This window comes from Sorex araneus, chromosome 4 (assembly GCF_027595985.1).
Source record: "Sorex araneus isolate mSorAra2 chromosome 4, mSorAra2.pri, whole genome shotgun sequence".
NCBI lineage: Eukaryota > Metazoa > Chordata > Mammalia > Eulipotyphla > Soricidae > Sorex > Sorex araneus.
In genome coordinates, this window is record NC_073305.1 from 103,556,169 (window position 1) to 103,611,495 (window position 55,327).

At 39.6% G+C, this 55,327-nt stretch overlaps 1 protein-coding gene across 1 annotated transcript; it reads right to left on the reverse strand.

The window, feature by feature from the left end:
• Window positions 1–10,656: 10,656 nt before the first annotated feature.
• Window positions 10,657–54,678, reverse strand: TMEM30A (transmembrane protein 30A). The gene is made up of 7 exons (XM_004605907.2): window positions 54,225–54,678; window positions 28,124–28,231; window positions 21,966–22,073; window positions 19,978–20,065; window positions 17,873–18,016; window positions 16,292–16,498; window positions 10,657–13,232 (listed from the first exon to the last, which is right to left on the reverse strand). The coding sequence occupies exons 1-7, from the start codon at window positions 54,459–54,461 to the stop codon at window positions 13,039–13,041; spliced, it is 1,086 nt and encodes a 361-aa protein (XP_004605964.1). The 5' UTR covers window positions 54,462–54,678; the 3' UTR covers window positions 10,657–13,038.
• Between the last annotated feature and the right edge of the window lie 649 nt (window positions 54,679–55,327).

The following is a 55,327-nucleotide window of genomic DNA, read 5'->3' on the forward strand; positions in this document are numbered from 1 at the left end:
TATATATATACACATACACAAAAATCACACACTACTCAATTGTTTTCCTTTAGAAAGCCACTTTTTAAAACAAAAAAATAATAGTTTGTTGTGACTGATAGATATTTTAATTCTGAAACCATGTTTAAGCTACCCCAGTTTTATAAAAAAATAACAGTAATAAAGCTTCAGGTGAAAATTAATGTGTATTAATAAAATATTTCAATATAATTCATACTTTGATTACAGTAAGAAATAAGGTAATACTTAGCTGCTTCTTAACTGCTATATTATTTGATTATTATATAATTTGATTATTATATAATTTGATTATTATATTATTTGATTATTATATTATTTGATTATTATATAATTATAATTATATAATTATTAAAATTATATTATATAATTTTAAATATTTTCACAAAAATTAAGAAACTTCATTGATGATTCTGGTCTTAAAATCTTTGAAAAATAATTCCATAAATCTTATGAGTTTATTCATTAAACAATAACTGTTGATCAATAATTATTAATACAAAGCTTTATAATATGCTGGGGAGGATAAAAATCTCACCTTTGGAAACATATACTTTAGTTAGGAAAATAACACACACAAAAGTACATTCTGATGCAAAGATAGTGACTGCAATAGAAGAAGTTGATGTGGGAAATTTAAGGAAAGTAGTGGTAAATTATGAAGGTTTGGGAGAAAATTGATCTTTTTTTTAGGGTCTGGCAGAATTAAATGTAGTATCAATTGCAAGATACTCTTTTAGGGCAAACATTTTATTAATAATATACATATAGGGGCTGGAGTGACAGCATAGCGGGTAGGGCGTTTGCCTTGAACGAGGCCAACCCGGGTTTGATTCCCAGCATCCCATATGGTCCCCTGAGCACCGCCAGGGGTGGTTCCTGAGTGCAGAGCCAGGAGTGACCCCTGTGCGTTGCAGGGTGTGACCCAAAAAGGAAAAAAAATAAAATAAAATAATATATAGAATCAAGCATGAGCAACTTGCAAGCTGTCAAAAACAGAACTCCATTTCAACATCATTCCAGTTGTAGTGAAATGACAGACTGAGCATGAGTTACTAGGGAGAGTCTCCACAAAAGGCTCTTAGGGATGTAAAAAGGGGGTGAAGTTGGCTGGAGCGACAGTACAGCAAACAGGGCATTTGCCTTGCAGGCAGCTGGGTTTGGTCTTCCCATATGGTTCTCTGAGCACTGCCAGGAGTGACTCCTGAGTACAGAGCCAGGAGAAACCAATAAGCATTGCTAGGTGTGGCCCAGAAACCAAAACAAACAAACAAATAAATAAATAGGTAATGGGGCTCAAGATTTAACCAAAAATCAGGAGTCATTTGCTGGATTATAAAAACTGAAGAGTAAAATTTCTGGCTTAAGGTGGTGTGTCTTATCAGTCACTTTTGAGGAAAAGTGAGAAGAGATACATGGTGAGATACAATCTTGTATCTCAGAATAAATACAAAGACACAAAACATCTGTTAAGTGGTAGCAGAAGTGATAAGAAACTTCAAGATTTCAGGAGTTTGGGGGACAGAGGGGATCACAAGGGTCAATGTACTTGCCTTGTATATGGCCAATCCTGTTCAATGCTCAGCATGAGACCCTCCAAAACATGATCAAGTGTGACTGAAAAATCACCTCAGGGCCCTACTCAGAGCCAATTCTGGCCCTCTTGGCCAAGAATTTCTGGGAAAGCCTCCTGAGGACACTTGGAAACTCCCTACTCCACCATCAAAGAAAAAATAAAATTGCTCAGGAGTAAATACAGAACCCAGAAGCATAATACCAAGTAATTCTGAACATTGTTTAGCTGAGGGATACATAGACTAAGGAAGAGATTCTTAGTAAGAAAATAAAAATGTCACAGAAGTCATGTGTTAAGGATGAAGAGGGATGAAAAATGCCAAACTCTCAATGGGGCAAAAGTTAATTTGATTTGGTCAAAAAGAAAAAAAAAAGAAAAAGTGTTGAAATTGTTTTGATGACTGCCATTTTTTTCTATAATTTGTTATACTTTAAAAAATTTCCATATCCTTTGTTCCTTAAAAGAGTACCTGCCAAGTGACCATTAAAATTCCCATTTTACTGACAAGGGAATAATAGTTTTAAAAGTTTTAAAACGAAGGATCACATTGATGCGACAGTACAGGAGATAAGGTGCTTCCTTGTCAGGTGGCCAACCAGGGTTCAATTCTGGCACTATATAGAGTCCCGAGAGGAGTGACCCTCTCTCTGAACACAGAGCCAGGAATAGTCCATGAGCACTGCTGGGTGTGGAAAAAAAAAATCTCAGGATAGTTTATATACACACAAAAGCCAGGTGAGTCAGTTTCAAAACTCATACTCCTTGTGAATCTTTCAGACAGATACCAGTAAAGAGAGTTAAAGGCTGTTTGGTGAAGAGGAAATAAATATTAACTATTCTTTTACAAGCTTTGTTGTGTGCAGGAAAACAACACAACACAAAGTTTTTAGACCACTGATTCACTTGCCCCTTTTCCAACTTTGGAGGTCCTTGAAACAAAATAGCATGTCATTCTTGAGACACAATCTTCTTCCACATTACTTTACATCGAAAAGCTTCTAAAGTAGAGAAAAGCACCAATACATAGAGAAAAGCAACCAAACTGAAATACATAACTGGTCCATCAAGGTTTTTAAAAAGTCACAGAATCGGGGGTAAGGTGCCACCAACAGGTCAACCTGTACCTGCAGGGCGACTGCATCAGAAGCCTGATGGTGCTTTCAGGCTCCCTAACACCCCAAAATTGCTGCTGTGTCTTTACCCAATGGCCAAAAGTTAGGTATATGGGAGCCATGCCCCCAAACCCCAAACCACCTCTGGCTCAGCTATACAAGCTCATTAATTGGTCTTATTTCAGAAATCCATAGATAAATATCGAAAGAGACCAAAAGCCACGGTTAATCTTGGACTCGCACATGGCTGAACAGACTGGGGTAAATTGGAGACAGGGGCAGGATGGCCTGTGCCTGCCCAAGCAGAGCCCCCAGCAGCCACTTGCTTCCACAATCCCAAAATCGCCACCGTACCTGCGGCCTGACTCCACCACCTCACCAAGATATAATCTGCTGAAAATCTGGGTATGCAGGTTTTGTGACTGAAATCTCCAGGCTTTCACGGAGTTGGGGTGCACTACCTCCCACCCACTTCCCAGTCAGTATACAAGGAAGCACTGGCAGTCACCCCCACAAACCAACTTCAGCGCCACCCTATAAGCTCTTATTACTGGCTTTGCTTCAGAGACCCATAAATAAATCTCGAAAGAGATAAAAAGCCAGTGACACAGCAGCAAGTCTCAGAAGACACCACCAGTGCTGGAGATCTTTCCGGGCCCCATACCAAGCCAATTTCACCAGGGCACCCCAGACAGAGCAGGTGCACTCTCCCTACTTCAGATGGAATCCTGGCAACCAAGAGCTTCTACAAGCAAGCAGGTATGTGGGTTCCAGGACTAAGTCTCCATGCTGCATGGCGGCAGAGGCACCAGGCTGTCACTCGCTGGCTCCCTACCAGCTTCCTGCCACACCGTCACACCGACAATGTGCCTCCAGATGCCATCCTAGGGCACCAACAGCCCTAGTCCAGAGACGCCCAGCTGAATCCCAAAATGGCCTAGAGAAATGTCTCCAGAACCCAATAATTTACAATCTAGGATTCCAGAAGTGTGCGGCCAAGGCACCCATGATATTCAAGATGAACAATGGACAATAAATGATCTAGCATCTGCCCCTGGAAGGCAGGCTTGAATAGTGGTGGGAAAATTTGAGCAAAACATAATGCCCAAAAGTGGAGGGAGAGAGAGAGAGAGAGAGTATTGGGGAAACTGACTGCCATGGAGGCAGGGTGAGGACTGGGATGGGAGGTGGAGGTGGGATATACTGAGACACTAGTGGTGGAAAGTGTGCACTGGTGGAGGGATGGGTGTTTGATTATTGAATCTCAAACATGAAAGCTTTGTAACTATCTCATGATGATTCAATAATAAAAAAAAAATTTTTTAAAGTAACATGGAGTTCATGCCCAATTCAATCAGCTTAATCAATGGCTGAATCAATAGCAGTACTCTTACATTTAAAAAAAATTGTAGGTGTTTCAGTGTGTTTTTCTAGTTTAAAACAATAAAACTGCCCCCATAGAGTCTCTCTTCTCCTTCACACTCCAGTATAATAAAAGGAATTGAAAGTTCTGAGGTACTGTTAAGACAAATCATCTTAGATGAATCTCATAGATCTTACACTGAGTAAAAAGAGTTTCAAAAAGTTACATACACTCTGATTCCATTTATGACAGAAGTTGAAAAATTGTAAGAGGTTTACAGAAGTCTTGTGTTAAAAATGACATGTTTCAGCCAGGGAGATAATAGTATAGGAGGAACTTCTCTTCCTTCCTTGTATAAAGCCATCCTTGGTTTGATCCTTGGCAGTATATACATTCCCCCAGCACTGCCAGAGGTCACTCCTGAGCACAAAATCAGGAACCGCTTGAGTACAACTGGGTGTGATCAAAACTCAGCTCCAAAAAAGAAAATTACAGGACAATACCCCTGATGAATAATACTCCTAATGCAAAGATCCTCAGCAAAATATTAGCAAATAGAATCCAACGTCTCATCAAAAATATCACAGCATGACCAAGTGGGTTTCATCCTGGAGATGCAAAAATGATTTAATATTCATAAGTCAATCAATGTAATTCATCATACAATAAAAGTTAAAAACCATATGATCATATTATAGATGCAGAGAAAGCATTTGACAAGATCCAGCACTCGTTTATAATGAAAACTCTCAACAAAATGGGAATTGAAAGAACTTTCCTCAATATAGTCAAAGCCATCTACCACAAGCCCAGAGCAAGCATTATTCTCAATGGGGAGAAACTAAAAGCCTCCCCTTTAAGATCAGGGACAAGACAAGAATGCCCACTCTCACCACTTCTATTCAATATAGTACTGGAGATACTTACCATAGCAGTTAGGAAGAAAAAGATATTAAGAGCATGCAGATATGAAAGGAAGAAGTCAAGGTCTCAGTGTTTGCAGATAACATGATAAAATACTTAAGAGAACCCTAAAGCCTGTAGCAAACAACAACAACAACAAAACTCTTAAAAACAGATTTGTATAGTAGAGTGGCAAGTTACAAAATCAATACACAAGTCCATGGTGTTCCTATATATAAACAACAAAAGAGAATAAAGTGATATAAAAAAAAAAACCCCATTTGCAACCGTGTCTCAAATAATCAAGTACCTTGGAATCGGCTTAACTGAGGAGGTAAAAAACCTGTATGAAAAAAACTACAAAATGCTGCTTCAACAAATGAAAGAAGACATAAGGAAACGGAGACACATCCCCTCCCCGCTCATGGAGGGAGAATTAACATTGTAAAAATGGCAATACTCCCCAAAGCATTACACAGATTCAATGAGGTCACTATAAAAATGTCCATGATATTTTTCAGACACTGCTCAAACACTCCTGAAATTCCAATGGAACAATAAAACCCCACTGTTGGTTAACACTGGGGTGTCTTTGATGCTCCCACAAGGAGCTTAGGTCTATTGAGCCACTCCTACAACAGTGCAACTGAGGCATAAGTAATAATCCTATATTGATTTTCTCTTTCCTTTATGTCATTTGTATGGTTTATTTAGCAATGCCTTTTTTGTATAGATAAAAATTGATTTTGTCTAGATAAAAAAGTTAATTGACTCCAAAATAATATTTGCTCCATGGCATCCATATTTACTTAAGCCTCAGTTGCCCTCAGTTCCTAGCACTCCAAGCAGGGTCCTTACGAGGGACTGATGGACCGAGGGCAAATTGTGAGTTACCCTGGCACCGAAATGGGCCAGGCCAAGTGCCATAATACTTAACTCTAAGGTAAAGGCACGGTCATGGACTAACTATGTCATGACCCAAAAGAGGTAACTAAATAAGGACCCTGCTGGGGTTAGTAAGACTAATCCGGCCTGAGGACTGTGGTCTGGAATATATAGTGAGATGTCCCCAGGAAGAACCAAACTTTAAGCTTGATATATCTCTTACTATGCTCATGCAAAATGGCATAGCTAGAAATATTATAAGAAGTAATACTATGTCACCTTCGCAACAGCCCACCATTCTTATTTCTTATCTATTGTTTCTTGTAGAGTTGTGAAAACTCACACCCTATGAATAGCAAAAGCAATCCTTGGGAAAAAGATGATGGCAGGCATCATCTTCCCCAACTTTAAATTGCATTATAAAGTGGTGGTAATTAAAACAGCATGGTATTGGAATAAAAACAGGCCCTAAGACCAATGAAATAGGAATGAATATTCTGACACACACCTTCAAATATATGATCATTTAATATTTGATAAGGGAGCAAGAAATGCTAAGTAGAGCAAGGAAAGCTTATTTAACAAGTGGCACTGGCAAAACTGGACAGCTACATAAAAAAGATCAGGCCTCCATCTAGGGCCATGCACAAAAGTCAGAACAAAATGAATTAAAGACCTCAACATCAGACCTGAATCCGTAAGGTACCTGAATCCATAAAGTACGTGGAAGAAAATGTAGGCAAAACCCTCCACAATATTGAAGCTAACACTATCTTCAAAGATGAAATACCACTGATCAAGCAAGTGGAAGCAAAGATAAACAAACAGGACTACTACATTAAACTAAGAACCTTCTGCACCTCAAAAGGAACAGTGACCAAGATACAATGACAGCCTAAGGAATGAGAAAGGTTATTCATCTAAAACCCTTCTGAAAAGGGGTCAGTATCAAAGACATACAAAGCACTGGTTGAGCTTTACAAGAAAAAAAGCATCCAACACCATCAAAAAATGGGGAGAAAGGAACAGAAACGTTCTCAAAGAAATTCAAATGGCCAAAAGTCACATGAAAAATGCTCTTCATAACTAACCATCAGGGAGATGTAAATCAAAGTTATAATGAGATTATCATCTCACACCAGAGACTGGCACAAATCCAAAAGAATAAGAGCAACCAGTACACGCGTGGATGTGGAGAGAAAGGGACTCTCCTTTAATTGTTGGTGGGAATGCTACTTGTTCAGCATTTTTGAAAAACAATATGAGCATTTCTCAAAAATATTAGAAATTGAGCTCCCATTTGACCCAGCTTCTGGGTAGCCCAAAAATACACAGCAGAAAGATGATCTGCATCCCTATGTTCAATGCAGCACTATTCACTGTTTCCAGCAAGAATCTGGAAACAACCTGAGTGTCCAAGAACAGATGATCGAATAAAGAAACTATGGCACATCTACACAATGGAATAGTACTCAGCTACTAGAAAAAATGAAGTCATGGAGTTTGCCTATAAATAGATGGTCTTGTAGAATATCACGCTGAGTGAAATGAATCAGAGGGACAGAAATGGAATGACTGCATTCACTTGTGATATATATATATATATATATATATATACACATACACACATACACACACACAGTGATACACACACACACACACACACACACACACACACACACACACACACATCGAAGCCCTAGCCAAACAGGGCCTTCAAACTCAGTACATTCACCACCAGGATCTCACCATTCTACTAGGAAGTGATCATCAAACATAAAGAGAGAGGTTCGGCAGGGAGACACCATTTCACTGAAACTCTTCAGTGCCACTCTCGAGAATGTCATTCTACGACTGGAATGGGAAGGAACGGGACTGAAGATACACAGTCAGCAACTATACCACCTCCGCTTCGCTGATAACATTGTTCTAATAACTCCAAACATTACACAAGCAGAACGAACGTCGGTTGACTTTGACCTTAAGTGTGGAAAGGTCAGACTGCAGCTGAATCTCACAAAGACAATGTTCACGAGAAACAAACTAGTTCCTGACATTCCATTTGCTCTCAATGGAACGAACATCTCCAAATGCAGCAGTTTTGCATACCTGGGTCGGGAACTCAACATGATGACAAACAACCTGGCACCTGAGCTGCGCAGGAGGAAGAGAGTGGTGTGTAACGCCTTCAAGAGAGTCTAAGAAGTTAAGACATGAAGAACCTCTGGCTCCAGGCACATCTTTTCGACTTCACCGTTCTTCCTGCATTAATATACACCTCAGAAACCTAGACTCTATGCAAACAGGATGAGAACGCTATTCGATTCCCAAAGAGGAATCGAAAAAGCTATGCTTGGAGTATGACGTTTTACTCATGTGAGAGAAGGAATCTGGAGTTCCAACCTTTATCGACTATAGAAGATCAGGGATGCTGCCTCATTTGTCAAGGCGTCGAAAATCAGATGGGCCAGACACGTAATGCAATGTGGAGACTAGAGATGGACTAGAGCCATTACTGAATGGATTCCACAGAACGTCAAAAGAATGCCTGGCCGCCCACCTACAAGATGGTCAGACTTCTTCGTCAAGACCCTGAACAGTTTTATGCTCTGTTTTCCTGCAGCGAGCAGACGCCATTGGGCTCCATTAGCATGCTACAGGGATGAATGAAGACATTACTGGTTCCCCCTCAAGCAAATCAATGAGCAATGGGATGACAAGTGATATGAGTGATATATATATATATTTATATATCAATCACTACTATATATATATACATACACACACACACACACACATAACGGAAATGATTGTGCTGGACAAGAACTGAGTGTAAAAAGTATGTAAAGGGATATACCAGATAACCTTTCATGCCCAAACTGGGAGAAAGTGCCTGCCAGAGAGGAAGGCTGTGGGGGGTGATGGGAGGAAATCTAGGAACACTGGTGCTGGGAAGTGTACACTGATGGAGTGATGGGTGTTAGAACTCTGTATGACTGAACCTCATCATGAACAGCTTTGTAAAGATCTATCTCAGTGATTTAATAATAAAATCTTATATAAAAAAACAAACAAACCAAGAACTGAGCTCCAAATGCCAAGAAAACTAACAATTACAGAAAAAAAAATAATGAAAAATACCTCTGGCTGGACTACCTCAGGAAGGAGCTCCACAGAGAACCTAATCTGCCAAAAAATTCGGACACACGGGTCTTTGTGGCTGAAATATCCAGGCCTTCTCAGAGTCTGGGTGGGTGGCCTCCCCTCCACCTCCTTGTATTTCTGAAAGATCCAGCAGTCAATGTTGCCACGTAATCTCATCTTCTGGCCTTCTTCCAGATTCATAAATAAATCCCAAAAAAGATCAGATAGCTGCAAAAATTTTTTGGACACCTGTTTCAGGCTAAGACCTCTGTGGTGATCTTGGGGGGTGGGGGGGAAATAGCCAGCTTCCATCCTAGCAAAGCCCTGGAAACTACTCCCATAACCCAAAGCCACCGCCAGGCTTCCAGCTGAACTGCCCAGTTAAATATTCTGATTTTTCCAAAGCATGTGGCCGCACAGTATCTCCAAGCTTTACAACACTGACATCCCAGTAAGAGCACTCCAGATTGGATGGAATATTAACGCAGAAGCCAACCAATCTCAACTAACAAAAACTTTAATACAGAAGCCTTCACTTCTGTGTTAACTGCCAGGAGTGGCCCCCCAAAAAAATAAAAATGAAAAAGGAGAGAAACTATGGTTACTAATCATAAGGTCTCTATGGAGTAAATAGATTAAATACAGGGTACATAGGAAACTACATATTATGTTAATATATTTTACAGATATATTAAAAAGCAATAGTTATCATGATGATTTGATTTTAAACATATTTAAATTTCAAATGACATTAAAAGCAAAGTGATCTTTACATTTTCTGAATGAGACATAAACTAAAAAGAGGCTCTTAAACAATTTACTGACCATCCAACTCAGCAACAAACATATGTATACATCAAAACAATTCTTAAAAATAGTAACATTTACTTATTGACTCCATCTTCCCCTCAAGTTAACCAGGTTAACATAGAACAAAACTTAAAGTTTAATCAACAAAATACTGTAACAGGGCCAAAAAAAGATAGTACAGGAAATAATACGCCTTCTGTGCACTTGGCTAATCCTGGTTCAATTCCCAGGAACCCATATGGTTCCCCTAGTCCGGAGCACAGAGTCCGTAGTAGCTCCTTAGCACCACTAGTGTGCCACCCCCCCTCCCCACCCCCAAATTCCTGTACAAGCAATGTTTCCATGAAGTCAGAAGAAAGCAGGTTTAATAGCATTCGTTAATCTTGTTGTCTTCTTTGCAGCTCTAGTTTTTTTACTTTTTATGTGCCATACCCACCTTATTATTGTAAGAACAATATCCTTGTAAGAACAAATACTTCTCAGTAACATATGTCTTGAAGTTAATGCTGTCAGAGTGATTACACATAACAACCAAATCTAGTTATGGAGGGGCCAAGGAGAGGCACAGAGTACAAGATGGTACAACATGCTTTGTATTATAGGGTCCCAGGTTCAATCCCTGGCACCACAAGGTTCCCGAAATACCTTTGAGAGCAACCACCAACCACTAAGCAGAGTAGTCCTCTGTCCCCTCAGTACCAATAGGTGTGACCAAATAAACAAATAAGATCTAGTCATGAAGTAATGAAGATGTTAAAATCTGAACTCACTGATCCTGGGCAGTATTTGGTGCTTAACATCAGCAACAACACTCAAGAGTTTTTTAGTAAGACACTTGAACAGGGCCAAGTTAATTTTGTTCATTTTTATTATACAGAGCATACTAACAGAAAGTTATCTTGTGTATAATCAAGGTGACAAATAAACAATTACTAGTCAATAAACAATATTCACTTGACTTTCCTCTTGGTCAAAAATTCTCTCTTAGGTAGTACTGTTATTTTTTAATTCTTTAAACCAATTTTAACTGCTTTAGGATTTCAATGACATTTCTCAGAAAGAAAACTTATTTATTAAATAATTCCTTCAACTGGGAAACTTCATGTATCAAAACACTTTCCGCTAGTTAATGCACTTTTCATTGTCTTCTATTTAACTTAGTTGTCTTATAATACAATATGATTTTTTAAGTGACTAAGAAGTCAATGTCTCTAAAAGAAGAGCATAAATAAAGATTAAAAGGATAGTTTCCCCTCTTCCCATACTTCAGAGGCCACATAAATGTTCGGTAGTCTTCATATTCAGCAATAGACTTCCTCAGAGCTCAAATGGCAGGAAACAGGAAGGAACTTAAGGTCATCGTGTACTTGAAAAAGACAAAACTCCACACATTTAAGATTCCATCTCCAGCACAGATGAGAACGTGTTAGTAAATCTCTCCAACTTTTCTTTAATGGCACCGTTAGTCCCCCAGTTACAAAAAGAAATGCAAGATAATAGTCATCCTTAATAGCATTACTCAATCTGAAAAGACTGGCAGAAATTCTCTCTCCCAGTGATGTATTCAGAAAATAAACTGCCATGTGCAAGAGAATCAATATCAAAATAAACATTTTGAAAGACTGACAAAACAGTATTTCTATGCACTCAGAAATTTCAAAATAATCATGTACTAGTTACCTCATACTACAAGTTCTTTTAACTGAATTTCGGGTTACACAAAATGCAAGAAGTGTGGCACATTTCTACAATTAACTGTTAACATTATTTTTTGTTTTTGTTTTTTTAAAAAAAGTATGTACTTATCAAAATTAATACATTACCCAGACCTTTTGATTTAAAATATAACTCAAGAAACCATTACATTCTCTAAACAAGCATTTTTCTCTATAAATGTGAGTTAGTTTAAAAAAAGCAATTTCAGTGCAATTAAGCCACCTCTGATTAAAACATACATTTTTATGGATGTGAAAAAAATAAGTTTACATTCAAGAATAAGATGTCACACAAATTAGAGCATTTATTAAGGAATATTAAAATTCCAGTAAATAGAAAATAACATCAACCATATATATTATAGTTTATCATGTACATATTCCAAAACCACCAGAATTTATTTAGAAAATTTAAATAACTTATTTTTTAAAGTATGTCTTAGGAAAAATTAACCAAAACTGGTGCCTTAAATTAAAAAAAATGTGCATACATATCTAAAATTGATCTCTATGCAAATTTTGAACAAAACAGAGAAATAAAGTTTATTGTTTCCAAATTTTCTATAATATTAGTACTTAAGTCAAAATACTTACCTGCAAAATTAAAAAGTGTGAGGTATTTCCAATTCTGAAGCAAATTTCTGAATGCTAAATACCACAAGAATGAAAACAGTCTCCTTTAAATATTTTCATCTGGTTTACAATTAGGCAAAATATGAAGGTCTGCCAAAAAATTTTCCCATCTCAGCTATATCCTCACATCCCATATGAAGTGTAAACTTCAAGGGAAATTCGTACATGTAAAAATGTATCAAGTGAGTCAGGGTTCCCGGCTGTATCTTATTAACCAAACAGAAAAAGGAATTTTAAATTCTCCTACCTGAGAACTACCTGACATAGCATTATTTCCTATGCTAGACAATGAAGCATCCTTTGAAATCAAAGCTATGCTTGACAACTATACTGCATTAAATTGAATACATAAACCACCTCAACAAAGGTGTTAACTTTAAGCCTTTACACACAACACATGAAAATGATGAAGTGTTTTATTTAGATTTGGTCTTCTTCATCTTTTCATAACTCTAAATCCTGAAAGATTAGCAAATCATTATACTCATACATTTTGTAATCCCTTTCTTCACACAACAGGCACACATATACATCATATGTCAATATAATAATATCACATAGCATAAACATTTAAGCAGTAAATGCATTTCACATGAGAGGCTCTATGCATCATAGAACCTGTCCAACAAAAAAAGCACACATTAGAATGCCATTTTAGCAGTTACAATGTTGATATGCTCAATATATCTAATTTGCTTTATACCCGTCATATATTTTCTTAAGTCATCCACAAAGAAGAACAGAACACAGACTGTTTAAAAAAAAAGTTATGTGCCAACTTCAAAAATGACATACTAACCAGACATCAGCATTTGAAAGCTAGGTTGAATAGGACTGGCCTTGATGCACATGCAGTACATTTGTTTTCAGAATAAAAAACTAAATGGTAATGTCAGCAGTATTACCACTGTTTCTATACTTATGATTAATTACTAGCAGTACAACTCCCAGAAGGAAGGAGATGGATCCAATAGCAATGTAAGCAATCCCTAAAAATGGATTTTTTCCTCCCATCCACGAAATTGTGCTCAAGATCATCCGTTTTCGTCCATCAAAAGAATGTACAGGGTAATCTGAAGAGCGTATAGGAAGATTTTTTCATCTCAAATTATTTGATTTTAAAAATACAACATAAAAGTGTTTAGATTTAATTATTTATAATTCATGGCATAACTCTGACATACAGGCACCTCACTCAGCTATTCTAAATTATGAATTGCATATTACCTTGAAAGAACTTAGCAAATAAATGTTAGTAGCAAAAGTAAACATATATTACAAGCAACAACAAACTCAACAATTATTATCATTTCTCAGGTACTTAGGCTTTCATTTACACAGGTAGAACAAAAGGCCTAGAAACATTATGAAAAAATACATCACATGAACAGCACTGAAACCCACAGAGGAAGAAGAGGTTGATAAGACAGGAAGAAAAGGATGAAGGGACTAAAGGTCTCTGTGAGCTCAAAGGCCCTATATAGCAAGAGTGTCATTATGCAAACATGACAGGGCCCTGAGCACAAGGTCAAAAACAAGGTACTAGGGCTGGAGATACGGCTCAATGGTAAAGTCCATGCTTTGCATGTATGAGCCCTGGATTCAATCCCCGGCACTTCAACAACAAAAAAGCAAGGTTCTAACCTTGTGGCCAGAGGGATAGTACAGCGGGTAGGGCGTTTGCCTTGCATGAGGCTGACTAGGTTCCGTCCCGTCCCCAGCACTCACCTCGTCCCCTGAGAACTGCCAAGAGTGATTCCTGAGCACAGAGCCAGGAGTAAGCCCTGAACACTGCTGGGTGTGGCCCAAAAACAAAACACACAAATAAACATAAAATCCCTTTACCTTGCTATTTTGGAAGCAATAATAAAATTCCTGGTGTGACACAGGGAGATGATAGCTAAAACAGTGGATATAAAAAATGGGTTGCTAAAAAGATTTAAGTGACTGATTTCTTATACACTTCAGTATAACAGATACGCAATCTACATGGTTCAATTCAAGAATTCTGACAAGAGCTCAGGCAGAGATGACAGTACCAAGTTTTTATGTGAAAGGTATACAACCTTTTCAGTAATATCTTATGACTCCAGAGTAGTTGGGTGTCATTTATTTCTTTACCTTCTGTAATTCTCCATCACAACTGACACTATGATTACAAATGACTGGCTCAGCTCTACGAGTCTTTTAGATCAATCCTAAATTGAGGCAGAAATGATTACAAGAGCGAACTAATCCAACACTCTAAGGGACAAAGTATTAAATATACATGCTATTCTCACTCTAACACAATCTTCAGAAAGAGGTGTGTATGTTTTAGTATTTAGTTCCCACCTATTCCCAACTTTGACAATTTACCCCTGATGTCTTCCCAGCCCAAATTCCAGTTTGCAATCTGCAAAACACTCCTCATTCCTTCTACAATTTTCTCAATGCCTAGGATTCAAACTGTCAACTAATAATTCTGGGATGCTTCAAAGGTCAAGACAACAAGTTGGTATACATTCTAACTCTTATGTGATCTTATGTTAACTGTGACAAGCTGTCCTCTTTTTACTACAGCTTTCTAACAATGCTCTTCTACAACAACTAAAGTGGCTCTGACAGCCCGAAGTGCTTCTATGAGGTCCTTTAAAAAAAAAATTTGGTCATTTGGAGCCAAAGAGAGTACACAGGGTAGGGTGCTTGCCTAACTGACCTGAGTTTGATCCCTGGTACCCCATATGGTCCCCTAAGCACCGCCAGGAGTAATTTCTGAGCACGGAGCCAAGAGTAAGTTCTGAGCATTGCCAGGTATGATCATCCCTTCACACCCCCCCAAAATTTTTTTTGGTCATCTTCAGGGTATCAAGTCATCCAGCTACATATTAGGGTACCAAAACCAGGCTAAAGATCCAAAAATATTTTTATTTTGAAATTAGGTTTATTAATTTAACCATTTACTAATTTTACCATTCACTTATCCATTATAAAACTATGCCTATTTACTTATGGCTAATTTGGACTGTGAAAAAAAATTTTAAACGCAAGGACCACCAGCAAACCTTTAAAAATGCTAATACTCAAGAAACTTCCTTCATGATAATATATACACCGTGAGTTAGCCATCACAAGATGTAAGGACATTGTTTTGTAGTAAAAGAAAAAGTATCTATTTCTGTCTTGGGAAAGGACAATAATGAAGCCAATACTATGAGTCTATCTACTTGAACAAACTAGTGAAGTGAATAGCCTATGGTGGCAACTGATGCAGAGTCATGGCCTTTGGAGTCAATAGCCTGGTTCCCAACTCTGGCCTTTCTATTACCTGTGTAAACTCCAGTAAGCTACTTGAGTATTCTATAACTATAGTGTAGACATGATACCTTCTCACCATCGATTAATTAGTAGCTTTAATTAAATAATATAGCACAAAGAAAACAGTACAATGGTGACATATAATCAGCATTTAAAAGCACTAAAAACTATACCTAGGGGCTAGAGAGATATAGTACAGAGGGTAGGGTGCTTGCCTTGCATGCAACCCAAGTTCAACTCCTGGCATCCCATATGGGTTCCCCAGTCACATCACACCCTCAGAAGTAATTCCTGAGTACAGAGCTAGGAGTAACCTCTGAGCATCGCCATGTGTGGCCCCCTACAAAAAAATTAATTAAAACTATACCTAAATTATTATGAAAAAATGCAGCTGATGATAAATGCTTTGATACTATGATCATAGTATAGAATAGAATAATTATGAACAATTATGTGAGCTAACAGATACACTCACTCTTTTAATACTTAAAAATAACAATGACCCAGTACTGTTAATAACAGTGGATTAACTGCTACTCACTAGTCTTCACATTGAAGTTCAATTATACTTTTTTCTTATAAATAGATCGAGCTTTTCAATAAATCTTACACCTATATTTTTAAATAATGATACCAAATAATATTTGATATCTTATAAGAAGGAAGAAAAAGACGTTTCTGGAAGATATTAAAAGATTATTCTCACATATACACATATTTTAAAATTCAGAGAACAAAACTAAAACACAAAGTAGCATGCCACACAACTGAGATAAGGTTAGACTACACTCCTTGTTACATCTATCAGTCTGTGTACATGACAAAAAAAGGATACTGTATGTGATATTCAAATAGTATCGTCCAGCTGGTAATGTTGGATGTAAGTCACTTTTTCGCTCTATAAGACGATACAACTTACGAAATGTAGGTAATGCTGCTGTGCGCATCCAAACAATAAAATCCTCATTAATGAACCCATTGTTATCTTCATCCTTATCCAGCATATATACTGGTCTAACCCAGTTTACTGGCTTTGTTGTGCCTTAAGAGGAAGGAGATGAGAGGAGAGAAAAAGAATTACTTCTATTATGGGTTTTGCTGAAAACTTACACTACCAAAACAGAGATATGTAATAATCAGTCTAAGTATATTCTTATTTACAAAAGAATAAATACGGTTGGAGAGATAAAATTTAGTGGATAATACACTTGCTTTGCATGTGACCGATTCAGAGTCTATCTCAGGCACTCCATATGGTCCCCTGAGAAGTCCCAGAAGAGATCACTGAGCACACACTGTGCGGTTACAAAACCAGTAATAAAAAGTGTACCAAAGGAGTAAGTATATTCATATTATAAGAATGTCTTAAAATCTAGAGAAATCAGTTCTTCATATAATAATTTAACAAATAATTACAAAGATTTGACTGACCTTTCAATCAAGAGGATACTAAAAGTGGGTTATTAAGTATATGCCAAAAGAGGCAGATGACATAGTATAAAGATATAACGGCAATAAGCATTATATTGTGAAATTAAGGTGACAGAGAAACAAAACTAAAGTTGGATTTATAATTATAATAAGTAGGGTTATTTGTTTTTATTTGAGGTTTGGGAACCACACCTTCAGTACTCAGAGCCTACTCACGGCTCTGTGCTCAGGAATGCCTCTTGCAGTGATTAGGGGACTATATGTAGTGAGGATCAAACCAGGGTCACCATTGCTACATGTAAAGCAAGTGCCTTACCTCCTGTACTCTCTCTCCAGACTCCATACTAGGGATTATTTTAAAGAAATTTTGTATCAGTTTTAAGAGATCACAGTTTGAAATGCCAGAGCCTCTACCAGAGAAATAAGAATGAAACTATGTATTTATTTTAGAATTTTAGTGTTAGAACTACATTTAAAAATTTTTGTAATTTTTAAAATTTTTTGGTCACTATGCCCATACCAGGCAGTGCTAGGGTGGGAATCTCCAACAGCTGTACATGGTGCCAAGGATCAAATTCAGGAACTTGCACATACAAGGCACAAGCACCACCACTTTAGCTACATCCTCAGTCTAGAATATACTAAATACTCTACCTCGACTGTTATGAAATAAAAAAAAAGCTGTTTTTAAGGGTTGTAAATGTGGCTCAGTGGTAAAGCATATGCCTTATAAACATGAGTGCCTGGGTTCAATCTCTAGTCAAACGCAAAAAAATTTCAGAAAGTGGGGGAGGTACAGGGGAGCTATTTTAAAAAAAACGCAAACTTAAGGCTGGATAATGTGTAACCCCAAAACCAAAAAATAAACTAAAATTTAAAATAAGCAAAAAAATCCTAAAATAAAAGATTTTAAAGTTATAAATTCATTAGAACATTTTAACTTTTAATTTACGTTCTTTTTAAAGGAATATTAATTCTATTTTACCTTTGAATCGTTCTTCCAGCGTTCCTTCTCCTGGAGGATTCCTAAATTTTACATTTTTATCTGTCCACCAAGCAATACCTTTCCTTTTCAAAGCAATTTCTGTAGGTTCAGAATCATTGCCGATCAGAAATAATGTTAGTGTATCTAAACATAAGAAAAGGAAGATTTGCTGTACGTTCACTTAACATTTATAGTACTTGCTTTACTCTCTAAGAATTTAAGATCTGGTGTTTGCTTCCCAAAGTGTTGTAACAGAACAGGCACATATACACACTTATTTATACATATGAATTAACTATGAAAACTTTGTAATTATTGATTGTTAATTTATTCCTTAAAACAGTTTCAAATACCTGAAACTTTCTTACATGGCTGGCTCATATGATTAGATCAAATGTTTATATACTGATCTAATATATAATTTTTTTACTTTGTATATTGATACAAGTAAAAAAATTTTTAGATAAATCTGCCTTTCCTCCCTTCTTTTGAATAATGCATTCCTAAATAGGTTCTGGCTTATACATATTTCAATCTGATTATCCAAAACTATAACCACTAGCAATACATGACCTTAGATCCCTTGAAATTGACTGTTCTAAATGATATTACTCATTGTTTTGTTTGGGGGGCAGGGGCACACCTAGTGGTACTCAGGGCTTACTCTTGGGTCTGTGCTCAGGGACCACTCCTTGTTGGGGAAGACATATACATAAATAACTAATATTAAGATGTTATAAGTGTTTGGACTAAGGAAAGAAGAAAAACACCTTAAGAGTCAGGAAGGACTTTGGAATGCCCTTAGGTAGTGTTCCCTTTGAACCTGGCTCCCTCAGGAAGGGCTTTCTTAACGTTGATTTTGCTACCTGGCTGTGTGTAGCCAAGAGGGCAAGGTGGGAGAGACAAGTAGGGAGAGAGACAGAAGGCTGCAGTAGATCCAGAGAGAGGACGGAGCTGGGAGTGCAGGAGATGAGAAAGATGGAAGATTGAATAAACGGTAACTAATCAGCAACCAGCTTGGTCCTTGTTCTTCCTTCGCCTGCCCTTGAACAACAGCCATATACAGCGGTTCCAGAGCACCGAACGCAGGCGGTGAGACAGAGCCGCCCAAAGAGCCCGAGAGAGCACACGCCCCTCAGCGTGCTTTAGTTTTTTACATATGAGTGTGTCTTCAAATCCAAGATCCAATGCAGACTAGGAGTAATGAAATATTTTTTTCTCTTAGCAGAGGTAATTTGGTGATGGGCTGGAGCGATAGTCCAGCGGGTAAGGCATTTGCCTTGCACAAAGCTGACCCGGGTTCAATTCCTCCGCCCCTCCTGGAGAGCCCGGCAAGCTACTGAGAGTATCTCGCCCGCAAGGCAGAGCCTGGCAAGCTACCTGTGGTGTATTTGATATGCCAAAAGCAGTAACAACAAGTCTCACTCACAATGGAGACATTACAGGTGCCCACTCGAGCAAACTGATGAGCAATGGGATGACAGTCACAGTGACAGTGAATAAGTATATAGTAAGTATGTAAGTATAAGATGTGTGCCGAAAGTAGACTACAGACCGAACATGATGGCCACTCAATACCTCTACTGCAAACAACAACACCCAAAAGGAGAGCGAACAAAAGGAAATGCCCTGCTGCACAGGCAGGGTGGGGTGGTGGGAGATGGGGTGGGGGTGGTGGGAGGGATACTGGGAACATTGGTGGAGAATGGGCACTAGTAGAGGGATGGGTAAATGATCACTGTATGAGTGAAATGCAAACACGAAAGTTCATAAGTTTGTAACTATACCTCACGGTGATTCACTAATAAAAATTATTTTAAAAAATAATAATAAATAAATTATTATATATGAAACAGGAAGCTTAGTAGAAGGTCTGGCTCCTTCTTCCCAGGAATAGAAGTTATTTATGAGTGTTCAAAAATAAGTCACAAAGCATTCTAATACTTCACTGATATATTTATCTTAAAGTTGTTTTCAATTTCATTCACATTTTTTAGACTAACAAATCTGTGCTGACCATACAAAATTTTCTAATTAAGTATCTTTCTATATAAACCATTAATCAAAATATAAACTATTAACCATATATAAACCATATACCATACCATTAAACATGCTATTGGCAATAGCTCCACAAGGAGCAATTGGTTTGTCTTCATTTCTTCGATAAGGCTCACATTCCTTACTGGGATTCTAATTTGTAAAAAGAAAAGAAAAATGATCACCCATGGTTCTGGGAAAATTATGGTCTACCTCTAATATTGATTGAAAATTTGATCCCTGTTTCTCTCAATTTCAATGTAAATAAAAGGAGTCAATGTTAACAAATAACACACATATACATACTCAAAATACATTTATTTAATATTACTGGATTAGCTTTAATATTATTTTTCTATTTTAAGATTACTGCATTAACAAAATACATTTCTTTACACTTTTGAATGTAAACTTTATTTGCATCTATTTTCATATATAACAAAAATTGATGTTTTTAAAAATTTCCATCAATGAAGAAAATTTCACTTTTCACAAAGAATTTACTGCCCAAGACAAACTTCTGCTGATCTAGTTATGACATAATGAACGGGATCTTAAATTGGAAATCGAGACTGGAGGTTCCAGTTCCAACGATACTAACTATGCAATTTCAGGGAAGTCCCTTGACTTATCTGGGCCTCAGTCATAAAATGAACAAGTTCAACTAGATAATAGCAAATGTTGCAAAGTTGGGTTAAACGCTACATTAAAGGAAAGAAGGGAGCAAGGAAGAAAGGAAGAATGGATGGAAGAAAATTAATCTAATAGATTTCGAGACTGTAATAGATGTTCTTCAAATGTGCACTGATTTTACATGCATACATCTACAAAATGGAACACAACTCTGCTATAAGAAAAGACACAATTATGCAGTATGTCACTATTGTCAATCGATCCAGAAAGTTAACATGCTGAGTGAAGTTAGTCAGAAAGAGAAAAAACACAGAATGATTTTCTGCAAATATGGTATATGAAGAAACAAGGTAAGGAAACAACAAATGCCCAAAGGCAACAGAAACTGAGAACTGGTCTTTAGTAGGAAGTATATCACTGGAGGAGAAATGAGGGAGGAACAAAGGACTGGAACTATGCTAAAGGGAAGCTAACACTGATGAAGGGTGTGGTGCTGAATTGTTTTTATGCATGAAACCTAGCCATTATCAATATTGTAAATCAGGATATCTAAAATCTAAGAAAACAAAACAAAAACTGTGCAATGAGGAACCACAAAAAAAGATGCTGGCAAGAAAAGAACCTTGATCCTATGTAATCCTCTAGATATGCTTTTGCCTAAGCTTCTATTGAAGATGTGAATAATGGTCAATTAGAGTTAACCAAAATTCTACTAAGCCTGAGGTTAGATATGTGACTGAGTTGTTCTGGGCTACTAGAACACATTACAGCATATCTCAAAACAAAATAATCAACAGGATCTTCCTAAGCTGAATTATGAAGATTATGAATTATGTCCTAGTTAGGTTCTCAGTCCTTAGATTCATAAAGTTAGTGTTTTGAGACTTTGAAGATAAGACTACATATAATAGACTTGCTATTATTTTAAAGGTTTTTTGTTTTTGTTTTTTGCTTTTTAGGTCTGGCTCTGCACTCAGGAATTACTCCTGGTGGTGCTCAGGGGACCATAAGGGATGCTGGGAATCAAACCCGGGTTGGCAGAGTGCAAGGTAAACACCCTACCCACTGTGCTATAGCTCCAGCCCCCTATTATTTGAAAGTTTTGATGAAAGCTTATCACCATTAGAATGTTAATGATTTTTTTAAAAAGTTATTCAATTTAAATAATGTCTCAATAGGGGAAATATATTCTAGCCACTTATGTATGAGGCACTGCTTTAGATCCCCAGACTCCCCCCCCAAAAAAAAAGAAATCATTGATCGGTATGAATTACAGAAGCGTTTTTTCATCTAAAAGTCCTCACCAATGAAACAATCCATTAAGTTTAGTTTCGTTCTAACATTAAATTTAATATTCTGAGCTAAAAAATTACGTTTCTATACCATAAATAAAACACTGTCATTTCCATTATTTACTTACGAGTAAAGCATTTGAATCTCCATTTAGTTGACTATCATCTCGAGATTTCACATAACGACGATGGTTTTGATAGAAATTAGATAGTCCATAATACATAAACACATTGCCCTAAAGAAAGGGGAAAACATTTTCATATAAAACTATTAAATACAAATTATTCAAGTATACATAAAAGCTAATTAATCTGGGTTTTACTAGTTAGAATTTGTAATAACTTGCAACAGATACTAGGGGAAATTGTACCAGAATTTAGCAATCTGAAAGGGTACAGATTATAAATAAGGTTAACAAATTTTCTAAAAATCAGAGTACACTAAAATAATCCTTGAAAACTTCAAAGTATTATTTTCAAAACAATAATAAAGTTCAAGGATCCATTACCTTATACTGATCTATTTCTAAGTTAAAATTTTCTATAATTCCGATTGGTATTCACACAATTATCAACTTTCAAAAAGATATAGATCAAGCTTTTTTTTTTTGCTACAGAAAATGCTGAAGCAGAAGTAGGACATTAATTCATCAGTGGAACAAAATTAATAATTAGCAATTATGTAAAATAAGTTACTTTATAAATATCAAGAAAAATACCTCCATACAGTGGACCCAAACTGAATTAAGTCAGGAAAGAAAGATTACTTAAATAAATTACAATTATTTAGATGAATGATTAAGATATGCAGAAGTAGAAAAGACATTATTTTCTCTTTTGGGGGGTGAGTTATCTATTACTTAATTTATCTTAATTAAAGGAATCCAGAAAGAAGAGACTTCATTTACATCTTAAATAGCCTCTAGTTGAGTTATTATTTTCATATATGTTATACTTTACTAATAGTTTGACTTTAAAATGTCAAATTATACAGCTTTCCTATTACACACACACACACAGAGTTTGTCTGGTTAATTTTTGAGGTACACCTGGCAATGCTCAAGGCTAACTCCTGGCTCTAAGTTCAGGGACACTCTCTGCAATGTGCTTGTGGGACCATATTGAGTGCCAGGGAGTGAACCCAAGTCAGTTGAATGCAAGGCATGTACCCTGCCCTCTGTACTATCTTTCTAATGGCAATGGAAATTGAATCACAGAAACAAAGACCATGCTTTAATAAAATAACATCAGGCCATGGAGATAACTCAAATTGCTGAAGTATATCTCGGTGTAGTCTGAGTTCACCCCAGTATCACTACACCCCCCACCCTCCGCACCCCCCCAAACTTATCTCAAATCAGTAGTAACATATTATATTCAATTTATAATCTGAAATCTCTTAAAACTTCTGAAACAAAATCACTTTAAGTTCTCCAAAAAGGCTATGTCCTATTAAATGTTTGAACTTGTAGTGAAATACAGCCCACAAAACAATAAATCTGAGGGTACTCACTTTTGAAGTTCTGGGGAAAAAAAGGTTTTTTGTTGTTGTTGTTGTTTAATAAATCAGTGACATAGACCATTACAAAGCTATTCATTATTGGGTTTCAGTCTTACAATGTTCCAACATCCAACCCTTCACCAATTACATTTCCCACCTCCAATGTCCCCAGTTTCCGTCTCACCGCCCTCCTAACCCTCTGCCCGCAACACATACACCTGCCTGCTTCTATGGGAGGCATCTTTCTTCTCTATCTCTCTCCTTTGTGCATTATGGTTGGCAATGCAGGTACTAAGAGATCATCGTGTTTGTTCAGGGTGTTTGGTATTTTTATAGGGATGGTAAGGCTGAAGTACCTTTTTTAACTGGGTGGTGGCTTTGGGGTGTGGATGTGACTGCCAGGGTTTCTGGAAGTACAGGAAGGTGAGGGAAAGGTAGCCCATACCAACCCCCAAGGAAGCTGGAGATTTCAGTCACAAAACCCACATACCCGAATTTTCAGCAGATTAATATCTCTGCAAGATCCTTCCCAAGATGATGGAGTCCAGCTGGAGATATGGTGATCATTTTGGACTGTGGGAGCAAGCAGCTGCCGAGGCCTCATTTTGGGCAGGCCCTGAGCTAATCAGGCCCCCTCTGATGTGCCCCGGGTTGTTCAGCCTTGCCCAGGTTTGAGATGAACTGCAGCTTTTGACCTCTTTTGAGATCTATAGGTCTCTGAAGCAGGGCTAGTAGAAGTGGTGGCACTGGAATTGGTTTGTGGGGGGTGACTGCTGAGGTTTCCTGGAGTGTAGGGAAGTGGAGGGATGTAGCCCATTCTGACTGCCAGAGAGCCTGGAGATTACAGTCACAAACCCACATAGCTGAATTTCAGCAGGTTAATATCTCAGTGAGGTCCATTCTGAGATAGTGGACTCCGGCGGTGGGCATGGTGGTAATTTTGAGTTGTGGAAGCAAGTGGCTGCCAGGGGTTCTATTTGGGAAGGCACTGGGCTAACCCATCTTCCCCTTCCACAATGTGCCCTGGGTTGCTCAGCCCTACTTCGTCTGAGATTAACTGCGACTTTTGATCTTTTTCAAGATTTATGAGTCTCTGAAACAAGGCTGATAAATAAGCTTATATGGCAGAGCCAGAGGTGGTTGTGGGGCACGGCTTCCACACATCTTACTTTTGACGGTTTAATTTCTCAGGAAACGTGTCCTGATTGTTGGTGTCCCACCAAAGGTATAGTGGTGATTTCTGGCGTATCAGGAAGCCGGATGGCACCATCAGGCTGCTGATGCACTTACCCTGAGAGTCCAGGCTGACCTGCCGGCAGCGCCATGACCCCTGGGTCCCAGTGGCAATGGCAGCAGCAGCACTAGCAGGGACCAGAACCAGGGCCAGAGTTTCTACCATTTATGGCTTGGACACTCCAGGAGGGCTGCAGCTACCAGTCGAGCATACACCCCCACCCCCGGTCTCCAGATAGTTGGCGCTCAGGGAGGTCCTCCTTTGGAATATACTGAGGGTGGCACGGGCTGGTCCAGGGAAAAAATAGCAGCAGGGCCACCCTGCCGGCAACTTGACTCCAGGCCCCATGGCAGGGACCCAGGGTGACCCCTTCCCCACAACTCTGAGACTTAAGCTCTGCAGTGGCACAGAGTTGGATCTCAAGAGCCCTATTCAGTCTTTAGAGTGACTCCACTGTCGGCCCGTAGCTCCGAGAGGCCAAGAGCTGTGGTAGCTCCACTAGCTGGTGGCCACACTGCCATCGCCATCCTCACGAGTCCCACTCCGGGTAGGCCAAAAAAAGTGTTTTTCGATGGGGTGAGAAACTAAAGTACTATCTGTCATTAATTTATTGTTTCATTAATTCTATCCTGAAAAAAAGCAGGACTAAGGGCAACTTTACATTTTGTACATCACATTGATAATGGAGAGTTCAAATGGCTAAGCACATGATTTGCATGAAAGAGGCACAGGTTCAATTCCTGGCATCACGTGGTCCCCTGAGCACTAAGCCCCTGAGCACTGCTAGGTGTGGCTCTAAACACACACAAAAAATGGAATTTCTATGTTTCAAATTTTATGCTTTATTTCTACTAAAACAAAGTAACAGAATTAAAATCCTTTTCTCCAACTTTGCTCCCATGCTTTTTGTTTGTTTTTGAGACACTCCTGGCTCTGGGCTCAGGAATCACTTCTGGCATAGTTTGAGAGGGGAGAGAGGAAAGAGTCATATGGTGGTGGGGATCAAACCTAGGTCAGCAGCATGCAAGGAAAGTGCCCAAGATGCTTTGCTTATTCTGCCCCATGCTTTTTTTTTTTTAGGGCAGGTATCACTGTCACTGTATCACTGTCATCCCGTTGTTCATCAATTTGTTCGAGCAGGTGCCAGGAACATGTCCATTTGTCCCAGCCCTGAGGTTTTAGCAGCCTCTCCTTACTCATCCTTCCAAACAGTACTGGTACTGTATTGGAGGCTCTTTCAGGGTCAGGGGAATGAGACCTGTTATTGTTACTGTATTTGGCATATTGAATATACCACTGGGAGCTTGCCAGGCTCTGCAGTGCAAGGGGCAGGTAACGGACCTTTATTCTCAGTACAAGGGCATCTATATCCACTAGATGGTAACCACATACAAGGATTACAAATCGACACTGTTTAGATAAGCTAGACCCTGCGTTCAGCCTTTTACACTGGAGATTGGCACCTTTCCTGCATATAGCTTCAGGACAGGTAGTTATAGCCAAGGTGGTTTTCAACCTTTCTACACCTGTGGAACAGCACTAATCTGAGGACCAGTCTAGATCAGGTTAAAGAAAACTGATCTAGACTAGAAAAATTAAAATGTTGGTATATTTTAAGCAGTCTGTTCCCTAATATTTGAATTTGGACTAGGGGGTTGGGACGACACCCAGTGGTGCTAGTCACTTCTGGCAATACTTAGGAGACCAGGTGATATCAGCATTTAGGAGTCAGTCACATGCAATACAACCATTTTAATCACTGCACTATCTCCCTAGCCACACCCCCAAAGACCCCTCTCTAGTTTAATCTCAATTTTCAGTTTAAGGAGAGTACAAACTGGTTTGACCATACCTATTTATCCATTCTGAATCTTTTATTTTTGGTTTGGAGGCCACATCCTGCAGTGCCTACACTGATTCTTTATATCCTTTAGCATCTACTCAGTTATCAAGAATAGGTAAAAGACATACAGATATATAAGTTGCTCCATATGTGCTCATCTTTCATACAAGGTCAATAAGGTTTCATTAGTTTTTGCATCTTTAATAATGCTTAGCAACCGAGAGGAAAATAACAGTACTATGGCTGAGGAGATAGCTCAAGAAGTTGAGTGTATGCTTTATATGTAAGAAGCCTGTGTTGTACTCCTGAAACTGTATGGTCCTCAGATCCCTGTCAGGAGTAAATCCAAGCAGAATCCAGAGTATGTCCCAACTACCACCAGGTGTGACCCCCAAACAAACAAAGTAACTAAATAATGGGGAAAATATTTGTTCAAGTAAGACGTATTGTTATTTAAAATAGGCAAAATCAGGTCAGAGAAATAATGTAAGTTTTAATTAAGGTACTTAACTTGCATTCTGCCAACTTGGTTCAAATCCCTGGTCCCACATACAGTCTATGTTCAGGTGTCACTCGAGCAAAGACTAGAACAGTCCCTGAGTGCTGCTGGGTAGGGCCCAACCACTCCCCATATAAATTGTCAAACCATTCAAGCAATAAGCTTAAAATGCAAACAGATGCCAAAACGTAACACTGAACTACTCAAACAATTATAACATTTTCTAGAAAAAAGATGTTTTGAAATTTGTTTATAAGGTATTAACTATTCTGGACCAGAGTTACAGAACAGTGGGCAGGGTGTTTGCCTTGTCTGTGGCTAACCTGGGTTTGGTCTCTAGACCCCATAAGGGATCCTAGCACCCTGAGACCTGCCAGGAGTGATTTCTGAGTGCTGAGCCAGAAGTTAACCCTGAGCACTAAAGGGTGTGGCTCAAAAACCAAAAAAAGAAGTGTTAATGATGCAATGGCATATATTAATCACCAGGTGGCAAAATGCAACAGTCAAACAGCATTATGAGGTGCCAGAGCAATAGTACAGAGGGTAGGCCTTTTGCCTTACATGTAGTCAAGCTGGGTTGGATCCCCAGCATCCCATATGATTCCCCAAAGCACCACCAGGAGAAATTCCTGAGTGCAGAACCAGGAGTAAACCTGACTATTGCTGCTCAAAAATAAATACATACACACAAAAAAAACAACCCCAAGATAGGCAATTACCTCTTTGAGGAGCAATTTTTCTCAAAATTTTATACTCCAATAATTACATGCATACTAGATGTTTAAACTACCCAGCCCCAAAATTTGTTTACTAGTAACTTATCTTATTAAGAAGTTACTTCACTAGAGTCTACTCTTTTGAGAAAGATTATTCATTTCTGGTGCCATATGGTCCTCGAAGTAATACCTGTCAGCAGTAAGCCAGATGGGGTCCCTGAGCATATTAAAAGTGGCCCCAAAACAAAAACAGGGGCTGGAAAGATAGCCCTCCAGCTGAACACCTGGTTTGCATGCAGGAGGCCCTAGAAGTCAACCCTCAGAGACAAAGGTGCCCAGAGATCTCCAGGAATGACCCCCAAGCACACTTAGAAGTACTCGACCCCCAAGCTCTGTTAGATGTAGTTCAAAACTAAACCAAAACGGGGAAAAAACCCAACAATTAATAAGTTTAAACATATAGCTTTCTAGTATTTTACTTAAGAATACAGACCTCAAATGACTGTTCCAATGTGAAGTTAATGGTACAATGACAAGGTGTTGAATTTGAAGACAAACATTTATAGCAGGGACTGGAAGGGTCTGTTCCCGTATAATCAATCTGCAAGAAAAACAAATATATAAAATTTTCATTGGAGAAAATGGGTATACAGTTTGAGTATACTATTACAGGAGGAAATGAGTTAAATGAACCTATCTGTCATCAGAAACAAAACTTGATAAAGGCATCTTACTTTGATAGTGTGTTAGTAAAAGTGAACATTCTCTATTAAATACTTTCCAAGTAAACTTCTCTTTTCTTTTCACCCAAAATAATGCACTGTGATAGGGTTATCTTATTGTTTTAATTTGCATGCTGTTAATAATAATTGATGCCTGGCATCTTTCATGTATACTTGCCACTCATCTTATTTATACAATGTTCGTGTCCAGAACCCCTCAACCCCTGATATGCTGAAGCCCCAATTTCCTAAGTAATGGCATCTTGAGGTGGTGTCTATAGGTAATTTCATCTAGATAAGGCTGAATCTAGAACCACCAAAACGGAATTGTGGAGGAGAAAGAAAGGAGGAAGTAACTTTTTTTTTTCAAATTTTATTGAATCACTGTGAGATAGTTACAAGCTTTCATGTTTGAATTACAATCACATAATGATCAAGCACCCATCCCTCCACCAGTGCACATTCCCCACCATCAATATCCCCGGTGTACCCCCTCTTTCTGACTCTCCCCCTGTCTCCATGGCAGATAATATTCCCCATACTCTCTGGAAGTAGAGTTCTTTTGGTCTCTCTGCCATGAGAAGGCAGGGTCCTTAACAGCAACCGAATCTGCCAGCAATTTGATCTTCCTCAGTGTGTACGTTCTTTTGTAATTGTATGCTTGAGCTAAAATTAAGATTTTAATACTGGAAAATGTGATAATGCTATAATAAGTATCAAAAAAAGGGCAGAAGTGACTTTGAAACTGGATAATACATGCTGGGGCTTTAAAGTGAACACTAAAATGTAATGAGGAGATTTTGTAAGTTCTTGGTATGAAAAGAGGTATTAGAAAGCTTCCATTTCTTAGAAAAATGACCACAGTCAGAAATCTGGATGATGAGCAGGTCATTCTGTCCAGTCTTAAATGGAAATGAGAAAAGTGTTAATGGAAAATAGAAAAAAAAAAGACAATTCTTGCTATAAAGTGGCAAAGACCTTGATTAATTGTATCCTATTGTTTTGGTGAAGCTAAGAACATGTGAGGAATGAAAGGGATATTTAGCTGAGAAGACTTAGTTACACTTGACTGCTTACAGTAAAATGCAAGGAGAAATTAATGAGACACCAAAACTGAAAGATTTCAAAAATTCTCAGGACTTCATATTACAAAGTGAGAAAACCTGTTCCGAAAAGAATACTGAGTCTAGCTGAGAAAGACATCAGTGAACCATGCACCAAATCAGCCAATCTTGCAGGAGCACTGAGAGTTTGAACAGAAGAGATAGAACAAAATCCTTCCCCAAAGTGATGGCACTGGAAGATTGGGCCTTGAGTTTAAATCAGGTGGGGCATCCAGGATGCAATTTGTGTCCTAGTAAAAAGAGAAGAGAGCTCTCGCTCCAGCCTCGAGAGCTCTTTCTTTCTGAGAATACAGCAAGAAAGGTGGCCAATTATAAGACGGGAAAGGTTCTTCACCAAAACCATAATATTGGACTTCCTAATCCCATGGGCTACGCATGAGAAGTTGATGGTTATGGTTATTGGTTACAGCCTAAACTAACCACATTTTGTTCTAATAGCCTAAGCGACTTCTTTGGTGAGGTATCTATCCAGGTTTTTGGCAAATGTTTGTCCTTTTAAAATGAGGCCACACTCAGCAGGGCTCAGGAGCCACTGAGGCTACACCGACAGGGGGCTGGGAAAGGGACAACATTCAGTGTGAGGGATTCATCTAGGGCTTCACAAATGGGCTCTACTATGAGGGCCAGTCCTGGCACTTTTGTTAATTTGTTAAATCAGGTTTGTTCATTTGTTTTAAGTACGAAGTTTCTTCTACAGCTGCATCTGAGATTAATAGTCTTCTATCAGAGGGGACTCTAAAAATACTTTGGAGCATAAAGTAATGGTCCACTGGCTTTGAATGCCTCCCTTTTGCATATGGTCCCCAGTTCAAATTCCTGGAGTTGATTTAGGTGGAAAGTCTGAAGCGTATGGGTAGTGCCACAGCAAATAACAGTATGCACCAAAGCTGCAAGTGTCAATCAACCATGAATTAGGAGCATGAGAGAGGAAGGATGGTTGAAACAGAGGTGAGAAAGGATCAAGGATAGAGGATGAAAGGCATATTGGTGGAAGTAGTATATGATAACTTTGTATATTAATACCATAAATCTGAAGACTATTGTAGCCCTATTACCTAAACTACAATAAAAGATTCCCAGTGTCACCATATGTAACATATAATCCTTGCAGCTTAGATGTCTGTAATCCCTAGAAGATGAAGGATTTCCAGGTACTGCAACCAGGTAAGAGTGGACCTCAGGAAGCATCACAACTAAAACAATAATAGACATGCAAGTGTCACAGTTGGGAAGTACAAACCTGACATGTATGAGCACCAGAGAAGCCCCAAGAAAGAACTACAACCATAATTTTTGTCCCTCAAATAAAAAGTGCCATCCCCAATAAGCACCTTAAGCATCCCAAACACCAAAACTGAAGGTGGGCAAAACCTGCAGTGAACCCCTCAACCATGTGTGCAAGCATAGCAATTTGAAGTATGGCCCCTGGCAAGCTCCCAGCTAGTGTGTGTATGACCCCATCATTAAAAAATACCAACAACGACAAGGGAGGGAGAAATAAAAAATATTTTTAATTAAAATATTTTCCAGCTTCGGGGCCGGAGCGATAGCACAGCGGGTAGGGCGTTTGCCTTGCACGCGGCCGACCCGGGTTCGATCCTCGGCATCCCATATGGTCCCCCAAGCACCGCCAGGAGTAATTCCTGAGTGCAAAGCCAGGAGTAACCCCTGAGCATCGCTGGGTGTGACCCAAAAAGCAAAAAATATATATATTTTCCAGCTTCTCTATTCCCTTGATAAATTATTTTATGATGAACCCTAACTGAATAGCTTTACCTTAATAGAAAAAAGATTGTCACAAAACATTTGTGAAACAACACTGAAGCTTTATGTATGAATGTTCAATCTATCTTCATAACTGAAAAGGTTAAAATATGAATACAGTATATCTATATTGAAAATCATAATGCCCAAAAGTAGAGAGAAGAAAAAAGGAAAAGTGCCTACCACAGAGGCAGGTTGTTATGAGGGGGCGTGTGGGGGAGTTGGCAGGAAGAATATTGAAGACATTGGTGATGGGAAATGTACACTGGAGGAATAGGTATTGGAACAATGTAAGACTTCACCCCAATCATGAACAGCTTTGGAATTGTATATCTCATGGTGATTCAATAATATATACATATATGTGTGTGTATATGCATAAAATAGCACCTAATTGCCACACCAACTCTCCCTAACCCACAAATTGGCTTAATAATTTTGTCAAACTATTATGTAATCTACTAAAATGTTCTCCATTAAAAGTTATGTGTTCAATAAAGAAATTCGCTTAGAAAAATTTTCATTCATTGAAAATATCTAGAAGAAGGTAAGCATAACTAAAACTAAAAGCAAAGGTCTCCTAAGTGAAGAGAAGGAAAGCATACCTCTTTTCACAACTTAAGGGGCCACAGCTTCCTACCCAGGATCTATTCACATACAGTACTGTACTTCAAAGCAACCTTTATTATTCTGAAGTGATTAAAAAATCATTGAGGTCTCAATACCAAAAAAAGAAAAGTCTACTGTTAATTGTTGTTCTTTATTAAAAATTGAACATATTTAATTAAGACTAAAGGATTTTGACATTTGTTTTGGGCCACTCACTAAAGGTGCTGATCGCAGAGTTACTCCTGCACGATTGGGTGACCATGTAATTTGGGGGTATGGGAAGTTAAATCAGTCCTTCCAAATGCAAGGCATGCACTCAGTCTGTTGACCTACCTATCCAGCCCCTAAAGGATTTTCATTTCTTGACTTAATTTATCTTAGGGCCAGCTGTGCTTAGGATTTACTCTGAGCTCAGGGATCACTCCTGGTGGTATTCAGGGGGCAGCTGTGCTCAAGATTTTCCTCTGCTCAGGTATCACTCAAGGTGGTGTTTGGGGGACTATATGAGGTGCCTGGGATCGATCCTGGGTCAGCCACATACAAAGCCTTACCCACTATACTACCACTCCAGTCCCAAAAGGATTTTTATTTTTAAAGCTGTCAAATAGGCATATCACAATATTGCATTCCTTTGACTAGAAGCTTCTAAAATCATTCTTTGCAAATATTTTATAAGGGAAATGAGGAAAATAGGAAAGGTAAGTAGTTGTAACTAAGAATATATATTACCATTTAATTGAATGAAAGCAATATAATGGAATGTGAAATCTAATAAATCATACTACAGCACACTCAAAGTGACTATTTTTATTGGTAACAATTGCTAAATATTAATTATACCTCAACAAATCAAGAAATAATTATAATATTGTTATTACAATATTTTATTAAAATGTTACATTTTTATTCCAAGAAAATCTGAAAGGACTTTAAAAAAATTATTATACCTTACTATGTATAAGGAAATCTATAAGGTATAAAATATAGATAAAATTATATCTCCCATTCAGACAAAAAAGCCTATACAGCCCTTTCTATTATACACATAATTTCATCTGATCCTCACTAAAATCCTCTAGTGCTATCTTACAGATGTAGAAACTTGTTCAAGATCACACAAACAGCAATAGCTGATGCTACTCTATCCTCAAAACTTTCTGACTACCAGCTCAAAGCTACTTCAAAAAAACTGCTTTTTCAGGCTAGACAGATAAAACAGGGATAAGGCCCTTGCCTTACATGCTACCAGCCCAACTTTGATGCCTGAGCACCATGTGGTCCTCTACACTGGGAGTAGCTTCTAGCAAACTGAATGTGGGTGGTCCAACACAGTGCCCCTACCAACTGCTTTATCTTCTACAAAATAATCCCTTTTACCCTTAAGGAAACAGCCTCATCAAAGACAGATATGAGTATAATGAAATCTAGTGGGTGTTTGCCTGTGTTTGATCGTTGGCACCCCAAATGGTCCTGAGTGCAGAGCCCAGAACACCGCCCGCTGCAGCCAAAAAAACAAAAACCAAGAAGTCCTGCAAATAACATCCTACTAATTTTTTATTTTCCTTAAACTAGGAAATAAGCATCTGGAAAGTTTAGTAATTTTCCCAAGATCACCCAGTGAGTAATTCTGAGCAAGAATTTTTTTTTAAAAAAAAAGAAAAAATTAGGCACCATCATTTACAACATAGATAATGGCAGAATTCAATGCAAAAACACATTCCAACCTGAACAAGAATTTGAAGGCAGTCCTGCCTTCTTCCAAATATCTATATTCTTTCCACCACACACGACCTCTCAATAAATGGGCATTACCATTCTGACTTAGACCCTTCAGAGTCTACGAAGAAAGAAATCTCTGTGGGATTTTGTTACTGTTATTAAGCTGCCAAACATTCAAACACAAACTCAAGTACTTTTAAGTACACACTGAAGTGAAATTCTAAATTAGGGTTTTGGAAGGCGGTGTTACCTTCCATTTCAGAAGGCAAAGGGGTAATCTCCCTCATCTTCACACAGCCAGTCAGACAGGTAGACTGAGAGAGGTTAATGAGTTTTTAGAGAAACAGTAAAATCAAGATGCGATTTAAAGAAGCTGCCAAGTCACCAGCCCAGAAGCAGGAAGGCACCACCCAAATACAGAAAGAAACTGGAGTACCACAGAGAAGGGTCAAGTCCCTCTAAAATTGAGAAGCCTTCAAGAAAATCAACAAGCAGTGATAAGAATATGGAAAAGACAAAAGGGCCAAAGGCAACACAGTGGGAGGACTGATCCAAACCACTTGAGTTTGTAAGGAGTGTTGAAAGGGTGGAGCTCTGGGGTCCTTGGGGAAGGGAGGTGGGTACACTAGTAAGGGGTGTAGTGAGGACTTATATGCACACAAAAAAATCACTAATAATACTATAAATCAAAGATGTCAATTACATAAAAGTTTTAAAAAGTAGAATTAAGAAAAAAATATGTAAATGGCCATCTAAAGTCCAAGAGTCTCCCTCAACAAAGCTCCAGGCTGCAGAGACCTACTATAAAACCATAAAGGCAAGGGGGTATACATCCTCAACCTGCGATATACAGCAAGGAAACAAAGTTGGAAAGGAATCACAGTGGGAAAAGGCTGAAAAAACACTAATCACGGAATCACCACATAAATCATAAGTCTGGATGGCTGAATCGCCAGATAAATAATAATTAAGAATACAGATAAACATGTGATTATAAAATTAGCTACTACAGCAGCTAAAGGAACAATTTAGCAGCAGCTGTGGTATCTGAACTAAGATTTCTGCTTGTAAATCTCCCTTATTTCACATTTTCCTGCACACTTGATTCTTTCTTTTCTTGGCATTTGGGCCACTCTTGGTGGTGCTCAGGGCTTACTCCAGGCAAGTGCCCTGTCCACTATATTATCTCTCTGGCACCCACGATAGATTCTTTTTGCTCTTTGTTTTAAGTTTTTGCATCACACCCAGCAATGCTCAAGGGTCACTCCAGGCTCTGCATTAGGAATTACTATTGAAAGTGCTTGGGGGACCATATGAGATGCCAGAATCAAACCCAGGTTGGCTAAAAGCAAGGCAAGAACCGTCCCGCTATACTACAGCTCTGGCCCCATACCTGATTCTTTAATATGTTGACACCAGCACTAAACTTTGTTTCTCACCATCTGGCAACTTAATTAATAGTGCTCCAATCTGTCTGATGGCACTTAGAACTAAAGCATAATATAAAATTATGACAATAACTATTTCCAGTGCTACTGACATTGACTTAATAACTGAGTTAATAGTTTATTACATCACCATTTTATTCTTTATTATACTAAAAGTGGGAGCCATCAGTCTGTGTGTCATCCAAAGCAACATCCAAGTGTGAGCCATAAGTGGTATGTGCCAGTGTCAACATTAAACTTTCTAGATTTCCCTTCAATAGATTCCCTTTCTGGATAAACCTCGCTAGAGCTAGTTATTAGTACTTAACAAGATCTCTGAAAGTGAGACAACCCTGACTATTAATAATGTCCAACAGGAATAAGGAAATGGATTTTTTTGAGGGGGCTAACACAATCAATTATTTGCATAAGAACCGATTATAAGAGCCAAGGGGGCAGGGAGAGATAGTTCAAAAGGCAGCACATACCTGGCATAGTAGCATATACCTGGCATACACAAAAGCCCTAGTAAAATCCCTGACATTGTGTGACCTCCAACCACTGATGGGTAATAGCTCTAGTGGTACTGAATACTGCTGGGGAGGCCCCTTCCAAAACCAGACTGTTTTTCAAAATGAAACTTTCAGGGACTGCAGCGATAGCACAGCGGGTAGGGCGTTTGCCTTGCACACAGCCTACCCAGGTTAGATTCCCAGCATCCCATATGGTCCCCTGAGCACCGTCTGGGGTAATTCCTGAGTGCAGAGCCAGGAGAGACCCTGTGCATTGCCAGGTGTGACCCAAAAAGCAAAAAAATTTAAAATTTTTAAAAAATGAAACTTTCATTTCTTCCTGAATGCACCATCATAAAATAATCATTACTGTTTGTTGAACACCTGCAAGTAAGTCCTGGCAGTGGGCACATCGCTCATGGAGTCCAGTGTGTAATAAAGAGTAGTTAAAATGCATGGAGGTTTTGAACAAATTAGTACAAGTCCTATGGAAACACAAAACTAATTTAGTACTCAGCAGAATACAGGAAAACAGTACAAAGAAAGAAAAACTGAGGGCTTAGCTACAGTAGCTTTCAAACTTCTCTTGCCCTTTTCAGAAAAGCAAGGAAGGAAGGGAGGAAGGGAGGAGGGAGGCACGGAGATTACTCAGCACCTTCCTCCAGCAACCTATCTTAAGAGAATAAACAAAGTACCTGCAAAGTGTACCCAAGGATAGTACTATCTACCCTTGGATCAGTCCATGTCCCCCCAGTGGGTGCTACTGCCCACTGTGGAAACATGATTTACTAAAGGAACAGATCCAAAAGCCATTTCCATGTTAAGGGACCAGAGTTTCTTAACCAGTCTCTAACTGACTTAAAAAGTCAATCAAGGCATCATGGTTATCATTTTTCTGCTGTGTCCACTAAAAAAAAATAATTAATAACGAATAATAGTAGATCTCAGAAAAAGAAAAGACAAAATTAGATTTCAGAAGCTAAGTAGTTTTTGTGACTTTATGCCACTATTAGCTAGAATAGTGTGGCTCCGTAACCAAAGTGACAAAATAAAGAATGAGCGCTAATCTAGCTTCATGAGGTACAGAAACACCAGCAGCAACAAAGAATTTTTTCACTGATGCCCGGTACAGCAGACATTAGCTAGGGGATAGGTCATGGCACTAACCATGCTTTAGGTGACTAGAACTGGTACTTTAGTTTCATTAGTCTTATTAGCAGGCTGGAGCGATAGCACAGTGGCTGGGCATTCGCCTTTCATGTGGCCAACCCGAGTTCGATTCCTCCGCCCCCTCAGAGACCCTGGCAAGCTACCGAGAGTATCGAGCCCGAGAGGCAGAGCCTGGCAAGCTACCCGTGTGTATTGGATATGCCAAAAACAGTAACAATAAGTCTCTCAATGAGAGATGTTACTGGTGCCCGCTCGAACAAATTGATGAGCGACGGGATGACAATGACAGTCTTATTAGCGCAACTGGTATGAACCACAGCAGCAAATCTGTTTTGTCATTGAGATCTTTGTCAAAGTAAGCTCTAAGGTGTGAGTTATCCAGGTTTTGCCTCACAGAAATTAATACAAGTTACATGGCTCCCTTACCTAAGGTTTAAAATGAGGGCTGCACTACAAGGTAAGCACTGGGCAGACTGGCCCTTAAGGTGAAGAAGGGGGTGCAAAGTAAAAGGTTGAAAATCATTTTTACTACCACAGAGGTCTCTGACCCAGAACAGTACTAGTACTGGTCTGCAGGTAAAAGAGTTGAAAACTTCTGCTCTCGATTATTCTATTACAGAAAATTAGTTTTTAAAAAGTAGCACTGTCATCCCGTTGTTTATCAATTTGCTCGAGCAGGCACCAATAACATCCCCATTGTGAGACTTGTTGTTACTGTTTTTGGCATATCAAATACGCATGGGTAGCTTGCCAGGCTCTGCCATGCAGGTGGCATATCTCAGTAGCTTGCCAGGCTCTCCGAGAGGGATGGAGGAATCGAACCCGGTCGGCTGCGTGCAAGGCAAACGCCCTATCTGCCATGCTATCACTCCAGCTGTTTTAAAAAGTGAAAGCTTAAAATTTAAGTTTAAGCCTTCAGAACAAATTTAATTTTTTTCATGACAATAAAACTCTGTGGATCGTATGAAAGACATTTCTGAAAATTAAAGAATCTGAGTGGGAACTTAAGTCAAGGTTTTTTTACATTCAATTTAATCAGCTAGTCCCAATCTCTCACTTGGCAATTTTAGTAAGTGAAATTATTAGGTATGTATAAATGCACATTAACTTTGAATAAAGGGTAACAACAGCAATATCAATTAATTTCCCAAATGCCTCCTCCCTACCAGATGGCATTTCTTAACATTTCAGTAGTGAACAGAAGCTAAAAGTAACTACTCAAAACCAAGTAACTGGTAAGTTACCACAAACAACAACAAAATATTCTCACAGTTCTGAGGCTAAAATTTAGAGGAAAAATATTTGCCTTTATCTTGAATTCAGAGAATATGTATCATGATACTCTGATCGAGCATTCCTTTTCTTAAAATTTCTAAAGACTTTAGATAACATCATTACAAATTTATGGTTTAGATGTACAATCACTGCACCCACAACACCAAAGTGCCCCAAACCCTCCATCCCCACCCTTATATCACATCTAACCCACCTATTCATCATCCTACCCAACTCAAGTGCTTGGTAATTTAAGTTTTGTAGTCCATGGCAAGGGTTTGTCATTATTTGACTGTCTATTCCTTTGTTTTCTCTATATACCACAGATGAGCGAGGCCATCAGTATAGATCCTCTCTGATTTATTTTGCAGCAGTTCCATCTAAGTCAAAGCAAATAAGATGATTCATCTTTTCTCAAAACTACACAGTATTCAATTTTGTATTTATACCCCAATTTATTCATCTGCCATCAGGAATCTGGTTATCATATTCTGGCTCTTTATGAAGCAATGCAGTGAATCTGGATGTACATGCTTTGTGTTTTGGGGGTTATATGCCAAAAAGTAGAATTAGTGGGTCATATGGGAGCTCTATTCTTACTTTTAAAAGAAATATCATGTTGCTTTCCAGAGAGGCTATACCAGCCAACATTCCCATGAATAGTGAATATAAGTTACTTTTCCATGACATCTCCAACAACATGGTTGTTCCCAGTCTTTTTGATATGATACATGTCATATACAATATTATTATATGTAATGAATTAAATATATTATGACTGGTGTGATATATCTCACTACTGCTTTGAATTTTGTTTGAGGGCTACACCCAGTAATGCTCAGGGGTTACTCCTACCTCTCGGGATTAACTCGGGAATTACTCCTGGTGGTGCTCAGTGGACCATATGGGCCAGGGATTGAATCCAAGTCAACCATGTGCAAGTCCAGTGCCTTACCCATTGTACTATCCCCTCTTTTGATTTTTATTCCTGATTAAAAAGTGGCAAAGAACATTTTTCATGTATCTATTGGCCATTTAAAAAAAATTTATTAGTGAATCACTGTGAGGTACAGTTACAAACTTATGAACTTTTGTGTTTGCATTTCAGTTATACAGTGATCATTTACCCATCCCTCCACCAGTGCCCATTCTCCTCCACCAATGTTCCCAGTATCCCTCCCACCACCCCCAACCCACCGCCGACCAACCCACCCTGCCTCTGTGGCAGGGTATTCCCTTTTGTTCTCTCTCCTTTCAGGTGTTGTAGTTTGCAACAGAGGTACTGAGTGGCCATCATGTCCGGTCTATAGTCTACTTTTATATTGGCCATTTCTTTATCCTCTTTGAAAACTGTCCATCTATCTGCTCACCCCAATTTTTGATGCACTTAATAATTTTTGTTGTTGAGTACTGTGTTGCATACATTTTGATATCAATCCTATGTCTGATGTATAGTGTGCAAATATTTTCTCCCATCCAGTGGGGTGCTGTTAGTTTTAGTCCTAGTTTCTTTTGCCATGAAAAAAACCTTTCTAGCTTCATATTTACTTTTGTTTTGATTGTATTTGTGTCATGGGAGTCAAATCACTGAAGACCCTTCTTAGACCTATATTTGGAATTCTTACTATTCAAAAGTTTCTGCTATTATTCATTAAATATCATAACATTTTAAAATTCTTTTTACTCTCTTTCCTATTACCTCTTATTTATTGATGATGCCACACACTTTGTCTTAAAGGCCACTGATTCAATTTTCATCTTTTTCCATTCTGCTGCTGAGTACTACTACTGCATTCCTTACATCCAATTATTTAAATGAGCTTTCTTTTTTCCTTCAATCTTTGAGTTTACTGAATCTCTTTCCATTTTTTCCTGCATTCAGTGAGCACTGTGAGGACCTGAAGTCATCCTCAGTAAGTGTCAGAGTTCTAATGGGCTAAAAAGAGACAGCTCACCTCCAAGGTATCTGCTACTGACTCTCATCTCTGGGATGGTGTCTCCTCACTGCTTTCTTGGGAATGGCTGAACTCAACTACCCTGGGAACAACTGCACTCCGTCGTACAAAGTACTACCAGTTCCCAATCTCTGACAGTGGGTGCAGGCACAATTTGAACTTTTGCAGAGGTTTTGCACTCAACGCCGTCTCTTAGTTTGGAGTTAAGTCTTTGTGTTCCCACTGGGGAGGCTTCCTTTGGTTCTGAGTAGCTGCAGCTACAAGTGTGTCAAGATTGTACCACAGCTTTAACTTGTAGAGTAGGGCCAAGGCTTTGGAACTGTTGGGGCAGAGCCAAGATTGTGCGTATGTCTGAGTGAGAATGAGGTGTGACCCTGCTGGAGGTGGAGCCACGGCTGTGACCCTATTGCAAAATACTCACCACAGGAATATGTTCCAATCCAGGCCAGGTATTGTGGCCACTCCCTTTGGGTTTAACAAAGATCTACAACTAGTGATACGCTTAAGCACAAAATTTTGTGAAAAACACTCAGCACCCCAGCAAGAACCTGCCAGGTGGGACAGGGTCGTTTCACCTTGGGTAATGAGCCAATTGGGCGGTTAAGGCAGTAACCTTAGGTCGTGTTCACCAAGGAATGGCTGTTCCCACTTGGTGCCTTTCTGGAGGTGTCAGTCCACTTTGGGGGGTTCAACAAGACTAGACTCATTTTTCATTGCAGCTAGTACTGGCATAATGCTGATGTTCTCTAAGTCCTTTGTGTTAAGCAGCCTCTTGCCCTAGGTTGGCATTTTATAACTGGCACTGGTTTGCCTTTCTCCTCTCCTCACCGCTGGAAGCACTCCTAGGCTCTTGTTTGCAGTGAGCGCACTGGAGCTGAGTCAATGGCTGTTCCCCACTGAATTTTCTTAGCAAGACTCTTCTCAATATGCTGTGCTCAGTTCAATTTGGGGGAATGTACCAATTTCAGAATGATACTCAGTGAACTGATCTTAGGCGACTTGGCTTCACTCTGGAATAATTCTTTGCCTCTTACCAACTTCTTGAGGTGGTTAGCAATTGTTGCTGTTCTTGGCTTACAGCTGTATCTCTCTAACTCTATTACACAATTCTCCCTTTCTCTGTCTTCATCTTCCCTTGTGTCTGTGAATCTATCTCTTACAAGGCCAGTCACATGAAATAGGGGCTGATCCTAATAATTTTCTAAATTTTATTGTATTGATTATAAATTGACTTCCAAATAGAGTCACATTCACAAATTAGAAACCACAAATTAAGATTTCAACATATCTTTTCCGAGAACACAGCTCAATGCATAATGGTGCTAGAAGTATATTTAGCTTGATTTCACATGTTCTCTTACCTCACACAGCCACTGTATGAAGAAACTCTGTTAGTTCTAGCTTTATGATATATCCTAATTCTACTGTGACGACCATCCTCTCCAGCTTGAATTATTCCATTAGCCTCTAGACAGGACTTCCTTTCTATTCTTACTCTAATCGCTGCCCCACCCCTCCAAAAGCAACATTTTCCATATCATGGTCAGAATGACTCTTAATCATAAGATCGTGTCACTGGTTTATGCAAAGCTTTACAGTGGTTTCCCATTATGGTGAGTATATGTCAAAATCCTTCATGGCCAATATGATGTACATCCCCCTACTTTATCATTCTAAACTCATCTTCGACTAGTATCTTACTTTTCACTGCTCCAATCCTACTTTTTTAATGTCTCACTGACATCCTACTACACACTCTCAGTATTATTTCTTTTTCACGGAATATTTTCAAGTCCTTTAGATTAAGACTCACTCCCTCACCTCTTTTATCTTTTTTTTTTTTTTTTCCAGAGGGAAGGTGGTGTTGAGGCCATAACCAGAATGGCTCAGAGGCTACTCCCAAATCCTTCTGGGGATCACTCCCAGCAGTGCTCAGGGGACCATGTAGGGTTGGGGATGGGACCTATACCTCCAGTATGCAAAGTATGCATCATTTGAGCTATCTCTCCCTCCTCCTTATCTCTTTTAAATTTTTACTTAATACCACTATAATGAGGCCTCCTCTACGTTACATAAAATTATAGATCATCTCTATTTAGTCCCCTTCCTTTATTTCTCTTCATAGTACCACTCTCTTCTAGGTCCCCTTCCTTTATTTCTCTTTATAGTACCATTCATCATTTAACATACTTACAGTGAAATGTGAAGAAACACGATCGATGAGTATAGACCATTCTTTTCAAAGACTATACAGAAAAAGACTAGTGAGGCTGGAGATAGCACAACTGGGTTAAGTATATGCTTTAGTTGGAAGAGCCCAGATTCAATCCCTGGCACTACACTCTCCCGAGCAGTTACATGTGGGCCCCCCACCCCAAAAAAATTAAAAAGGAAAAGGGAAAAGAAAAAGAGAATACAGACCTGTATCTTGTGGAAACAAGGTCAGTAGGCTAAAATATGAATCCCGGCAGTGTGACTATAACCTAATGACTTAATCTAAGATTCAATATCTCCTCTAGAAGAAAATGAAGAATATTGCCTTTATAAGAACCATTGTAACAGGTATAATGCAAGTAAAAATTATAGTGGAAAACTCAAATAATATTACTGATTATTAGCATTCCAGCCTGGCAAGCTACCCGTGGTGTATTAGATATGCCAAAAACAGTAACAAGTCTCACAATGGAGATGTTACTGGTGCCCACTCGAGCAAATCGATGAGCAATGGGATGACAGTCATACAGTGATATAAATAGAATCAAAAAGGGATGCTTTCAATTTTCAAGAGAAAAAACTGGAATGCATATACTGAACAAAGATAGTAAAAAGAGAGGCTAGGGAAAATAAGGAAGGTGAGGCTTAGGAATAGCTCAGTGGCTAGAGCACCTGCCTTGCAAGTGTGAGGCTGGGTTTGACACTCAGTGCTGCTCACAAATTCAGCTCTGCTGCAATTAAGTGCCTAATGTCCAGCAAACAGACAAACATATACAAGAATACAGCTGAAGTTTTTAGTTCCCAGGTGAGCATCACAACTAAAACTGTGTGAGCACTGTAGCCAAGAGTGTGACCTCCAAGAAGCATTACAACCAGAGACCAGCAAGCGCTAAATTAAAAATGTGTGACTGTAGGATAACATAGCCTCCTCCGGGGTAGTTTAGGTTTATTGGGTTGTTCCCATCACAGTGCTTTCTTTCCTCTGGGTTTATTTATAACTTCTTTCTCTGTTGACTTGTAAATATTGTTCCTCTCTTCTCCTTAAGTCCTTTGTATAGTTTATTCAGAGCAATGTCCTTTTTGTATGGGCACAGGAAGACAGTGGTAAAATGCTATGCTTTTGTTACATGGGAGTCTTTTGACTCTAAATGATATTTTCCTCCTGAGCATCTGTTCTCTCCACCTAAGCCTCAGCTGCCCTTACTTCCTAGCACCCCCAAAGGAGGGTCCTGACAAGGGACAGGATGGACCCAGGGTGAGCTATGTGCTACCCTGGCGTCAAGATGGGCCTGGCCAAAGTGCCTAATGCTTAACTATAAGTTAAGAGCCTGTCATGGACAGATGCTGTCATGATCCAAAAAGTAATAACTAGATTTGGGCCCTGCTAGGGTTAGGAATGATTAATCTGGCTTGAACTCTGTAGTCTGAGTCTGTGGCAAAATGTTCCCTGGAGAGCTGCCCTAAAAGCCTCAATGTATCTCTTACTGTGTCCATACAAAAATAACTAAAGAAGAAAAACATCTTAAGAGGTATTTTGCCCTTATGTTGTTTTTGCTTCCAGACCAGGTGGAGCATGGGCCCTGAGGGCAAGGTGGAGAGATGTAAGTAGAGGTGGAAAGAGTCCAGAGGTCAGAATTGAGAGAGTCAGAATCTAGAGTCAGGATCGAGAGAGGAGAGGGAGAGCCAAGGCCGTAACGTGAAGACATGAGTGGGGATCGATGAGTGGGGATCGAAGACTGAGGGGCAAGGAAGGAAGAGAGACGAGAGATTAAATAAACAATAACTAATCAGCTACCAGCCTGGTCCTTGTTCTTCCTTCACTTGCCCATTGCCTACAGCCATACCGATCCTGTCCATACACAGCAGCTCGAGAGCACTGAACTCGGGCTGTGAGAGAGAGCTGCCACACCCGACACTCTTAGCCCCCAGCACTGTGACCAAGTACGCTAGCACTACAACCAATTGTGCAAGAATTATCAAGTGTATGTATGTGCAACCATTAGTCATTATAACAACAAAAGCAAAGGGAAAATTTATTTTTAAAGGAAAAAGAGGTGAATGATACTCAATATTCTTCCTATAGTTTATTTATATAAAATCTTATCAAGGGTTACACCAGAGCGATAGTACAGTGGATCAAGCACTTGCCTCATATGTGGCCAATTCAGGTTCAATCCCCAGTATAACATAGTCCCCCAAGCCCACCAGGAGTGATCCCTGAGCCCAAAGCCAGGAGTAAGGCCTGAATGAGCGCCACCGGATGTGACCCAAATGAACAAAATCTTGTAAAGGGACAGGGACATAGCTCAGGGCCTCTGCATGGGCCTAGCACCTGAGTTCAAACCCTGACACAACATGGCCTAACACTTAATGGATGAAGCCCTGGATCCTCCAGCAAAACCCCGTGTGGTCTGAAAAAAACCCAAGCTCTGTTGCAGTGGTTCTGGTGGTCCCTGACACCAAGCTTGGCCAAAGGCCCAAGCAGCTCCCATCAAAGCCCATCTGACCACTGGGAGTGGCTACATCCCCTGTGCCCCCTTGAAAGCCCTCTCAAAAAACCCAAACAAAATAAAATAGAAAACCCTTGCCAACAGAGCCACATACCCAATTTTCTTCTCTCTTCTGCTTTTGGGCCACGCCCAGAGATGCTCAGAGATCACTCCTGGCAGGGCAGGCGATGGGATGCTGGAGATCAAGCCCAGACAACCCTACCCACTCCACTACTGCTCCAGTCCTAAAGAATTGTACTTTCTTTCTATATGGGTGCCAGGGATTGTGATTTGTTTTTCATACTCAAAGCAACTTAATACCTTTCACAATAAAATCAAGTCCAACTTAACAACTATAACATAAAACCAACAGAATAGGAGTTAGGGTTCATGTTTGGCATGTGACCCACCCAGGGTCCGATCTTTGGCACCACATGGCCCTTGTGAGCATCAGTGGGTGCTACCCACAGGCTCTCATTACCACAGAGGTGGCCCAGGCATTGCCAGCAGTGCAGGGCCTGAGCAGCTTTGCACCCTGTCCCATGCTTTGAACCAATGACCAAGTAGGTAAAAAAATCACCAATGGCTGGGGCTGGAGTGATAGCACAGCGGGTAGGGCGTTTGCCTTGCACGCAGCCAACCCGGGTTCGATTCCCAGCATCCCATATGGTCCCCCAGCACCGCCAGGAGTTAATTCCTGAGTGCAGAGCCAGGAGTAACCCCTGTGCATCGCCAGGTGTGACCCAAAAAGAAAATAAAAAAATTCACCAGTGGGACCCTGTAACTCCTGAGCTCCACTTGGTATTTCCCACCAAGCAAAAAAAAAAAATTACAAAAAGTACAATCATTATTCAGTATGACAGCTACAAGACTATCATCTAAGTGGCTTTGCTCCCAAGTCAATGCAACAGATAGCCTTTTGTTACAGAAATTGCTAAAAATACCCAGCCCGACTCCATTTCAGTGTTACTTTCTTCCACAGTACAACTTCCAATGAGAATTTCCCCCCCAGAATAAAAAGCACTTTCCAGCCTCCTCTGGAGCTAATGTGGCCTTGTTGCTAAATAGAGGTTGATGTAGGCAGGTAGATAGGGAAAGGCCCTCGGCAACTTAGGTCAACAGAACTACTAGGAGGAAAATCCAAAGACTGATCTGCCCTGTGGAAAACAGACCTGATAAGACCTTCAGCAGACCCTGAGGAGGTTGGACCCCTCCCCAAGAAGTTCCTCAAACTTTCCACCTCTCCCTTAATCTGATTAATTCAGCCCAAAGAAGATCATCACCACTCCCAACCTCCCTGGTAACCTCCTTAGCAACAGATTTTTACCTGGGAAGAAGCCCCACATGGGGGCAGGTTGGAGAAACCCTATAAAGATGACCTTGAACATGGAAAGGGCGCACATATGCTGCCAGAGCCCATGTGCTGCATGCGCCACGCAGCCGAGCACATGTATCACCCTGATCTCCCCTCTTGAGATGTGTACTTTCATGTTTAATGCTAGGATGTGTGTAGGGGCTCTCTCCACCCCTGGAGTAGCCTATGTTCGTGTTCTCTCTCTCTCTCTCTCTCTCTCTCTCTCTCTCTCTCTCTCTCTCTCTCTCTCTCTCTTTCTCCCTCCCCCTCCCTCCCTCCCTCTCTCTCTCCCCCCACCCCTGGAGAAGCCTGTGTTCCGTCTCTCTCTCTCTCTCTCTCTCCACCCCTGGAGAAGCCTGTGCGCTCTCTCTCTCTCTCTCTCTCTTCCCCCCTCCCCCTCCACACCTTAAAATCCTCCAAATAAGATCTATTTATTCACTGTCTACTCCTGAAATTCCTTTCTGTGAGGCGAGAGACAAGAACCCAGTAACCCTGGGTCCCGGGTGGCAAAGGCGAATCGGGAGAAAGTGTCTTTCTCCTCCCCGCTTCACATAAGTCACCCATGGGGTCCACCCACATCAAGGTGATTTGTGGCAGTTTCCAAAAACCTGTAGAATGTTTTCATCCCTTTGGTTTTCATCCCTTCTTCCACACTGCTTCCCAGAAAGGGATGAGGGAATTAGAATTCTAGCCACTATTCTTGACTGTCATCATTTAAGCTAATCCTAAGAATGGCAAGGCAGTAAACTCGAGAGTAAAGACCCAGTGAAACAGAGCCTGTAGAATGCAAATATAGTGTATTTAAGGATTTTACATGAAAATGAAAATCTTGCTAATTGAGGAGCCCATCTAATTGATAGACTGTGTCAATCACGGACTTCCCTGGCTTAATACATCCTTTGTCAAACACTCAAGTCTTTCCACAACCTGGCACTGGTTATTTGCCCTCACTCCTATTTTCTCAATACACCTCTGAGTTCCTGCCACAAGATCTTTGCTCTTATTAATCCCTTTCCTGGAATGCATCCAACCACCCCTTTAGAAGTGCTATTTATCCTTCAAATTTCAGCTGAGGCCCACTTCCTCCACAAAGCTTTCCAAAGCTATTAGAAGTAGATGTGATCCGTCTTCCTTAGATCTCTCTGTGCCACTAACTTAACAATGCTCACTTTTCCTTTTATATGTATGCCATCTCTACAGAAACATTCCACACTTCTTAGGAAGGGGTCTTGCCTTGAGCATAAAGAGGCAAAAATTTTTCCATTTCCCTCTGTGTTCAAAGTATCATTTCTGCTTATAGAAATTCTCAATGTTGGTTAAAATTCTTGAAAGTCTAACTGAGTTATTTTTTATTTTTGCCATTATAAAATTTACCATCTAAAATTCAGGAGCAGCTTCACTTAATTTTCAATCATAATAAAATCTGTTGTGTATGAAAACTAAGTTTAGGAAGAGCAGAATGTTTCAATATATTGCTTTATTTCTTTTGGATGTAGACCTAATAGTGAGACCGCTAGGTCATATGATGGCTCAATTTTTTAAATTTTTGAGGATTCTCCAATTGTTTTTCAACAACTATTCCAATTTACACTCCAGTTAAGAGTTCTCTTCATAATCTCAAAACACTTAAATCTTCTTGATAAGAGTAAATGTCCTAATTCCCAGCCCCCTCCCCAACCTGGCAAAATCACATCATGATATGATAAACATGTGAGATTACCACCAGTGATCATTTCAAAATGTACACATACATCAAGCCATCTTATTGTATCTCTGAAATATTTTTAACTTTTGTCAATTATATCTAATGAAGACCAAAAGTAAATTTGGGGGTGTAACACTCAGCTCCGTGCTCAGAGGCCACACCTAACAGTGTCCCTGGAGGCATATGTAGCACCAGATTTCAAGCCAGTGTGACTGCCACTGCATGCGAATCAAGTGCCTTAACCCCTATAATATCTCTCTAGTCCATAAATTTACGTTAAAGATTAATAACTGACAATATTTTAGAAAAAAAGAAAGCAATCAGGTAAAAGAACACAGGTCTCTTATTTTTAAAAATTAATGATCAAATGTGCAAAGCATACAATGATAATCTGCAGATGTGCCATTACCTTAAAAATAAAACAAAAAGAACCAGAGGCAAAACAGAATAATAGATTAGTTTGAGTTATTATATTTCTCAGAGTTGTTTTGCTACCACTGCAACTGTTCCCCAAAATCAAACAAGCATTTCTTCTTAATAATTCTAAAAATACATCCTATTCCCAAGAAACTGACTGGATTTAATGTGGTGGGAAAGGAAGAATTTGAAGGACATGCAATTTTTACACTATATAAGGACTGGAAAACTTCCATTTTTGAATGTAAATCTGCCTTAAAGGAAATCAATGTAAGACCTAAACAGGTCACTCAACAAAATGCTGAGTAATAAGGTAAATCATTTTAAGCACTAAACAGATTAAGGTGGGTTTTTTTTCCATAAAACATTTAAAGTATCCTTTTGAACTGATTATTCTACACAAAAGAATTTATCCAAAGTCCGTTCTAGAAAGAAGTGCTAATGAAGACAAAAGTTTCAAAAGCAATGTTTTTTACATTGCTTGAACTTTTAATCTGTGAAAAAGAAATGAAGAAAATGTTATCTGAGCTAAGGTGGTAAATTTAGCTAAGGTAGTTCGTGTACACTAAATTTGAATAAAGAAGGCAGACATGGCAATTATCGAGGATCACTACACCTACATCCTTAAAGATTACTGAGGGTTAGAATATAAATGTTAAATAGCTACTTTAAAAAAAAAAATAGGTGCTTACTTTGGCAGCACATTTCTTTAAAACTCTAAGAGCAGGAAATTCTTTTCTGAAAAGGGTTAGAAAGTAAATATTTTAGGCTGTGCAGATCAAGAGGCAAGGTCAGGAAAACATGCAGATTCTTATCCAACAGGAAAGAAAACATTTGGACAACTTATTATTATGAAATTCAAAATATAATATAATAATGGTAATTATACACTATTTTCTGCACAAAAAAAAAATGGCACTACTAACTGGAAAACTGATTTTTGGTTTCCTTTTTGGAGGGGTTCTGGGAAGTCCAAGGGTGGCACTTAGGAGGCCCGGGTGGGCCCCTCCCAGTGTTTCTCAGCCAGGAGAGGGTGTTTTGCTGAGGCTTTGAGCCTGCTCAGGCTTTAAGGTGATATTCAGTGCTGTGTGGGATCACCTGGGCCACCTGGGAGATGCATAGGGGCCGCACCCAGCAACTTTAAAGAGTACATGTGGAGTTGAGGATCAAACCAGGGTTGACCTCAAGCAAGGCATGTGCCATAATCCCAATACTTCCAGGCCCTGCAATTCTTTTTTTTTGTTTTTTGGATGACAATCGGCAGTGCTCAGGGGTTACTCTTGTGTGCACTCAGGGAGAACTCCTGACAGTGCTCGGGGTTCCATACGGTATGCTGGGGATCATACCAGGGTCAGCCACATGAAAGATAAGTGCCCTTATCTGCTGTACAGGTTGCATAATTGAGATTCAAAAAGTTAGTGTTCCCTATCTAAAATCAATAGCAAATATTCCTCTGTGAAACCATTCTTAGGTCTGAGGCCTTACAAAAATAGTCTGATGGACCATATTCATTTCATCATGCTTTATATAAATATTAAAGTTCTTGAGAAGCAAATTAAAACACTAAGGCTAAAAACCTCTAAATTTTCAAGAATCACACCAAGTAAAGCAATTAATTTGAATAATAAAAACCTTTAAACTTAACATAAAATACTTTAGGATTAATTCTGTAAAGCAACTTACTTTTCCTTAACTTATATACAGCTATAAATTATAAGTAAGAATACTAAACACAAGAGAGCATCCCAACCCTCTTAAAAGTCCTAGAATCTAAAATCCAAGATATCCAGAAAATAATAAAGACATCATCAGAAACTAGGGGAAACAACGGGATTAAATAATTGAGGATGATCAAGGTATCAATAACAAGATTTAGAAAAGAAGATTTGGTATTTCTACAGCAATCATTGGGGTGGGAAGCAGCATATACTAACCCACTAACCCCTAATGACAAAGTACCTTGAAAACTTGGCGATATTAATTTGAAGCACATGTTTAGTTTTAAAATGTACTCAATATTACTCTAGATGTATTTATTCAATTTTAACTATTAAGTTAAAACTACTTAATTTCACACTAAGAAATGCCTTCACAAAGTTATCTATACTCAATGTATCATCCTTACTAGTCTCAGACTAGAAAAACACTATTACCTTTGCAGCAGAAAGATATGCTTGGATTCTGATATTGTAAAAATGAAGGGAATAGTCATTTCATGCTTAGTATAAATGCTCTTATTGCTAAATGAAATATTAAATAATTTTTTCTTAAGAATGATAAAATAGGAACTAGAGCAATAGTACAGAAAGTAGGGCATCTGCCTTATATGCTTCTGGCCTGGAGTCAATCCTTGGCAAACCATAGGGTCCTCCGAGCACCACCAGGAGTAAATCCTGAGCGCAGAGTCAGGAGTAACCCCTCAGCATCGCCAGGTGCAATCCAAAAACAAAATAAATAAATACAGAAAACTTTAGTAAATACAATTGTCTAATACTTATATTAATACGGAAAATCTGAAAATCAACAAAACATATAATCTTTAGTGGGGAGGGAAAAAACTGCATTAATACATAAAAAATTCAGACTGGAGAGATAGCTCAAAGGACTAAGCATACACAAAGCATGCACTGCGTCTGCAATGCCCAGATTTGATTTCTGGCACTGCCTGGTCCCGCTAAACAACACAAGGAACAAAGTCCCAAGAACAGACCTGTGACTAGCCCCAAGCAAACCCCAAACACCACAGGGTGTGGCCCCCAAACAAAATAATAAATAAAATTCAAAGATTTCTTTAGAAAAAATATACACTAAAGTATAATATACATTAGTAATTTACACTTAAGTAGTAACACTTCTAGTAGAAGGGTAAATGTAACGACTTTCATACAAGTCTGGATTTCAAATCTTAGCATTTTATGATGCACTACAAAAATAATCTTATTTGACATCTTCCTTTGCTCTCAAATTTTAATTTGCAAAGAAATGTTCTTAAAATTTCAAAAGTGAGTAAACAAACTAAACAATTTATAGTATGGAAAGGCTGGCAAGAAATTCTTATTATCCACTGACTTTAATAACCCTCAATATAGTTTAATCTAAAAGGTGGGTAACAAAGGGAGCAGAGAGAAGCAACTATGTTTTCTGGCAAGGTCCTTTGGTTTTTCTAATAAATCCAAACCCAATTCAGAACCAATTACCTATTTTACACACAATTTTTTTTAATTATTCTATTTGTACAACTATATGCTTGTGTTGATCTAAATTTCCTAATTATTTCTAATTTTCATTTCCTTTGGCTCCCAAGGAGATACAATTTGAATAGGCAGCAATTATTTTTTTTTAATCACTCTAATAGCTAAAGATAAACCTTGCTTCACAGTAATCATGTCTAAGGCCCTGTGTTGAATCCATGGCATCATGAAAAATAAATACATAAAATCATATTAAGTTGGAAGTCAGAATTTTAGAGTTATATAGGAACTTGACGTTCATTTAATCTTAATTTTTTGGTTCAAGTTTAAAAAGTTGAAACTCTGGGGCTAAAGAAAGATAGTACACGTATGTAGCCAGTAGGGTGTTTGCCTTGCAAAGTCACTGACCGGGTTTGGGTTCCAGGGTTCAGGTTTGTTAGATCCGGGGCATCCTGAGTCCTGCCAAGAATGATTCCTGAACACAGAGCCAGGAGAAAGCCTGAACATGGCCAGGCATGGTCCCAAAACAAAAATATAAAAACCAAAAACACCTTGAAACTCAAAAATATATCTAAGATCACAAAAATTAGCAAGCCTGGGATATCAATTCTAATGCCATGGTTAACTTCTGTGCCCTTTTAATAATAAAAAGATCAAAAGTTGCAGCAAATTCTCCAGGAAACTTGAAACCAGAATTATGTACGGACCTATTTAGGAAATTACATTTCAACAACTGCTTATTGTATTTCAGAACCCAAAGTTTTACAGGAAAACAACCATTTTAGGGCCAGGGATGTAGCTCAGTGATAAGAGGTTTGCCTTGCATAAGTGAGGCCCTGGATTCAATCAAACCTCCTTGCACCATAAGAAAAAGAAAGAATTTTAAAATCCAAATTATTTCTATTTTTATTTTAGTATCTAAAACACTTAAATGGTCAAATTCCTAACATTAAGTTATTTTACATAACTATCAACATTATAGTAAGAATCCCAGTGCAGTGTCTAAGTTTAAAGCTTTTAGTCAAAATAGCTGGGAGAACAAGCAGATTTGCAAGACTATTAGGGAAGTTAAAAAAAAAAAAAAACAGAAAAACACAGCATTTTTAAAAGATTAAGTGAAAGTAAGGTAGCAAATGACAGAACAGAAAAATACCAGTTCCGGCCCCTTTTAAACAGATTAAATTTTTTATATATATGTACATATATATTTCCTGATAAGCAATGAGAGAATAATCAGATATTTAATACAGAATATCTAAACAAGAAGTATCTGCATTCTAATATCACCAACCTATTGTCTTACAATGAAGGTACTGTGAGAGCTGCTGACAAGAGTCAAGATGCTCCCCAAATTTCTCTTATGTCTCATGGTAATCTGTCAAATATTTGCAAAATTTGCTCTCCATTAAGTAGCTACTAACGTTTTTTAAACTTAACAACATAAAAAACTAGGGCAAATGTAGGGCATTCATTTTTTTTTAAGGCAGTCTAAAAGCAAAACAAGAATCAAAGTTTTGGGTTACCCTAAACTCTGTCCTCCAACTATTGCCTTAAAATTAAAGTGCAGTGTTCTCACCAAGTGAACTTAACAACACAAGATCAACTTCTTTCAATAAACGTTAAACGTTATCAGTATCAACAAAGAAAGAGAGAGGGGAGCAAAAAAGGTCATGGATACTTCCAGGGCTGTCTACCCAACAACAGCCAAAATTGTTCATGTCTGTATCCTGCGACACTATCCCTGCAGGTAATGACACTTTGGCCATGACAGTTCTCCTGAAGGAACATCTAAATATCACTTCCGTTTTTCCCACACCTATCTGGTTTCTTTTCAGCTGCTGGGTTGTTTCTTTTTTTCCATATAGCACCACTGGAGGTAAAAAAAAAAATCCCTTCCACGGAAACATTCTACAGCCATTCTTCAGTGCATCTACCTGTCCTCAGCATGCAACATTCTTCCCATCCCTGTGTGAAACCGCCAGCAGGAGACAAAAACTGCAAACTCCAGCACTCCAGTGGCAGGGGACAAAACTGCAAACTCAAAAGACAGACAGACAGACACACACACACACACACATACACACATACACACGAGGGGACAGGGAACAAAACTGCAAACTCCAGCCACACACACACTCAGGAGACAGAGAACCAAACTGCAAACTCCAGAGACACAGACAGACAGACACACAGACACAAAGACACACAGACACAGACACAGACACAGACACAGACACACACACACACACAGAAGACAGGAAACAAAACTGCAAACCTCAGCCACATACACACTCAGAGGACAGAGGACAAAACTGCAAACTCCAAAGACAAAGACACACACACACACACACACACACACACACACACACACACACACACAGAGGACAGGGAACAGAACTACTAACTCCAGACGCGCGCGCACACACACAGAGGGTAGGGGACAAAATTGCAAAATCCAGAGACAGAGACAAAGACAGACAGACAGACAGACACACACACACACACACACACACACACACACACTCACAGAGGACAGGAACAAAACTGCTAACTCCACACACACACGCAGAGGGCAGAGGACAAAAATGCAAACTCCAGAGACAAAGACAGACAGACAGACACACACACACACACACACATATACGACAGGTAACAAAACTGCTAACTACACACACACACGCGCACACACATACACGACAGGGAACAAAAGTGCCAACTCCAGCGACACACACACACAGGCGCGCGCGGAGGGCAGAGGACCAAACCGCCAACTCCAGACACACACAAACACGCACACGCGCGCGCGCGCTCCGCGGAGGCGGAGAGCAGGTGCGGTGGGTACACACACGCACACACAGAGCCCCGCAAGCAGGGAGGTGTGGAGGAGGGCAGGTGCGGGGGGTAGGGCGGGCCCGCCTGTCACCCCGCCGCCGCTCCCTCCCCTCACCTCGATCTCGCGGATGTTGTTGGAGGTGACGAAGATGCCGATGCCAATGGGGATGAAGATGAGGCCGATGATGAAGAAGGTAGGGAGCACCGTGCCCGCCGTCAGGATGGGCTGCCAAGCCGGCAGCCGTTGCTGCTTGAAGGCCGTATTGTCAGGTCTGCGGTTCTTGGTGGGGCCCCCGGGAGCGCACGGGGGCCCGCCATCCACTTCCTCTTTGGAGTTATAGTTCATCGCCATGGACCCCCGGGGCGCGGCTCGGCGACGCGCAGGTGTGGCACCCGAGGAACCCGCCGGCCGACCCCGACCACAGACGCGCAGGCGCCGCGGCCGCCGCCACCTCCGCGGTGAAAGCGGAAGAGGCGGGGCGCTCTTCCGCCGACGGGCACGGGCCGGAAGCGGGACAAGGCTGCGCAGACCCGACCGAGGCGGAGAGGAAGCAAGGAGACCAGTGAGGGACGAGGGGAGGGAAGGGAGGGGCCGGGGGAGGGGAGGGACAAAGGAGGGAGAGAAAAGAGACGCGCCCGGATCCTGAGCCCTGTGACGACAACGTGAGGGCCTGAGCGCCCCTCTCCCCCGTCGTGAAGCTCCGTCTGCGCATGCGCCGCCCCGAGAGGCGCGCGGCCGAGGCGTCAGCGCCCCTCATTGGAGTGTCTGTGTACGCAACGCTTCCGCTTCCGGCTGTTGTGCAGCGCTTGGCGACGGCTCCTGGGGCGCAGGTGCGGCCGCCCGGAGCGGCCACCCTCGCAGCTCTTCAGCTGCTGCAGGCAAGCCTCTTGTGACCTGGCCTGGTTGTTGTTTTGCCCCGGAAAGCCCTCGAAGAGATGAATGGGAGCGTTTGTAAGAGCACACAGAGGACCTTTGACCGTGTTGGGATGCGCAATATTTGGCTACAAAGCCAGTTAAACCGTGAAGTCACGGCAGTATAGGTACTGCTATAAAGCCCGACTTAAAAAAGTAATTAGTCATACCCACGGTGCCCTAGAAGGATTGACCCCCCCTCCCATCATTTGCACTTTTCTAAATTTTTTTCTACAGTGTGAGACTATTTTCAATTATAAGCGATCCACATTCTATTGGTGGCTTTGAAATCTAGACCAGAGAAT

Coding starts and splice junctions, on each gene's coding strand:
- TMEM30A (XM_004605907.2), bottom strand. CDS start 54,461: ATGGCGATGAACTATAACTCCAAAGAGGAAGTGGATGGCGGGCCCCCG. Junction 16,499..17,872: donor GCTGGAAGAACGATTCAAAG/GTAAAATAGAAT, acceptor CTTCCTCTTAAG/GCACAACAAAGCCAGTAAAC. Junction 13,233..16,291: donor CTATTTGAATATCACATACA/GTATCCTTTTTT, acceptor TACGCTCTTCAG/ATTACCCTGTACATTCTTTT.